This window comes from Sciurus vulgaris (assembly GCF_902686455.1).
Source record: "Sciurus vulgaris genome assembly, chromosome: 6".
NCBI lineage: Eukaryota > Metazoa > Chordata > Mammalia > Rodentia > Sciuridae > Sciurus > Sciurus vulgaris.
Window position 1 is genome coordinate 129,523,907 of NC_136466.1, and position 72,089 is coordinate 129,595,995.

The window sequence follows — 72,089 nt, forward strand, 5'->3', positions numbered from 1 at the left end:
ACTTTGCCAGTAATTTGTGTACAGTGCCCGTGTGATACAGATCTTACTGTTTAAGATGAAGTCATCTTGGGGTTTCCAAGGGAGCACAAGAGGAAGAAGCCCCCTTTCTTTGACTCTTTTCCACCTGATCCGGGGTCAGATGCTATCATGTGAAGGCATATCTAGATTCAGGCAGTCATCTCATGACAAAAAGGGAAGGGCCTAAGGTTAAGAGGTCAATCCACTGAGAAGAGTAGAAATGGGAGAACTGGAAGAAGACCTTGGCTGAGCCACTGAACTAAACTGGATATGCCATGTCCAGGATTCTTACATAAGAAAGTAAAATGTTTTTGCTATTTTGTTACTGATGGTTGAGCATTTTACATGCAGTCCCAAATATCCTGATAAAATGACTATGTAGTTTGGTTAGGGGCTAGTACCTGCATTTTTCAGATGAATTTTAAGAAATAAATAAAATAATGCTGACAGCATTAAATAAACTGATGAAGCCATACTAGAGATGCTTATCTCTAACTTCCAAGATACATTTCCAATCAGAAACATTTATTGAGCACCTACTAAACACAAGTTCCTAGAAAGTATCTTCCTCTATGCCTTGTGCTTATAAGGTCTGACCTCTTCCCTTTGTCCTTTTTCTAACAAGTTGCCTAAGTAAGCTTTCACAGCCCCTTAGATAAATGTTTGCAATACACAAATATTTTTAATCATATTTTTGTAACTAAAAATTGAGATATATGTTTTGAGAGGATGATCTTGGGAAAATTGCTTGGATTTTCTGTGCCTCAGTTTCTTCTGATTTCTATTAAATGGGAATAATAATACCATATACTTTGTTTCTTCTTGTAACAATCAAAAAAGGTACAGGCATTGAGAACAATAACTGATATATGGTAAATGCTCAATGCATAGTAACAAACCCTGTGAAAGAAATGGGTTCGGGTTCAGTTCAATTAAGGGAAACTTAGTTGTAATTTTGATATCTTTTTCAGTCAATGTTTTTATGTTGGAATTAATCTCTTAAAAAGCATCTCTTAAAAAGCAGTTGTGGGACTGATCTAGCATAAGTACTTGGGGACTCTACCAAAGCTCAGTGGTGGACTGCTTGTCTAGCATGTGTGGGGCACTGGGTTTGATCTTAAGTGCCACATAAAAATAAATAAATAAATAAATAAATAAATAAATAAAAATAAAGGTATCGTGTCCATCCACAACTAAAGAAAAAAAAAAAGCAGTCCTCTTTCTTCATTTTAGAAGAATTTTTAAAGATTTTCTTACTATTGTCTATCCTGAAAAGAGAAGCATATTGTATCAGATAGAAAAACTACTGTTTAGAAAATAATAATCTAAATGTAATTGAGCTGTATTGAGTCAATGAACATGGGAGAGGGCCATACAGAAACTGAATTGGCTGCTCATTTCTAGGGAGTATTTGAATGTGGGAGCCAAATTTCTGGTAGGTGACCTGGAGGAGTTGGTGGGAGACCCAAGACTCTTCACTTTAAAGAAGGATGGTATCTCCCAAGGACTAGTTATACATTTTACCTAATTATAGTTAGAGAAAAGTTGAATATCCACCCTCAGTTTGGCTGGACTCTGTGGACATGCGTCCTTAAATCTGAGTTATAGGTATGGGGACAACCCTTGGTGTTGTATACTTAGTAGATATTTTTCTGTCTTTTTCCTTTGGCTAAAAGATTGGGGGGGGGGGGGACCTGAGGACAAGGACTGAGCTGAATTCCTACCTGAATCAGTAAGAGACACTAGATGCAGATAAGCTGCCCAAGTTATCACCTGTGAAAAAGGTCAATATCCAAATGCCAGGGAAGAACTGTTGATCCATGTTTCTAATTATAGAAGGCCTGGATTGGGAATTCTGGGCAGAAAAGACACAGTGTGACTTTTGCAGTGATTTCTATAATTCCATCCTGAAATCAACTCACTTGGCAATCTCAACAGTAAGCCATAAATACTGAGCTTGTTCCTGAGGCACTGTGTCAACTGGGGATAAGTCTTATAGAAGTACTTGCAAACTCTATCTAAGACTGTGTCACCTGCTGAGATGGGCGGCGGAAGAACTTTTGGTGGGGACGTGGACAGGAGGAAGGAGGGGAAGCTGAGTGACCCCTCTGAAAGTCTTGAGGAACAATAATGGGATCAATTCAGGGGGAAAGGGGAGGGAATACTGTTGTGTGATCAAAGAGTCAGGCTCCAAAAGTACAGCATCCTTGGAAATCTGAAAATATTTTTATCAGGACCTAAAGTGTGTTTGAGGTAGCCAAATTGCTCCACAGCTGGCTTCTGGTCTGTCTTCACCACCCTGGCATGGTTCTCAGTGACCTGCAGACCTTGTGTTGTGTCTTCCACTGGGTGCCAGAAGCCCCTTGGATGAGTTACTCCTTCAGGTAGCCCTGCTAGGTAATGGCTGGTGCCTGGGCTCTCACATCTTTCTCTTTATGGTCCTGAATATTAGCATGCACAGAAAACAAAGTGACCAAGTGAAAAAGAATACGAACATTTAATCTAGTCTGTCCCTTTTTATCACTTCATCACCATGTGATCTGACTCCTTAGTCCTCTGAGTTAAGTCTCCACAGCTCTCTAGTGAAGTTCTGCTGACCTAGTTAATATTGTGACAAGGTTCAGATGAAAAAGTAAGTAAGATAATGTCTATGAATCCTGCTTTAAGAATGTATTGTTCCATTGGAATTGATTCCCTAAATCCTGATGAAGGAGGCCTGAATTCCTCCGAAAGGCAATTTGGAGTCTTTGGAACAAGAAGACAAGCCAAACAGAGCCTGTCTGGGAAAGGCTTTTTCCCAGTTCCTACTCAGGGTCAGAAGCTGGCTTCCATTGGCAGTAAGAATAGTAGGTGCGATTGGGGCCAGAGAATGGTGTTTGGGAACTAGTGGGGATGAGGATCCAGGAAGATGGGTGCAAACAACCTCGGGGTGTCTGTAGCCTGGTTCTATCTGCCACTGGGTCCTGGACGTATGGGGTGTGTGCCTGGTGTCAGAGGCCAGATGCATGGCAGATGTTGAGTTTGCCAAGTGTGCACCAGATACTTCAAATGAAGAAATGCAACGAGTCTTCTTTTGGAGCTCATCCAAATACTAGACAATCATTCTCCTTCTCTCCATTGTCGGGATGAGGAAGACACTACACATCTTATAGGAAAAAACTTTCCTGGTAAGTAGAAGTAGATTTGGGGAATCAAGGAAGTTGAAAGAGACTTCACCCTCAGAACAGAGTTGGTCTTCAGGAGGGAGTGAACCATGCCAACCTGCAAAGAACTTGACCCAGAGATTCTGAGTGGGGGCTTGGGTGGCAAAGATTAGTAGGAATCTGTGTAAGATTGGGCTCCCTGAAAACAGATTCTAAGGTAGAGATATACATGCAGGAGATTTATTGGGAGTCAGGAACATTTTGTGAAAAGAGTAGAGAAAGCAGAATTGGGTAGTGTGGGAGGAGAAACTGCAGTATGGTGGCAACAAAGGCTTGGTGCACCCTTGAGGAAAGGGGGCCCTGTTTTGAGCAAGCATTTGATGCAGGGTGTGCAAGAAGGGGTGATGATCTTGAGTAAAACAGGTTCTTTTGGCTAAAAGTGATTGTCAGAGAGGAACCCAGATCTGAATCATAGTCAGCCAAACTCCCTATAGCTAGACGAATGAACAAGTTGGTCTTGAGGAAGAGATCTTGGTGTTTCAATGTAGCATCTGTTATAAAGCCCAACTCTGGCCTTCTGTCAACTCTTGACCCAATAGTAGGCTTCATGATGCTAAGTCCACTCTGCCTTAAACCATACAAGTTCGTGTGCAATTGTTGATTTGAAAGTGCTCCTTGTATTTTTGTGTACAAGCTCCTGGGTGCTTGGCCTATCTATTATTAACTAGTATCTCTTGTTTCAGAAACACATTCTTCCCAAGCACTGGTCTCCAAGTACCCTACCTATTCTACAGCTAGCTCTCAATAAAAGAAATAGCAAGAACTTGACAATAACTAAGCTATACCAAATGTTGTTCCCTATCCATATGCTCTTGTTTCTAGGCATATACCCACAGATCTCAGTCAAACAGAGGTTTAACAATTCAATCCCACCCATAATTAGGGAAAATTTGTCACTACTTTTTGAGAGGTCCCATTCCTTATTACAGTGAAAAATCTTGGCCCTTTATGTGGTCTTGAGTCACATTTTCAGGAGGGTCAAAGTTTCATCACATCATTCTAAATAGATATGAATTAAAAGCCCTTAACTCAAATTCTTTCCCTATCTTCCAACTGCCACAATAATAATCGATAAATGCAACATATAACACACTTGGTCTCTCAGGGTGTTAATGGTTATTTTGATTTGAGGACCTGATATAAATGTTTAGTGAATATTGACTGTATACCCTCTATTAACCACTTTCCATGTATTTTTCCACTTTTAATTCAGGCTTCAACTGTATTGGTTAGATACAGTTCTACCCCAATTCTGCACGTGATAATATTAAGGCATAGAGATAAGGTGCTTTGTCTAAACCCATGCAGCTCCTGCGTAGCAGAGCTGTGACCGGAACCCAGGTGGTGGAATGTCACACAGCTTGAGAACTCACCTTCTACAAGTACACTCATGACCTCCCATCCAGTCATCATCCGAAACATGCTACAATGCAGTAGGCGAGACCTAGACAAATGAATGCTCTTACACTTTAGGAAATTAAAAACAAGGAAATAAACAAGTTTTTCAAATAGTACATGGGATTAATGTTTAAAGGTCATTTATGCAGCAACCACTTTTCATTTTCCAGTGTAGTTTGATATCATGAGTGGACTGTTTGTCTATATAGACTCTCCATCTGAGGAAGATTAGACAGAGTCCCAACAGTAAGAACCTTTAAATCAAGAAAATTTACTCTAAATGGTCCCAACATACCCCAAAGCCAGAAAAGTTCACTGCTTCACATTGAAAATGTTAGAAAAAGATCATATTGCAGCAGCTGCTTATGTGGATTACCTAGTCTAGCCATTCTGCTAAGGCTTAAAAAAACCTGTCTGAGTTGTAGAAAGAAAAAAAAAAAAAAAAAAAAAAAATGGAAAACAAGTCTTGAAACGATCAAGTTGGTGCTTGTGGATAGAGTTGTGATTTCCCATTTGTTGCCCCAGAAGACTCAGGTGTATCTGAAATAAAGTCAAGATGTTTTCCTGGACTCAAGCAGTGGCAGGATTCTGTTTCTGTACTTTTTCTTCCTGTGCCCTATGCTGTTTCCTGAATCATAGCTTCCCTTGAAATTGTTTTAAATCTTTGGAATGTTTCACAGTGGATCCAAACCACGTCAGGAAATCTCAGTCTCTTCCTGCAGCCATTCTATAATTCGTAAAGAAATCAGACCAAATATACCCTATTTTCTGTGTGAAGGTTGGCAATACTGTGTGCACCTGCGTGTGGGTGTGGGTATGTGCGTGAACCTGGGTGTACACGTGCCTGACCCCTTTTGAAATTTAGTGGCCTTAAACGCTGATTAAGTTTTTAATCTTCAAAATATCAAGGCATGGTCTATAAGACATAGCATGGTCCCATTTTACAAAAAAAGAAACAGAAGTACAGTCCTTGACAAGCTTTCACCATGAGATTAGGAACTGTGGTGGAACTTTTCAGTTATCAAATTGGATGTCTCTTTCTGGGTTCCTAATGTCCCCATTTTTCTCCTTTGTGCCAATTTCAATATCATTAGTTTCTTGCCTTTTCTCATTTTTCTGGCCATTGTTGAGGTTAAACATAGCAAGAAAAATGACAAAAGTAGTACATATAATAGAATATTACTTTGTAAGGTTATATTAAAGACCTGATTTCTGACACCATAAATTCAGTTCCGATGTAATCATCTGGACTCAGGTGGAAACAACATACTTCTTGAGGATCTGAGATTTGTTGGGGGAGGAGGGCATGCTAGAGAGTAAGGGTTCTGACCCATGCTACAACCTTTTTACCACAAGGAACAAAATTGTCAATCTTGTTTGAGGATGTTTATGAAAAGTTATAAATTACCTGTAAAGTATCTGTGAACCTGAAACAGAAGGATCATGTTTCTCATCTCATTGCTTGTGATTTCAGAGTACTCAGGCTTCTGTTGTGAAATGTTTTCTCAACTTGAAATCCCAGGGTTCCTCATGCATGGAGAGAAGTAGCATAAAAATAGATGTCACCTTAAGAAAGGCCAATGAATTCATGGTGCTGCTCTTGGTAGATAAACAAACTAAAAAGAATCATATGATAGATCTCTTGGCTTACCCTTTGCATAGTTTTTGGTGGAGATTTTGTTTGGCCACAGGTAAGTTATACCTAAGCTACAGTGGGTAAGCACATTAGGGTTGACTTAGCATGGAGTACAGAGGTAAGAATATAAGGTCACTTCTCAAGGACGTCATCAAAGAACCAGAATTCTTTTTCTCTTCTCTTTTCTTTCTCTTTCTTTCTTTTCTTTCTTTATTTCTTTCTCCCTTCCTTCCTTCCTTCCTTCCTTCCTTCCCTCCCTCCCTCCCTCCCTCCCTCCCTCCCTCCCTCCCTCCTTCCTTCCTTCCTTCCTTCCTTCCTTCCTTCCTTCCTTCCTTCCTTCCTTCCTTCCTTCCTTCCTTCCTTCCTTCCTCTGCCATCTTTAACATATGGTTTTCATTCCAGTAGACTTAAGTTTCACTTCCAGGCATCATTTCTAGATTTTATGGTAAGGACAACAAAACAAAACAAAACAAAACAAAACAAAACAAAACAAAACAAACAACCTCCCTCTAAGCAAAAGACACATGTTAGCTTATTCTGTCCCTTTTTAGTAACAATAATATTAAAAACGATAATTTTTTAAAAAGCTTTCCAGGGTCCCACATAATAGCTTGGCTTTCATAGCTCACTGTCAAGAACTCGTTCACATGACTATACCTAGATGTGAGTGAGTCGCAAGAGGTATTTCAAAGTAGTAATTAGCTACCTTGAATTTTGATTTTTTGTTACTATAGGAAAAGTAGGGAATAGTTGTAGGGTGGGAGCCACAATTAGAAATATGTTTAATGCCAATGGGAAGGAAAAGACATATCTTTATTTTCGTTATGAACATCACACCTGGTAGACAAGTTCAGATGTTCCATCTTCTGTGAAGTTCCTCATCCTCACCATTTCCGTGACTCGCCTTGCCCTTGGTCCTCTGGAGCGTCACTGATCCCACTGTTCTCAGCTTAGCTGTCCATAGCCTACTTACCCCATTTAGACGGCAAGCTCCTTGAGGACAGAGGCTCAGTGTTTCATTGCTTTTGTAATTTCATTGCTTAACACTATGCCTTGCACACCAGTGGGGACCAAAGAGATGGCTTGAATAAATATCAGGACAAAGCAAGATCTGTAGATCATGATTCCTAGGAAGTGGGTGCTGCGCTTCTGGGGGTCCATCCCATGCCTCTTCCCCAGACTTCTTGAATCCAGGTTTCCTTTCTCTTTCCTTCTGCGTCCTTGGCCATTCAGAACCTCTTTCCCCCAACGTGCCACTTACCTGCAGGATTCAGCCTCTTATTTTTATAGAAAGTTGATAACCAGCACAGCCTGGCATTCTGTCCTCTGGAAGGTTTGCCCTTCATCTTAAGCAGAGTTATAGCACAGCAGTAACCAAATTTTGGCCCACATCACACCCCAAGCTGACTCATCTGTATATATAACTCATTTTTTTTTTCCTCTTGTGAGATCTGATCAAAAGAGATCTTCACTTCCCCACTGGAAGAGGCAAAAGTGTGAATCAAAAGTGTGTCACATTTTGGTGCCAAAGCATGAGCTGAGGAAGAGACTTGGGTGCAATAGTCGTGGATGACCTGGGGTCTTGTTGTTGGCTCATACGGCCTTTGGTCCCTGCTTATGCCTGATCTCTAATGTTCCACTTCATCTTACATATGTATATATATATATATATTTTGTGATATATATATATATATATAAATATATATATATTTTTTGTGAGTTGTTTGGAAGAACTAGGACCTTCTGTAGGGCCTTCTGACCAAATGGCCTCCTTTTGTACATAAAGTTTTATTGTAACATAGCCACATCCATTTAATGAGTTATTGTCTATAACTGCTTTCCATTTATAACCACAGAGTTGAGTAGTCGTGACAGAAACCCTAAGGCTCACAAAGTCAAAAATATTTACTAGGTAGCTGACCTTTTATAAAGTAAGTTGCCTGACCTCTGGTTGAGGAAATTCTGGAATTTGAAGATTTTTTGCTGAATTAACTCATCTCAACTTTCAGGACTCCACTTTCTCCCAGTTAGGACCTTGACTTTGTCTGGAGCTGTGCTATGGAGTCAGTAAGTAATGAGTTTGATCCTCAGCCTTTTCTGCCCTTTGGCCAAAGCAGATGAGAATCTCTTTATATGCCAAAACATTGTCTTTCACATCTTACTTATATTGGTGATTCGTCATTGTCAATCTTTCATTTCTTTCTCTAACACATTGATGGCCCTGGGAACAAATATCCAATTTCATAGTCCTTATAATTATTCTTCTTTTGTGACTCTTTCAAAAGTCTGAGGTATTGTGTCTTCCAGGGCATTTTCTTCTTTCAGTGTTCTAACCCAGGTTACCGCTTGAGGCTGGCCTAAAAGGTTTATAACCTGTGGAGTTACACGGGATCCTGGGTGTAGAGGGGTCCCATGCTTGTTTTAGCGCTATGCTGCTACCATCTCGAAATCCTTAACATTTTTATCTTTGACCTGTTTTGCACGTGAAGTCCAATGAGACAGTGGAGAGGTTCTTGAGCAGGGCAAATGTCTATGGTTCCTTGCCCTCCCATTAGCATGAAGCATTTGTGATCCCCATGAACACAGACTTCTCCCAGCATATATGGGAGGCCCAGAGACTGCAAAGCCAGTAAAAGATAAGCATTTTAAGTTTGCAGTGGTGTGCTGAGAGACCATACTGTTTGTTTGAACTTGAACTGCTTCAGATACAGAAATAAGGCAATGAAAACAACAACAAAAAGCCAGAGAATGCTATCATATAATTTTCTTACACATGTTGCTGCCTTGAATTAGCTAACTACTTATTGACAATGATGATTAAGGAAAGAGAAAGATGGGGCACACTTTTTTTCCCAGGCCTTCTTTACTCATCAATAAGCCAAAGATGGTGAAAACCCATTTTCTGATTCATAGATACCACATTCTTCCTGTGTCTTCATATAGTGGAAGGAGTAAGGGGGCCTGTAATCCCATTGATGGTGCTCTACTTTCATGACCCAATTGTCTCCCAAAGCCACATCTCCTAATGCTGTCACCTTGGGGGTTAGGATTTCTACATGAATTTTGGAGCGACACATTCAGACTACAGCACTGTGACTCTGCATATGAATTGAACAATCTTATATTTGCATTTAAAGCTGATATTGTACAATATAAAGATGAGTGGCAAGACTCATGCTAACAATTAAAATTTTAAATTGATGACAGGAAATAGAAAAAGAAAAACTCTATAACGAGTCTAGAGATTACAGAAGAAGGGAAAAAAGCCTTCTAATTTACAAACTTTGGCAGAAATTTTCACTTTCTTGTTGTTTCTTTTCTTTGTTTGCATTTTAATTTGGGATCCCTTCAGATTGAGTCCTTTCACCCCTGTGAAGTTTTTCACACTGCATCATGTGAACAACCTGCCACTGGTCTTCATTGCTGGACAATCTGTGAGAGATCCAGCTCCATAATCTTATTCATTTAGACTCTGGCTCCCAGGACAGCATCTACAAACTGTCATAGGTTTGGTTCCCTAGGGAGAACTCTCCAAGAAGGAAATTTGTTCATATGTGGTATGTTCTTAGGTGAGTGATCTTATGAAAATGAGATCAGAGAGAAGTGGCACTTTAATGTGACTGAGACAGGACCTTTAAGTGATCTTATGGTGAATTCTACAGCAGAAATGGTCCTTCAGAGTTGTTTCAATTGAGGAAAGGGGTCTGGGCCTTTCTACCCTCACATTTATCAGTCATGGAGGCAGGCTACTCCCAGGGAGGGGCATAGCTGTTGATGAGTCATTCTCCAATTGACGACAACTCCTGGAGAAGGGCTTGGTTGTAAGCCGTGGAGACTAATGCTTGCAGCAGCTAGGGAACAATTGCCTCAAGAAGTCTGGATGGCACAACAACCACAGAATGGGGTCCGTGCAATATCCAGGAACTGGAAGGCATTAACATATTTCAACAGAAGCAAAGATTTCCTCTCCATCTTCCACCGTCTTTAGAGAACATAGAACAGAAAAGAAAAATACTGCAGTCAGAGACACCATAAAATTATTTCAGTGGCACCAAATGTTGGTGAAGATGTGGGGGAAAAGGTACACTCATACATTGCTGGTGGGACTGTAAATTGGTACAACAACTCTGTAAAGCAGTATGGAGATTCCTCAGAAAACTTGGAATGGAACCACTATTTGACCCAGTTATCCCACTCCTTGGCATATAGCCAAAGGACTTAAAATCAGCACACTCTAGCGATGTGGTCACAGCAATGTTTACAGCAGCTCAATTCACATAGCTAAGCTATGAAACCAACCTAGGTACCTTTCAATAGATGAATGGATAAAGAAAATGTGGTATATATACATGATGGAATATTACTCAGCCACAAAGAAGAATGAAATTATGGCATTTGCTGGTAAATGGATGCCAAGTAAAATAAGCCAATCCCAAAAACCGAAGACCGAATGTTCTCACTGATATGCCAATGCTAACACACAATGGGGGGAGGAGAGGCAAGAATATAAAATCATTGGATTAGACACAAGAAAAGGAAGGAAAGGGAGTGGAAATGGGACTAGGAAAGACAGTAGAATGAATTGGACATGACTTTCCTATGTTCATATATGAAAACACACCAGTGAAACTCCACATCATCATGTTCAACCACAAGAACGGGATGTTATACTCCATGAATGTATAATAAGTGAAAATACACTCTATTGCCATATATATCTAAAAAGAACAAATAAAAAAATTAAAAAAATATATTTCAGGGGTTTTCCATTACAATAGAGTCAGGCAAAATCAGTTTTAATGAAAGAAAATTAGTGCTTTAAAAAGAAAAGAACAATTCCTTCCCTCCTTTTTGGTTCCAGGTGTTCAGCATCAAAGCTTATTCAATCTAGTCTTTTGAAGAAATGTGGAAACTAGTGGCCTTTTCTAAAAAAGGGTTAACCTTGTGTCTCTGTTAAAATAGGAAATGTCTCACCTGCATGCTACTACTGTCAGGGGCCATAATCCAAAAGTTACAAAATAGCCTGAAGTACATCATACAGTTTTAGAATGAAAATAAAATGCTTCCTCCATGATTGATGAGATTATCTGTGGGATGGGCTGAGATGGCATGTGAATGTGTTTATGTGCATGAGTGTGGGTATGTTGGTTGGGGGTAGAGCTGGGGCGGAGGGGGGTGCACATCTTACAAGTTTGAACTGGGCAAGCCCAAAGGAATCATGCTTGGCCTAGGTCCCATGGTACAAGTTTGTACTGGGCCTTGAAAGATGATGCTTGGTCCTGTGTGACACCTGGTGTACAGGCTGAGAGGAAGGCATGCCTTGTCAGGGATTTTCCCAGATGCTTTCTGGATTTCTCCATCATTGTCAGCAGCTCCTTTTAGACATACAAAACATGTGTACCATGCATGGCCAGGGTGCTGTTCTGGGAGTGGCCTGCTAGTTGTTTTTTCTCATTGTTATAATCCTGGATGAAGGGGGAGATTGGCAAGAAACCAGTTCTCTCCCTCTACCCAATCAAAAACTCTATTTCCTGGATTGAAGGAAAGATTCTCATTGCTTGGTCAATGGACAGAGTATTGAAGATTTTGGCAAGGGCCAGATGCAGGTGCGCTTGCTTTCTCTCTTCCCTGCCTAGGATAGTAGGGTCATAAAAAAGGTCAAATTTTCAGGAGAGTGGGGGAAAGCTAAATGCTCCAGATAGCCTGAACTCAGGCCCCCTTCTGTCTGACTGCTCCTACTCCAAATTTGGGTGGTGGTGTATTGGAGAATATTTAACCACTAACTACACTCATGATAAAGAAGCAATGTATCACTCCTTTTGACCTTGAGGTTGCTGGTTTCACCTAGTTAGTTCAGCAGAGCATGAACTGACATTAAGTGAACTCAAAATAGAGCAGACAGTTTTCATGAGACAGGGAGAAACGTCGGCACATTATTGCTGTGTTGTAAAACACCAAATTTGGGCTTAATTCTTCTCATGGCAAGCAGAGCTGGTTGTTCATCAGGGTGTCCACAGGAAGATAGAACCACAGACACTCCTCTGTCTTTGCCACTTGCCAATGCCTACCCAAGTCTGCATTGCCAGGGAAGTGAAGTCCGGACTCAAGACATCAGCTCTTCTCCTTAACGCTTCACTGACAAGACCTTCAGTCACTGTAGTTTTTCCTCATTGAATACCATCAATATCCCCCTCTCACTTTCTAGTTTTTTTTTTCCAGCACTGAGGAAACATAAAATTGTCACAGCATTCAAGAGACTTTCTCTTCTCTTAAAACAATGATCACATTGTAAGCCCCCAAAGTACTGCAATAGGTGTCTTTCTGGTCCTTTATTAATGCCACTGGTATTTGTCTAGCCTTAAAAAAGCTTTTGGCTCAATATCCTACTCATATTTTTGGGCTCTAGCTTGCTAGAATTGTTGGGACAAGTAAACCATTTCCCTTTCAGCATTCATTACAAGAAGAAAAAAAAAAAAACCCTATTGTATTTCTTAAAAGTGACTTGTGATTCATCTCCTTTTTTGGGATAGAGTTATAGCTTAAGATTTGGCCAATGGTATACTTTTTGGTTGTGAAATGCAGATGTTCAGAGGCTAAGAGATGCTGAATTTGGTATGAGTTTTATTCAACATTTGCTGCACCTCCAGGATGCTGGCGGAACTGAATGGAAACATTTTAATGAATTAACCTTACGGTCTTAGTAAAACTCTTACATTTAAGATTGAACTGTGAGTTCCAGGTGAAATTTATATATAGAGAAGAACAAATAGCCACATTTGTGAAGAGTTATTTTGACCAATATTTTTGTTTTTTGAAAAATGAAAAGTTTTATTATTTCTTTGTAATTACTAAATAACTGCTTTTATGTTTAAAGTTTTAAACATTACTATATCCGTAAGTGGGGAAAAACCTAGTTATGCATGCTATCACAAATGTTTCAGAAAAGACAGTGACATATAAGGAAAAAAACATGAATTATTTATAATATTGCTATTCGGTGATAATTAACATAAAGGAATTTGGTTTATAACCTGATAGTCTGTTTTCCTGTGTATACACACAGGTTTATCTTGCCAGCATGGGACTGTACTATGCTGATTTTCCACTTTCTTCAATGTTCACTAATAAAAGGGCTACATCTTTATATTTTTAGTCGAAAAACAGACTTTTGAAATGTACCCCTCTTTAGACAGTTTCCTATGACAAAAGTGGAAACATTTTCATAGCAAATTAATTGTATATAATTAATTGTATATTTTTTTAATAATTTGATAAAAAGAATGAATAGGCGGGAAGGAACAACTTAAATATTTTGCTTTGAATTCTTGATCAATTAAATTGAAGGAAAGTTTCTGGGGACAAAGAATTTTTGACAATCATAGAGCCAAACAACCTTGCTACAGTTATTATAAGTCTTTTGGAATATTTTGTGTGGGTTTCTTGGGAACCTGCTAACCTATAGAAAATAAAGGAAATAAAGGGGACACTCCTTTACAAACATTATTCTGGGTCTTTGGTCAGAAGAACATATGAAATACCTGTGGACCATGTTTATTTTGGGTACTGTCAGGAGTCTAAGTCCATAGTATCATTCACTCCTAGATTTTTCTCTCTCATTGTGTACAGAACCAAAAATAAGACTGAGAAAGGTGTGGGGAGGTTATAAGTGCATCATATTTGAAAGTGCTTGGTGTATGTAGTTGAAGTCAAGGTTCATTGTAGCCAAAATGCAACCTGCTTTTTAAAATTTGCTTGAATCATATGTTGGTTGAGTGAATAAAAGGAGATTGACCAATGAAATTAGAATCCAGTAAAAACTTACCTTTTGGGGTTTTGTAAAGCAAAAGAAAGAAAGAAAGAGAAAGAAAGGAAGGAAAGAAGGAAGGAAGGAAGGAAGGAAGGAAGAAAGAAAGAAAGAAAGAAAGAAAGAGAAAGAAAGAAAGAAAGAAAGAAAGAAGAAAGAAAGAAAAATAAAGCAAACCCCAGGTGACTGTATTTATTAAGTACTACCGAAGGTGAGAAATCTGAATTAGTTGAAATTTGGCTGTTTCCTGAACCTGAACTTGGCTAACAAGTGAGTACCTGGAATGAGTTGTGCTGTGAATGCTAAACAGAACTTAGAGGATGTGACTTCTGCTGTCTGACTGCACATGTCCACAAGGCCTGCCAAGTTGATACAAAGAGATGACTCTTAAAATCATACTCACCTCCCATATTTCTGAAATAAAGCTTACAACTCAGAGAGGATAAAACTCCTGGGAAAATAGTTGAAGGACTTTGAAATTACCAGCAGTCTTGGCTTATGCAATCACATAATTCTAAAAACCTTTTGATATACTCACAGGGCTAGAAATGATGGAAAGATGCCAGTTCACTTACCTATTCAACACAGAACTATAAATGGAACACTCCTGGCCTTATTTCTTGTTGAAACAGTATGTCTTTAAACAAGAAAGCACCTCCCCCCGAGTAATTACTAACTTAAGTTTACTTTTGATTTAGTCATAGTAATTTTGTCTGTTGCAGAACAAAAAAGAGATACTGGATACGGAGTGATTAGGTTTCTCATAAAATTAATTTGTAACACTGATGAAATTAAGTAGTCCAAATGATCTAATAGGATAATAACAAGTTAAAGTATTTACAAGCACACACACATACACATTAGTCGTTATCAGCAATAGCACGTTGTCATGGATGTATTTTCAAAAATCAGTTTCCCAGTAATTAAGATTGTAATTCTTGAAAAATGTGTATGAAAATCTCCTGGAGTATCTTGCCCTACATTCAAATGTGGAAGCAGTCAATCTTTTATATTTTTCTTATTCACAAAAACAACCTTATTTAACTTATAATAACTTTTAGCCAGGCTGTTTCATTCTAGAGGAAACTAGTGAAATCCATAAATGTTTGTTGAGGTTCTCCTAAGCTGAATTCACCTGTTAAAAAACACCACCAATAGCAAGAAAAAACCTTTCATATTTTCCTTCTTCTATTTCTGCCTCCAAATGTTCTGGTCCCTTGGAATGAATTGGAGACTAACAGAGACTCAGTGCAGATTCTACCTATAATCATATAATTAGATTTGGGAATTAAGACATAAATACACAAAGTTAAATAACAAGTTAAAAATTAAGATGGTAACAGGGAGTGTACAATTAATGAACAGATGGGTAGTGAAGAGAATTACTTCAAGTCAAGGGTGGCAAAAGATCAATCAAATCAACTCTAATATACTAGAGAGTCAGAATAGGTAAATTTGAGGGACCCTTCAAGTTCTAATTGAATACTCATTCACACTCCGTGTGATTTAGCATGGCTGGAGCCATGGAAATTGTTTCTTTTCTTGGTACTTCACGGAAAAACATATAGAAAAGGATCCTTCTGTCCCCCCCCCCCTTTTTACAGTACCCCTATGGGAGATAGATGGTAAAGATATAAATAGTACAGAATTTGCTTTGATGCTGTGCCTCCACAGAGGGCTAACCATGAAGTCCACAGGCAGTGCAAGTTTTCAACCTTTTGGTGGTAGCCATCTTGGTACACTTCTTTCTCCTACTTTTAAGCTTCATTCCCTGGTTCATCACATCTCACTACATTCCCCTTGCTCTGATGTGTTTGTATGTTTCACCTATTTCTGGTTATGTCCTTGCCCTTGAAGTTGGAGGCATCTTTGGCTCTTCATGTTTTAACCCTGGGAGGTCTTAAGGGCATAACTGGTACTGACTTTGGCTTCTCAAGAGAAAGAACATGCTGTATTGCCATCCAATCTTCCCCAGTCTCAGCACGTAGGTAACTGTATTTGGGTTGTTTCCTGAAGGATGAACTGAACCCACCCAAGATAAAATAGAAGAGTATTTCAAACCAAAGCAATGGCATATTCAAAGGTATAAAACCATGAAAAAAATGAGTGCATGAGCTATTCTGTGATGATATATTTGAATATGAAAAGATCTTCAGAGGGATATCTATGGCTCCATATGCAACTGGGTGGACTGAATCTTGGTAGAACCCCCAGAGAGACATGCTACTATTGCTCTAATTTACAGGTCTTCATAGGCTGATATTTAGAGATATTATCTTAGGACTACAAGTCCATCTCCATCACTGTTGGCACTTGGAATAAGATTAATTTCTTCAATATGCTGTGGATCACCCATGACCCCTAGAGAGATTTTTTGGTCCATCAGCCACTTTTACCACATGATGAATTAATTTAATTTTCATTTTATTTCTAAAGGTTTTGAAAAACCTTCAGTTTTGCATGTGCTGCTTTATCTCTGTCCTTCCATGCAAACCAGTGCTAGATTTTTCTGGTCACTTCGAGTGACATGCAGGAAAAACCCACATTCAGATGCTGCCCTCAACAACCTTATAGTTGAAGTCTACTTCCAGAACCACTGGTCCACCCACCTTCTCAGCAAATTTATAACATAATCCATGCCTGGTCTTCAAACAATATTTTTTCTTTGGAGAAATAATTTACTCCACACCTGACTTCCAAGCCCAGTTGCTAAGTGAGCCCCAAATGTCTCACACTCTTTAGAAATTTTTTTTTTTTTTTTTTTTTTTTGCTGTACTTTCCTGGAGGGTGGTTTATTTACATACATTATTTGGAATGAAAAAGTTTATTTTTCATTTCAGAATTAATTTGAGATTTTTATTAAAGATGGATGGTTAAAGAAATACTCTAATCCTTCCAAAAATGCTACAAAAATGGAAGTAAATGGCTTTTTTTTGAAATATCCAGAAATGTTTATGTCAAGAAAAACACATTAAAATGTACACTATTGTAAATGCAAAAAAATGTTAATTTATGATCAAGAGAACATAAAATGGGAAGACAAAGGATTTGTTACAGAGGTGGTACTGTTTTAGAATTTTCTATTTATTTTGTTCATGTTGAAATGTTTCTTATTTATTTATTTATTTTAAAAAATCACAAATTTACATAGGGCAATGTTGTTTGATTCATTCTGTTATTTTTTCCCTTCCCTCATCCCTCCCACCCCTCTTTTCCCTCTATACAGTCCTTCCTTCCTCCATTCTTACCACCCTCCTTATCCCTAACCCTAAACCTAACGCTAACCCCTCTTACCCCCCATTATATGTCCTCATCCGCTTATCAGCGAGATCATTCGTCCTTTAGTTTTTTGAGATTGGCTTATCTCACTTAGCATGATATCCTCCAATTTCATCCATTCGCCTGCAAATGCCATAATTTTATCATTCTTCATCTCAGAGTAATATTCCATTGTATATATATGCCACAGTTTCTTTTTCCATTCATCAACTGAAGGGCATCTGGGTTGGTTCCACAATCTGGCTATGGTGAATTGAGCAGCTATGAACATTGATGTGGCTGTATCTCTGTAGTATGCTGATTTTAAGTCCTTTGGGTATAGGCCAAGGAGTGGGATAGCTGGTTCAAATGGTGGTTCCATTCCAAGCTTTCTGAGAAATCTCCATACTGCTTTCCAGAGTGGCTGCACTAATTTGCAACCCCACCAGCAATGTATGAATGTACCTTTTTCCCCACATCCTCGCCAACACCTATTGTTGCTTGTGTTCTTGATAATCACCATTCTAATTGGGGTGAGATGAAATCTTAGGGTAGTTTTGATTTGCATTTCTCTTATTACTAGAGGTGTTGAACATTTTTTCATATATCTGTTGATTGCTTGTACATCTTCTTCTGTGAAGTGTCTGTTCATTTCCTTGGCTCATCTGTTGATTGGATTATTTGTTTCTCGGTGTACAGTTTTTTGAGTTCTTTATAGATTCTGGAAATTAGCGCTCTATCTTAGAAAAATCTTAATAATCCTTTGAATCATTTGGTGTCCTTTAAAGGTGAGTTAAAGACCACAACCCAAATACAATTTATGGGAAGAGAAACTAAAATCTTAGAGCAAGAAATGATTGAAAACTCTAGAAATACTATGGTCAGAGAAGAGAAGAGAAGGAATAGGATAATTTTCTTCAAATGTTTGAAAGTTATCATCTGAATGAGAGACTAGACTCATCCTATAAGTTCTCAAGGAATAGAATTAGAACCAACATTTGAAAACATAGGAAATACTTTAGTTCAGTATAAGCAAGAAGTGTCTTTGTCACTGAAATGATAACGAAGTCTGAATTCAAATAGAAGGGAAGGGATGCTGTCCTTCTGGCCTCATGTGAGATTCTAGGGACACAAAAGTATGAATCATAGTTTCTGCCTTCATGAGACTTTCCATCAAGTTCTAGGAGCACATGATGGTTGAGACAGACACACAATTGCTGGGCATCATGATCAAATTGCAACATGCTTGATTTTTTGATTGGCCTTCTGTGAGCAAACCTTTTTCTCAAGGGCCTATGTATTATCTTTATTTCTTACGACTGAATTTCCAGCAAAGTCAGTGCCCATTGCATAGTAGGCACTCAATACATTTTTGGTGACTGAACTTACTGAATAATACAAAAGCCCATTCTGATTGTGATTAACCTAGTGGAATAGCAAAGAAGGAACATTTAATGTTACCTGATGGGATGGGAGGTGTTCCAAGAGGAGGTGGTTCTCCTCCACCTCTAACCTCAGGGCTTGAGTGTGATTGGACAAGAAGGAGTTCACAGTCAGGGAGGGAGGGCATTGGTATGTGTTTGAGGCAAAGAAATGAAACTGCACTGTCCATCCTGAGAGTGAGCAGTTTCATGAAACTGGAGCATATGATTTACGGCATTTATCATGGAGCATATGATTTATGGCAGCGAGTAGCAGGAGGCAATTCTGCAAAGGCCATTCATCGGAGATAGGATTGTGAGTTTTAGTGAATAGAGCAACATGATCAAGTTTTCCTTTCAGGAGGAAAATTCTAGTAGCTGTGTGGGAGGGGAGAAGGAATAACATCAAAGGAGTAATAGGGGGTGATTGGAAATCCTTCAGGGAACAGAAGAGGAACATCTAGAAAGTTCTAGTGGCAGTAAAGACAATATTTGAGAATATTTAAGATGTGAAGTTTATGGGACTTTGTGACTGATGAAATGTGGGAAGGATGGGACTGGTAAGCTGGTTATGGTAAGGAGTGAGCAGCATGACAGGGGTTGGTAATGAAGGAAATGGAGGGTGTGGGAGCCTGCAGCTCATCCAGCAGAAAGCTGAGTAGTGGGCATGTGACATTATGGGAAAATTGTCCTGTGTGGAGAGGGCAATTGTAAATAATCAACATTCCACTAGGGTAAAATGAGTGTGGATGGAGGTCTCTGACGGATGGTGTGCAAAGTAGAGAAGCAAGGATAGCATCTGGGAATGTAGACGTTGAGCAGTAGATGTAGATGTTGAGCAGTAGAAGCTTACCATCAGCGAGGATGTGGCACTAATCAGAGTTGCAGTTCCCAGCAGGCACATCTGTAGAGTTGGGCATTGAAACACTTGACGTTTGTGTGCACAAAGAGATGGTTGGTGTTTGTTGGTCATATTTACCATTAATAGTACCATCCGTAGGGTGAGACATGAATCTAGAGTGATGTCAAGTGGATAAACACTCTTCCATAGGAAATCTCAAAGAGCAAAATTTCTATATTTACAAAATACCAATACACTCCAAAACAGAGGTAATGAGATATTCGGGGAAAAGTTCAGACAAAGAATATGCTAAACCTTGTTATTCTATTGTTTTCCAATTCCCACATTCTGATTTTAGTAAAGATACTGACACATATTTTCTTTTAGGCTGTTCTTTCTCCAGAGGGCCGAGTCCCTAAAATTTATATTCTCCCTCCAGGTTGGAGCTAAAGGCAGTGGAAATGTTATTAGCTAAGGATGATTTATTTAATCAGTTTGCACAGGCAAGGAGTGGGGTTAACTTTGGGTGTGCCACTAAAATGGTCATCACTGATAATAAGACGCCTCGCTGTAAACCTCTGTATTTCCAAAACCCTCTTTAATCTACAGGGCATTTCTTACACAACAAACAAACACAGACACAAACAAATAATACAGAAGTACAATGATTTCTTCTTTTTTCCCCCAATATATGTAAGGCTTTTGGTTCTTCATTGGCTGCTAGTTGATCCCCTGAGACATGGCTCTGGGCGATATCCAAACACAAGTTCAGTGCCTGGGGAGGAACATTGTGAAATCAGTAAGAAAGCAACCTTGCTGATCCAAGTGAGCAAAATGCTTTTATGGTTGGAGGTTGCTCCAAGTAAAAATGTTTAAAGGGACCTGAGGGTTCTGTTTCTTACCAGACTCACATTTGGTTTAACTTTCTTTCCATTGAATTCTAGATGGTGAGCATGACCAAGGGCAGAATTGAGTTGGGTGGAACTGTGGCTCGCCATGGCGCCATGCACTCATTTCCTTGACACATGCTCTTGTTTTGCCATGAACATTGAGTGACCTCAAATAGATTTTTTTTTTTCCTAAAATTGTAGCACCAAGGGACTTGGAAAAAAAAAAAAAAAAGAAACTCATGAGACAGCGCGCTCTCTGTCTTGGCTCCTGTAAAGGCTGCTTCTTAATTGCCCCAAGGAAGATGAAATGATGTTACTGACCCCATTTCTCAGGAATGATAAATGGGTTGCTTCAGCAATAAATGCAACAATAGACACTGGATAAGAACTGTTTCAGAGCTTGATTTTTCCCTTATATGTTTATCATGAATTCAATGGATGAAGAGCTGCATCAAACCAGAGCTCAAGACATCACTTACTTTTTGAATGTTGCAAATATTTCAGATGTAAAATCACTTAAGACCTCTTATGCACTTTAAACTTCTTTCCTCTTCCCCCCCAGATCCATGTAAGCAAAGTATGTTTCTTGCATTGCACCATTAAATGTGCCAGATTGTCAATTTTTCTCCTGAACAATATTTGGATGATTTCCTTACAATGTCCTTGTAATATAATTATGATATTTTGAAGGAAATAAGAAGTCATCAGGAAACATTTAAAAAAATTATTGGCAAATATATCTGCTTAATTCTGGAATGAATCAAGACTTAGAGATTAAGAGACAAAGAAGGATAGAAAGAACTACATCTCTTTTTTGGTCATTTAGAGAAGGAAGTTTTGTTTACCACCTGCACAAGTCAAATATGAAATCTTCCACCTCTAAAGTACCATTAAGTAAAGCATCTTTATGGAGGTGGTGGTGGTAGAAAGTATTGGGAAGAGTTTTTCTTCTTTTATATACTGATTTATATCTCACATGTTTTTTCCAAAAACTTTTAAGGTCACCAAGAGAATATGCTTGATAGATTCAAAAGGTTTGTTACAGAAAAAAATCAAAATATGGTTCTTAGAAATTGTGGTTTTGAACTGGATATGAACTTTTTAAAAAATGTAATAATTTGAAGGGAAATTTATCTTTCTATCTCTCTATCATCTATCAATGTTGGTGTTTTTTAAAAACTGTTCATTGAGTCTGCTTTTTATATGTAGTATTAAGCAAAGGAACCAAAGGAGAATATGACAGATGAAGCTTTAGCCATTTTACGTGGAAGATTAATTGAATGGCCTTTACTTTGCTGAGAAACTGTATAGATTATTGTTTATAATCAAAGAGAAAACTGTTCTCAAGTTCACTACATGTTTAATTGTTTAACTATCTAGTGTTTTCCTGAACTTGTCTAGTCATCAAATCATCAGAGACACCTGTGAACCATAAAGATTCTTGTACCTTTTCCTTGGGCCTTTAATTCAGTGGGCCTAGGGGTTGGGTATGGGAAACTCCTGTTTTATCAGATATCTAGGTGATTCTAATACTTGGCAAAGTGTAAACAACAGATACAAGAGTATAACTCTTTTGGGGGCAGAGACCCATCTTGTTTACCATGGTGTTTAGTGTGTAGTATTGTGCTGGTTAAATACAAGATATTCAATAAATGTCTACTAAACATAACAGTAGACATCTTCACAGATAGTCTTTCTGGAAGGAATCACTCCTTATTATGGTTCTACCTTCATTGGTGTCTGAGCCCTCCATGTCTTGATGCTTTCCCCACCTTCCCAAACATTCTTCCTTCCTGCTCATTGTGCCTTAGCATCCTCATGTCATGTAGATCAGTAGCATCAATCTGAATGGAACATGAATTACCCAGCAGGTTATAACTCAGTGTCTTTTGGATTTTGGCTGAAAGATCATTATTTGTCAAATCAGCGTGTACAGGGCTGAGTGTAGATTAGTGTTAATAATATTATAACTTGCATTTATATAATATCTTTCTCTTGGGACTGAAATACTTCATCAGACATTATTTAGCAAGTACAATCTATTCATCCCTCTCTAGGTGTGTATGTTGTCTTAAGGATGCCTGACACATGAGTGTAGTTGATTGGACCACCAAGAATTTAGCGGCAGTGATTCTTCCACCTGGCTGCTGGGCCTGAGGGTACCTGAAAAAGGTGTGTCCCAACAAGCAAAGGCATCTTCCTTTCAGACAGGTAATAGTTTGACACTTAGTTTATAACTAGGTGTTACCTTAGCTGGAGGGGTGAAACAGGGCTGGGACAGGCCAAGGGAGGAGTGTCTTGGCAAAGAAGATGTGGTCGATGCTGGAGGCTTGTGACAGACTGACCTGGATCCCAAATGGGAGGAAGGAAGAACCTGACCCAGCAGGTCAGAAATGACAATTGATAGAGAGTGAAACTGAATATTGGCATGCTGAAGAGACATCCCTGAGGTCACTGGCTGGTTGATATAACCACGGAGAAAACTGAACTTTGACCTAAAATCCAATCACCAGACCACATCCTGTAAAGAAAATACTCTGTCCTCAGAGGTCTAATCAGTGAACTTGGCTGGATGTGACTTGACACATCATTGTGTTGTTTGGGCAAGACTAATTGAACATTTGTTCTTTAAGAAGTACTCCCTTCCTTCCTTCCTTCCTTCCTTCCTTCCTTCCTTCCTTCCTTCCTTCCTTCCTTCCTTCCTTCCTTCCTTCCTCCCTTCCTTTCTTCCTTCCTTCCTTCCTTCTTCTCTCCCTCCCCCCTCTCTTTCTCTCTCTCTCTCTCTCCTTCTACTCCCTCTTTCTTTATTTTTCCTCTTCTATTGAGCCCTAGATTCTAGGAGGAAAATTCCTGAGATTATTCATCCCATTGCTTCTTGGAACATATATCTGGAATAAAACTTCTTAGTTGAGATAAATTTCCATAGACAATTATCAAGCACTGGCGGTTTTCCTGACAAGGCATGTATTTCTATGCTGTATCGGTTAGTAACCGATACCAGCTAGAATCAGATAATATTACATAAAATTTTTCTTCATTTGTGGTTTGACTTTGCATATTCTGAGAAGACAAGTATGAATCACAGGTATTCAGCTAGCTAACAGGTTTCTAGTATTTGCCAATCTCTGTAGTAACTTGAAATTTTCCCAGTTGGCATCTAGTCAATGGGCCCTGTAGGCAGTGCAGGACACTGATGGAAACTCAGTGTGTGTGAATTACTTCCAGGATCTTTAGTCTCAGGGATGGTAAGTGTTTTACATAGTAGAGAGTTCTAAGGAATGGTCTATTGCTTTCCCCCACAACTTCATCCTTGCCCCAGATGTAAAATATTATTTAGTATTTTATTATTAACTTCATATTAAGATTATGGTTCTATGGCTAATGGAAAGTTATTGTTTTTTTTCTGGAGAGTTTGTGATTCCCCCCCCCCCATAATCAGAAATTTAATGATGTAATCATTGAAGAGAAATTTTTCTAGAATGGAAAGGAAATCCTCATTTTCTGTACAGGTGAAAGTCAAAGGCTATACGCAGCAAAAGTAATACCCAAGTAACAATCCCACCTGTGATTTTTGACTCATGTGACATTAGCAAGTTATTTTATTCTTTCTTCAGGTCCCAGATAAACCTAGGAAAAGCCTATTATGGAACCCAAGGGATCCCCATTTACTAAACATCTTCTAAGAGCATGAAATATATTTCTTACCTTCACTATGTAGAACATATATTTTCACTGCCATATTATTATACAGATTAAGCCTCAGAAAGGTTAAATGATCTTCTAAGACCATATAGTTAACAGTAGTGCTAAGACTTGAATACTCATCTGCCTAGTTTCAGAATCCAAGTAGCACACCTCCTAAAGGGCATTGGGGAAATAGGCAGAACTGAAAAGATTAGTTTTTGGCTTGACTAAATAACCAAGTATGTGAAATTAGGAATTTGTTTTTTTAATCTACCACCATCTTCAAGTGGCTGAATCTCATTTTATCCATAGATAGGTTTGTGAGGGTTCTATTCATATTCCTGGTACCAAGTTTCAACCACAATGAGACACCAAAGAATATGAAGGGAAATTCAAAGCAAAACTCAATCACAGACGACAGGGGCTAAGAGGTTTGCTGTAGCATCCATTCTTTGATAGTGAATGTTTAGGGAAAGGCCCAGTGGTTCCTTGTGTATACAGCAAAGCAGTGTGTACTGAGCTGGAGGTATATCAGTACCAACGATGGTATAATGTGCATTTATTTAATATTTTCTATTAGGACTGAAATCCTTCTTTAGGTGTTATTTAGCAAGTACAGTCTACTCATTCTTCAGTAGGCATGTGTGGAGTCTGAAGGATGCCTTGCACATCTCTTCTTAAGTGTGTTTGGTGGCTGGGTGTGGATCAGAGTTTGTTCTTTCTAGAACCTTTAAAGAAGAATTTTCAGGTCCAACTCAGTGGAGGAAAACAATGATTTAACACACTGGTTAATTTACAGTGGTTAATTTAAGGATTTCCAAGGATGCTTTTTAAGGTTTTTCTAAACTATTAAGGGTTTTAGGCCTAGTGTAAATTGCTCTCACTAGACATTTAAGATTTCACCTTTGAAGAAATATGTAACCTGAAAATATAAACTTTGTATAGAAATCAATCAGGGAAGTCACCGTTTGAGTTATTTTCTCCAAATAAAAAAGTAATTTGTGTTTTTTCATTTCGGAATGTTTTCCAGTGCATCCAAACTAGAATTTAATTTGCAAAAACTTGTTTTCCACAGTTTTAAAAGGCCCTACATGTCTTCTGAGCATCCCACAGTGTTAGGTGTCTTGAGCGGTCTGTTGGAATATCTAGCTTTTGTCTTGGCCCTCTCATTCACGAGCTGTGAGTGTCCTCTCTGAATTTAATGGCCATTATTTGTAAATGAGGAGATTGGGCTATTTGAGTTCTTATGGTCACTGCCATTTCTGAAATTCTGTGATCTTACAATATATCAGTTTGTTTCTGGAAAAATAAAACAAAACAAAAAATGATCAAAAAACCAGCAAAACCTACCCTGAACTAATGATATCTTTACAGAATTTTAATATATCATATATCCTATTACTACCAGTAATTCCTCGGTAACTGTTTTCCTAGAGTCCTATGGTATGAATTCATTAGTTCTTTATAAGGAAAATAATGACCTTCTATGTAAATCTTGTATAAGGGAACGAGTATGTGGTTCCAAGTATTTTATGAGGAGTCGAGTACTGTACTGTCTGCAAAGCTGTTTAACACACACAAAGGGCTGAGGAATACATGGGCTGTGAGAAGCTGGGGGTAACTTTAATTTTCTTCAAGGACGAACATTTTATTTCCCAATATTTCAGTGTTGTCTTAATCACTCCTTTGTTCTCTTCTTCTTTCCTTTCGGGCCAGATAAGCAGGCATGTTGTTTTACATAGCAAGGGTGTTGGTGGTGCCTGAAAGGAAAACAATCTGATTTTTGAACAGATTGTTTTTTATGGGTCAGCACTTTTGTGACTATAACAGACCGTGACTGATTAAGACAAATGGTTGCTGGATGACTGGAAGGAGAGTTTCGTTCAGTGAGCGACTGTAGAGGGCAATAATTCTGGGCTTTGAGAGCTGCCAGGAGTCTGAGCCATGGAGCACAAACTCTAGCCATAGAGACCCAGGCTTGGCAAAATCAGGTCTCTTTGGACAATTTTTTCTTACGCTGGAACATGTCATCTTTTCAGCTGAGAAGGAGGAGGACTGGTGACATCCAGATAAGAGGAAAGCAGCATGGGGGCTCATGCCCTGAATTTTGGACTGAAAACAAATGTCTAAAGATGTCACTGGTACAAACGGCCCAGCTGGATCAGGGACTGTCAATTAGAAAATAAAATGATATAAACAGAGAATAGAGTGATACCAATGTTAAAAGTCCTAACTTGAATAATTATGTCATGGTCATGTAGAAGAACACCATGTATTCAGGAAATACACACAGGAGTATTTAGGAGGAGGGGTTTTGATAAGGGCCACTGATTCTTAATTTATAAAAAAAAAATTATACACATAGAGATAGTAATAGATAAAGCAACTTTGCTTGCAACTGCTTTATATTTCATTAAAATAAAAAGTTGGAGTGGAGAGAGAGAGAGAGAGAGGAGATGGCTGCCTGATTTTGCAGAATTGGGGGTGGGGGTGGGGGATGTTAACCAGTAACAAGTTCATCACCTTCCCTTTGGCCAGAACCAGCAAGCTGGTGAACTTCTAAACTAGAAATTCAAGGATTTAGCTGAAAATAAAAGCCCTTATTGGTACCACGAAACCATAAACCTCTCCCTCCCTCTTTACTAAACATCACACAACCTATTCTTTTGTATCATTATCCTTTGTCTGGATCAGTCTGGGTAGGAGCTTGAGTTAATCAGTTCCACTCCTTCAGAAAGTCTTTCTAATACCTTGACCTAAGTCAGAAGAAATATGTGTAAAATTTCCCCAGGAATTGGGGAAGACTTCAGTGTTTTTCAAGCCAGTGGGACCTTTTTTGTTGTGCGCTGAAGTCTATAGATTATATTTCACTCCTCTCCCACCCTGGCTTAGTCTGATCTCTCTTTTTTTCCACTGTCAAGGGGGAATGGGGTGGGCAGACCCAAATCCTAGCTTTTGTGAAGCTGTTTTTTCTTGGGGAGAGGGAGCAGGCAATTTCAACTCCCCGAACCATTAGGAACAATCCTGCACCATCGATAGTGCATTAATTTTTGCCCTCTTGAGTGTCTATTTTGACACTCAATCCTGTTTTCCCTAAGACACAAAATTTGGAAATGGGGCAAGAGGAGCATGCATCCATCGGGGGGCTAATGGGGAGAGGGTGACACACCAGGGTCTTTTCTTCTTGTAGGAGTGTTTGTTTTCACATGTGGATTTTCATTGCTCCTGGAGTATTAATGACATAATGCTGAAGATGCCAGTCTTGCATTTGCAATTCCCACCCAAAGAGCTACCTTTGATCTCATCTGGAGTTCATATTCTGGGAGTCTTGGGGAATAAAGGTCTTTTCTTGCTACTCCATGGCGTAAAAGCATGTTTGATTTGGGAGCTTCATATAAACCGCCTGTGAAGCCAGGGGCCACTTTGAAGGGATCTGGTCAGCTGCAGCGCTCCTGAGGAGCAGAAGGAGGGTTCTGAGAATGCAGCTCTTCTTGGAAACGAAGATCCACATCAGAGTTGCAAGGCTGAAGGAGGTTAGAAGGATACTTTTGCCTTCGGGGTGTCCTATCTCAGCCGCTGGGTACTAGTCTGGGCAGGCAATGCTTTAGTTGACACCTTCAGGATGAACAGACAGGGAGAAACTTGTAGTCATTTTTCTTGGCAGAAGCCACAACCCAGCCCTAGTTAATTATGTCTGAGAAGAAGAATAGTGTCTGGGCACCTGCAATTTTCAATTTGGTACCTCATTTTCCAGTGCCAAGTATTCTATCAAACCATTCACATGTATCTTCACAAAGTCCCTTCCTGGTTTCATGCTAGACAATGGGAACACTGAGTTTATAAACGTCTATGTAATTGTCTCTGTTTACTGAGAACTTCATATGTGCCAGACCTGATTAAGTGCTGTGCATGTATCCTGTCATTTAATCTTCCTAACGACCCTGTGAAGAAAGAATTCTATTGCTCCCACTTAGCAGTTGAGTAAAATGGGGCTTAGAGAATATCTTGCCCCAAATCACATGGCTAAATGATATGGAACTGGTGTTTGAAATTAAGCCCATCAGGCTGAAGGACTCAAAGATTTGTATAGACATGTGGATGTATACACACACACACACACACACACACACACACACAGCATACTATGAATTGTAGTATGAGCATTATTGGTTCTGATTTCATAATCAAACCTAATTTAAGGATATTTGCTCAGAACTTCAGATTTGTTAGAGCTAAACACAGAACTATTATTCTTCATTTAAATTTCTTCCTTTCCCAAATAGTAAATTTTGCTAATGCTGAGGCTCGGGACATGATAATCCAAAGTACGATGCTTCAGTATACTTGACTACTTTGAACTGAGGAGATTAAAAGGGCCTCATAAGCATTAAGTTCTTTCTGACCTCCTATCAGCCACCTATCTCCTTTTCATTTCTTCCTGAAGCAGGTTCTATAGTTTGTATCTGAAATGTCCTCCAAAGGCCCGTGTGTATATGTTTGGTCCTTAGCTTGACATTAGTGGAAGGTGATGGAAACTTTTAAGAAGTAGAGCCTAGTGGGAAGTTTATCATTGCTGGCATGCCCTCAAAGGGAACTGTGGAATTCTGGTCTCTTCCTTTCTCTCCTCTGCTTCCCAGTCACAATAAGGTGGGCAGCTTCCTCTGGTGTGCACTCCCACTATGAAACACTTCTATGCCACAGACATAAAGCAATGGGGTCAACAAATGATGGACTGAAACCTCCAAAACTGAGCCAAAATTAGGCTTATTTGTTTCAGTAACATGAAGCTAAATCACAGCAGGTAAAATAGACTTCCTTTTTCCCAAAGCAGGTCAGAGGATCTCGAACTTGGACTAGGGCTTGAGCTGGGCCTCAGTGATACAGCACTTACCTAGCATACACAAAGCCTTAGATTTAATACCCAGTACCACTACCACCCAAAACAACAACAAAAAATCTTTAAAAAGGATCTAGAACTCTTTCCCCTAAGGCAAATCATAAAACCCTAGAAATGTTAATCTCTGACTTCTCATCTTCCCTGAAGACCTTCACATGACATGTATTCTGCTACATACCAGTAAGAAAGAGTGCTGCATAGAGAGGCTAAGAAGAATCCGAACAAACAGGCCTTGTTGGATTCCTCCCCCAGTTTATTGCCCATTTTGTCCAATCTCATTTCTACAAGGCCGACCATTCTTCATCAAATGTAAACATAAAAATACAGTTTTCTTGGGATTTTTGGGCCTCCATTTCTGAAGGCTCCTATGTAAGGGAGTCTCGTCCAAAGAGGAGGAAAATTTAATTTGGGGCTCAAGTTTCAGAGGTTCAGTCCATGGTTGGCTGACTCCATTGCTCTGGGCTCCTAGTGAAGCAGAACATCATGGCAGGCGGATTACCAGTTCATGCAGCTAGGAACAGGAGAGAGACAGAAAGGAGCCAGTAGCAAAATATAAACCCTAAAGTCATGCCCCCAGTGACCTACTTTCTCCTGCCATGCCCCACCTGCCTACAGTTACCACACAGTACAGTCCTCCTTTCAAATTATTAATCCATCAAATGGATTAATTTGCTGATTAGTTTATACCTATCATAATCATTTTACCTCCTGCATCATCATAGAAACTTTTGGGAGATACTTTGTATCCAAACCATAATAATACCCATATAACTAGCATCTAACTTCTATAATTAATATTTTTCTATATTTTCTTCACCTATTTCATTTACCAAACTGTTTCTCCCTTTCAATTCCAAGTAAGTTGCAAACATCAGTAAACTTTTTTCCCAAGCAAATTAGCATGCATGTTATTGATTATAGTTCAATGCATCCTGGTTTTAATTTGAAATAGTAGCTTGTCACATCTCTATGTTAAAATTCCCAAAGCCAGCCTTAGTTTTTCCTGACCCTAGAATACAAATACCTAATGAACAGTTTGAAAGCAGTCTTCTAATTCCCTTTTTCTTGTTACAGTTTCTTTTTTTGCCTTTGTGGCCTTTCTTTTTCAACATATTTTATATGCTCTTTGTTCCCACTCACTCCTTAAATATTGGTGTATTTGATCACTGGCTTTGACTATATTCTTTTGTGTCTCTCATTTTCCTCTATCTTAGTTTCAGTTCCCTAACAGATAGTAAGATGGAGATTTGCTTGATGAAGTTTATTGGGAAATGATCTTAGGAACAATAGAGGATATAGCTGCTCCCAAACAGAGCCCTGGAGTTTGGATAGTGCTTCAGAACTGCTCTAAGTCAAGGCAAGGTGGCAAGGCCTATAACCCTTTCACTGAATGTCCAATGTCCACCTTGTTGAAGTTATGCTGAACTAAAATCCAGACTTTGGGAAATGCACTGCTGATTTGTTGTACATCATGACTCACTGTGCTTCGGGCCTGCGCTGTTTCTAGAATTATTTGTCTGAGGAAAATCATGTGTGTGTGCACATATGCACATGTGCACACTTACCTAGGGTTACCAGTAGGAAACTAGAAGAATTCAAAAGAATTGGGGGATGTGGACATATCTTTATTACTTAAAAACAAAGAGGCACTGGAGTGTTCCTGGACTGGGAAATGGGATTGTGGCACGATGATGTAGCCTCTGTATATGCAAAACTCTAGGGGCTGCCTTTCATCCCATAACCAAACCCTTTACTGTTACATTTGAATCACTGGTTTTTCCCAATTATTTTATTTGATGAGTCCATGCTCTTAAACTTCATATTTCATTCCTTCTTATTTTAATTCATATTGTTTTTTTGTCTACTTTTTAAAAATCAATGATTGAGAGTGGGTGTGCTGCAATCTCTGAGTATAATTGCAGATTTATCTATTTCTCCTTTTAAGTTGTATTAGTTTTCAGTTCATGTATTTTCAGACTGATTTTAGTTGCATGAGCATTTATGTCCTTTTTACTCCTTTATCATGATCGAATATCTCTTTTTATCCCTGATAATATATATTTTTTTGTTCTGCAGTCTACTTTCTCTGATAATATTATCACTTCAGCTTTCTTATGCTTAGTGCTTGCCCAATAGGTAATTTTGCTTCCTTTTACTTTGACTTATCTGAGTCTTTATATGTGAAGTGAGTTTCTTGGAAATAGCATATAGTTGGATTTTACCTTGTTCAATTTGACAAAATCTACCAATATTTTGAATATTTACACTATGTTTAATTTGATTGTCATTATAGTTCTGTTTAAATCTACCACCTTACTATTTGTTTTCTATTTATATTATATTACCTTTGTTCCCCTTTTCCCTTTTTCTTGCTTTCTTTGATTTGAGTATTTTGTATGATTGTATTTCCTCTATTGTAGATTTATTGGTAATAAATCTTTGTTTCACATTTTTGTCAGTTGCAGTTAAGATTTACATTATACATCTTTATCACAGTTTGCCTCCAAATGATATTATACCATTCCATATTTGGTGCAAGAAACTTACAAAAATATTGTTCATTTTCCCCTTCCATCTGTTTGAAATTTAAACAAGACCCATCATGTACTATTAATATTTTTGTTTTAAACATTTATCTTTTAGAGAGTTTAAAAATTCTTTATATTTGATCACATTTTTACTATTCCTGCTGCTCTTTATTCCTTGTATAAATCTAATTTCCATCTGGTATCATTTTCCTTCTGCTGAAGAACTTCCTATAGTGCAGGTTTGTTAGTGATGAATTATTTCAGACTTCGTTTATTCCAACAATCTTTATTTTGCCTTTATTTTGAGAAATATTTCCATTGGATATGGAATTCTAGGTTGACAGTTTTTTTTCCCCATCACTTTAAAAATGTCATATCGTGAAAAGTAAACCCTGGAGTTTTATGTCACACAGCCTAATTACAATTTGTGATAATCCCATGTCTCAGTCCACGCACAGCATAGGGGCATCTCTGCTAGAGTTGTGATAAAGTTATGTCTTCCTCTTCCATTTTTCTTGATCTTGGCAACTTTAGGTAGAACCCAGAAACATACAGACACACACACACCACACACACACACACACATGCACACACTTCTCTAAGTTTAGCCTAGTCTTTCTGAAAACAGAGAAAAAGTTTCCTCAAGTAAATATTCTTCTCACATAACACCTTACATAATTTTACAAAGCACATTCAATCTTTCTTTTCTTATGTTGGATTTGATAATATGTCCTGCCTGAGCATAAGAAATCAAATTAATAATATGAATAGATAATAGAATATTTTGTAAACATATTTTGCTTTCACAAAGAACTGGCATGAAATTAAAATTATATATTTTTCTATATTTGGCTACAGAAAAAAATTCTTCTACTCAGAGGAGATATGGTTAGGTGCTAGCTTGCTTTTCACTTTCAGTTTTATTTTTGTTTTTTCTCCTCAAAGTTAGGGTTGATTTTTTCTCTACTTTGCTATCTCATTGTTCTCTGAGACTCAATGATAACATCTAAAAGAGTTCACATTATTCACTATGTATCAATTATATATCAATGTTTCTAGAAGGCCAAATACTACACTTTGTAATTATGCTTCCTGAACACTCACAGGACATGTAATGTATTAATATTCTTCTAAGGAATATTTGTGGAATAAATTCATTAATTAATGAAATATTAGGCAATTATTTTGGTGCCATTTCCAGAGTGGTACCAAAATTAATTAATCAATATACAATGGTCAGTCTTGTTCAAAGAGTTTTAATTTTATCAATATCAGCATGATTTATATAATATGCAAAGTCAGTTTACCTTTTGAAGTCAACATGAAGATTACATCAGGGAACTCATTTGGAGAAATAAACTTGTGATCTCTGGGAAAAAAAGATTCATGTAATAAAAAGAGACTTGGAAAATTATTTAGTTTCTGTTTTTTGAGGATAATGTCTATATAAAGAAATGTCTGAACAATGTAGTAGGAACTATAAGGGGAAGGGTATTCCATTGGAAGTGATTGAATTCTCCTATGTATGAGGTCAAACCATTACATAAAAATGTATGAAAGGGGATTGGAAACATGGCAATGGTGAAGATCCTTTGAGAGTTTAGGCCTATTTTTATATTGACCTCTCCAGACTGGAGCCAGAAAGGTCAGGAAATTAAGGCAGAAGAGTCTCTGCTATCTCCTCTTTTCCATTGCAGGAGTCCAAATGGAATGCTTTGGCAGAATTCAAGACATGAGTAGTTTGTCCAATCTAAATATAAAGTGACCCTTAGGAATGAACAGTAGCCTATTGACTCTTGATACAGCCCACAGAAAATGTAATTTTTTTTTTTTTTTAAATTTTTGTGCACTGGGTAAAATAACCATTAGTAATTTCTGGAGTTAACACCAGAGAAGCAACACAGTAGCACTCATGTATATGAAACTATTTGGAAAAGCAAACAATAAGATTGTTCTATGCATGTTACCAATAGACTTCTGGGAGAATATTTATTGGAGGCAAATAGGGCTGTTCAAATTTTTGTATAATTTAATGTGAGAGCGGATTGTACTGAGACAACCTTGGCAAGGGTTGCAAACAATGGACTCAGTCTTAAATATTTTTTTTAGAAAAGAACGTCTTGCATGTTAATAGGACAGCAGAATTCACACTATTCTGCCCAATTTTTGAACACATCTGTGCTGCAGATTTGGCCCTCATTTGAGTCCTAGTCCTAGACCTGGGAAAACATGGTCATGAGTTCTTTTTTTTTTTTTTTTTTTTTTATTGTAAACAAATGAGATACATGTGGTTTCTATGTTTGTACATGGCGTAAAGGCATACCATTTGTGTAATCATAAATTTACATAGGGTAATGTTGTTTGATTCATTCTGTTATTTTTCCCTTCCCCCCACCCCTCCAACCCCTCTTTTCCCTCTATACAGTCTTTCCTTCCTCCATCCTTGTCCTCCACCCTTACCCTAACTCTAACCCTAACACTAACCCCTCCCACCCCCCATTATGTGTCATCATCCACTTATTAGCGATATCATTCGTCCTTTGGTTTTTTGAGATTGGCTTATCTCGCTTAGCATGATATTCTCCAATTTCATCCATTTGCCTGCAAATGCCATAATTTTATCATTCTTCATGGTGGAGTAATATTCCATTGTGTGTGTGTGTGTGTGTGTGTGTGTATATATATATATATATCACAGTTTCTTTATCCATTCATCAATTGAAGGGCATCTAGGTTGGTTCCACAATCTGGCTATTGTGAATTGAGCAGCTATGAACATTGATGTGGCTGTATCTCTGTAGTATGCTGATTTTAAGTCCTTTGGGTATAGGCCAAGGAGTGGGATAGCTGGTCAAATGGTGGTTCCATTCCAAGTTTTCTAAGGAATCTCCACTCTGCTTTCCAGAGTGGCTGCACTAATTTGCAGCCCCACCAGCAATATATGAGTGTACCTTTTGCCTCACATCCTCGCCAACACCTGTTGTTGCTTATATTCTTGATAATCACCATTCTAATTGGGGTGAGATGGAATCTTAGGGTGGTTTTGATTTGCATTTCTCTTATTACTAGAGATGTTGAACATTTTTCCATATGTTTGTTGATTGCTTGTAGATCTTCTTCTGTGAAGTGCTGTTCATTTCCTTAGGCCACTTGTTGATTGGGTTATTTGTATTCTTGGTGTAGAGTTTTTTGAGTTCTTTATAGATTCTGGAGATTAGTGCTCTATCTGAAGTATGATGGGCAAAGATTTTCTCCCACTCTGTAGGCTCTTTCTTTGCATTGCTGATAGTTTCCTTTGCTGAGAGAAAATTTTTAGTTTGAATCTATCCCAGTTATTGATTCTTGCTTTTATTTCTTGTGCTATGGGAGTCCTGTTAAGGAAGTCTGGTCCTAAGCCGACATGTTGAAGATCTGGACCTACTTTTTCTTCTATAATCTGCAGGGTCTCTGGTCTGAATCCGAGGTCCTTAATCCATTTTGAGTTTAGTTTCGTGCATGGTGAGAGATATGGGTTTAGTTTCATTCTGTTGCATATGGTTTTCCAATTCTCCCAGCACCATTTGTTGGAGAGGCTATCTTTTCTCTATTGCATATTTTTGGCCCCTTTGTCTAGTATGAGAAAATTGTATTTATTTGGGTTTGTGTCCATGTCCTCTATTCTGTACCATTGATCTACCTTTCTATTTTGGTACCAATACCACGCTGTTTTTGTTTTGTAATAGAGTTGAAGATCTGGTATTGCGATATCCCCTGCTTTGCTCTTTCTGTTAAGGATTGTTTTAGCTATTCTGGGTTTCTTATTCTTCCAGATGAATTTCATAATTGTTTGCTCTATTTCTGTAAGGTACATCATTGGGATTTTAATTGGAATTGCATTGAATCTATATAGCACTTTTGGTAGTATGGCCATTTTGACAATATTAATTCTTCCTATCCAAGATCATGGGAGATCTTTCCATCTTCTAAGGTTTTCTTTAATTTCTTTCTTTAGTGTTCTGTAGTTCTCATTGTAGAGGTCTTTCACCCCTTTTGTGAGATTGATTCTCAAGTATTTTATTTTTTTGAGGCTATTGTGAATGGGGTAGTTTTCTTAATTATTCTTTCCAAAGATTCATCACTTATGTATAAAAATGCATTAGATTTATCTGCATTGATCTCATATCACGCTACTTTACTGAATTCACTTATGAGTTCTAAAAGTTTTCTGGCGGAATTTCCTGGTTCCTCTAAGTATATAATCATATCATCAGCAAATAGGGATAGTTTGAGTTCTTCTTTTCCAATTTGTATCCCTTTAACTTCTTTGGTTTGTCTAATTGCTCTGGCTAGAGTTTCAAGGACGATATTGAATAGAAGTGGTGAAAGAGGGCATCCCTGCCTTGTTCCAGTTTTTAGGGGGAATGCTTTCAGTTTTTCACCATTTAGAATGATATTAGCCATGGGCTTAGCATAGATGGCATTTACAATGTTAAGGAATGTTCCCACTGTCCCTATTTTTTCTAGTGTTTGAGCATGAAGGGGTGCTGTATTTTATCAAATGCTTTTTCTGCATCTATTGAAATAATCATGTGATTCTTGACTTTAAGTCTATTGATATGGTGAATTACATTTATTAATTTCCTGATGTTGAACCAACCTTGCATCCCTGGGATGAAACCCACTTGATCATGGTGTACTATCTTTTTAATATGTTTTTGTATGTGATTTGCTAAAATTTTGTTGAGAATTTTTGCGTCGATGTTCATTAAGGATATTGGTCTGAAATTTTCTTTCCTCGATGTGTCTCTGTCTGGTTTAGGTATCAGGGTGATATTGGCTTCATAGAACGAGTTTGGGAGGGTTCCCTCCTCTTCTATTTTATGGAATACTTTGAGAAGTATTGGAATGAGCTCTTCTTTAAAGGTTTTGTAGAACTCGGCTGAGAACCCATCAGGTCCTGGACTTTTCTTTGTTGGTAGGCTTTTGATGACTTCTTCTATTTCATTACTTGAAATTGGCCTATTTAAATTGTGTATGTCCTCCTCGTTCAGTTTAGGCAATTCATATGTCTCTAGAAACCTGTTGATATCTTTGAAATTTTCTATTTTGTTGGAGTATAGATTTTCAAAATAGCTTCTAATTATGTTTTGTATTTCAATCGTGTCTGTTATGATATTTCCTTGTTCATTCTGAATTTCAGTGATTTGGGTTTTCTCTCATCTTTTCTTTGTTAGTGTGGCTAAAGGTTTATCAATTTTGTTAATTTTTTCGAAGAACCAACTATTTGTCAATTTTTTGTATTGTTTCTTTTGTTTCAATTTTATTGATTTCAGCTCTGAGTTTAACTATTTCCTTTCTTCTACTACTTTGGTGTTGGTCTGCTCTTCTTTTTCTAGGGCTTTGAGCTGTAGTGTTAGGTCGTTTATTTGTTGAGTTTTACTTCTTTTATTGAATGCGCTCCATGAAATAAATTTCCCTCTAAGCACTGCTTTCATAGTGTCCCAGAGATTTTGATATGATGTTTCTTTGTTCTCATTTATCTCTAAGAATTTTTTAATTTCCTGATCCTAATATCTTCTGTTATCCATTCATCATATAATAGCATATTGTTTAATCTCCAGGTGTTGGAGTAGTTTCTGTTTTTTACTCTTTCATTTATCTCTAATTTCAATCCATTATGATATGATAGAATACAAGGTAGTGTCTCTATCTTCTTGTATTTGCTAATATTAGCCTTGTGGCATAATATATGGTCTATTTGAGAGAAGGATCCATGTGCTGCTGAGAAGAAAGTGTATTTGCTCTTGATTGGATGGTATACTCTATAAATGTCTGTTAAGTCTAAATTATTGATTGTGTTATTGAGATCTATGGTTTCTTTGTTCATTTTTTGTTTGGAAGATCTGTCCAGTGGTGAGAGAGGTATGTTAAAATCAACTAGTATTATTGTGTTATGGTCCATTTGGTTTCTGAAATTGAGAAGGATTTGTTTGACATACATGGATGAGCCTCTGTTTGGGGCATAGATGTTTATGATTGTAATGTTTTGCTGATTTATGGTTCCCTTAAGCAGTATGAAATGTCCTTCTTTATCCCTTCTGACTAACTTTGGCTTGAAGTCCACATTATCTGAAATGAGGATGGATACTCCAGCTTTTTTGCTGAGTCCATGTGTGTGGTATGTTTTTCCCCATCCTTTCACCTTTAGTCTATGGGTATCTTTTTCTATGAGGTGAGTCTCTTGTAGGCAGCAAATTGTTGGATTTTTCTTTTTAATCCAATCTGCTAGTCTGTCTTTTGATTGTTGAATTCAGGCCATTAACATTCAGGGTTATTATTGAGATTCCTGGTCATTTGGTTCATTTTTAAAAATTTTATTTATTTATTTGACATGACTTGGTTCCTCCTTTATTTAGGATAAATTCCTTTAGGATAATTCCTCCCTTTGCTGATTTGCTTCTTTGTTTTTCATCTCTTCCTCATGGAATATTTTGCTGAGAATATTCTTTAATGTTGGCTTTCTTTTTGTAAATTCTTTTAGCTTTTGTTTATCATGGAAGGATTTTATTTCATCGTCAAATTTGAAGGTAAGTTTTGCTGGGTATAAGACTCTTGGTTGTCATCCATTTTATTTCAGGTCTTGAAAAATGTTGTTCCAGGACCTTCTAGCTTTTAGGGTCTGGATTGAAAAATCTGCTGATATCTGTATTGGTTTCCCCCTGAATGTAATTTGGTTCTTTCCTCTCACAGCCTTTAAAATTCTGTCTTTATTTTGTATGTTAGGTATTTTCATAATAATGTGCCTTGGTGTGGGTCTGTTGTAATTTTGTGTATTTGGAATCCTATAAGCCTCTTGAACTTGGTTTTCCATTTCATTCTTCAGATTTGGGAAATTTTCTGATATTATTTCATTGAATAGATTGTTCATTCCTTTGGTTTGTTTCTCTAAGCCTTCCTCAATCCCAATAATTCTTAAATTTGGCCTTTTCATGATATCCCGTAGTTCTTGTAGATTCTGTTCATAATTTCTTTCCATGTTCTCTGTTTGGTCAACTTTGTTTTCAAGGTTAAATATTTTGTCTTCAATGTCTGAGGTTTCTGTCTTCCAGGTGTTCTGTCCTATTGGATATGCTTTCTATGGAGTTCTTAATTTGGTTTATTGTTTCCTTCATTTGAAGGATTTCTGTTTGGTTTTTTTTTTCAGTATCTCTAACTCTTTATTGAAATGATCTTTTGCTTCCTGTATTTACTCTTTTAACTGTCGATTGGTGCGATCATTCAATGCCTGCATTTGCTCTTTTATCTCATCGTTTGCTTCCCTGATCATTTTAATTATGTACATTCTGAACTCCTTTTCTGTCATTTCTTCTCTCATGCTGTCATTGGGTTTTATTGTTGTAACATCTCGATTTGTTTGGGGCATTTTCTTCCCTTGTTTTCTCATATTGTTCAGGTGTCAGTGGACCACTGAGATATTGCAGATTTCCTCTATTGACCTATAATGTTCCTGAAGATTTCTAGTATATCCCCTCTTAGCCTTCAGTAGGCTGAAGTCTTGGAGGAAGTTGATAGTGCGGTGCTCCACAAGGAAGCTTCCTCTCTAGGGGTGGTGGCCTTCAGGTGGGGTATATTCCCTGCTAGTGGGCAGAGGTGCCTCCACTTGTTGACCAATGGTCATCCAAAGGGGAACTAGGCTGCGGGCTGAGGCAAGGCCTGTTTGGGTCTGTGTCTCTGGTTTTACTGTCTTTGTGGGAAAACCTCACCCGGCAGGGAAGACTCCTGGTGGGGAGGTCTTGCTGGTCAGTTCCCCTCCTAGAGGTTCCTCTCAATCCACAACTACCACCTGGGCTGGGTTGCCTTCCTCTGCAATGTTCCCAGGGGCTCAGACCTACCTCCTGTGCCTGGGAGCCTCACCCTTCCCAGACGAGTCTCCTTAGGCTGCCTCTCCTCAGAGAATCTGCCCGCAGTCCTGGAACCTTAGCCCCGCCCCTAAGCGTGTCTCTGTGCACCTCTTCCACCAAGAAGCCTCCTAGGTCCTGGGACCCTGCTCTGCACCTAATCGCCTGGCTATGTGGCCCCTCCTCTGAGCAGCCACCTGGAGCCCCGTACAATCGCTCTGAGTCCCAGCAACCCGCCACACGCCTCTTCCTTCGGACAGCCGCCCGGTGTTCCGGTGCCGTCACTAGGAGTCCAAGCAACTCACTGTGTGCCTCCTCCTCCCACCAATCGCCCGTAGCCCTGGGCAGTCACTCCGAGTCCAAGTGACCCGCCCCGTTCCTCCTCCTCCTCCAGGTAGCCCCCCGGGTGTTCAGGAGCAGTCGCTCTGAGTCCAAGTGACCCGCTGCACGCCTCCTTCAGGCAACCGCTTGGAGCTCTGGTGCAGTCACTCTGAGATCAAGTGACCCACTGTGCTCCTCCTCCGGGCAGCCCCCCGGGTGGTCAGGAGTGGTCGCTCTGAGTCCAAACAGTTCACCGCATACCTCCTCCTCTGGGCAGCCATCCGGAGCCCCAGTGGTTGCTCCGAGTCCAAGCGCTGTGCTGAGTGGTCTTCTCTACTATGCTCCTAGTTGTCCGAGTTCACTGCTCCAGCAGGGGGAGGGGTGTCTCGCTGCGCAGCTCTACTTCACAAAGTTCCCTGCATTCCGGGACTACCGCCCCATCCGGGAAGCCTCCCCAACGGGAGAGACTCACCCGGCTGCTTTGAGTTGGTCCCAAGTCTCTCAATATCTCTTCTTTTGAATTCTGAGCAACATGAAACGCAGCCACCCTCTAGTCCGCCCGGTCATGAGTTCTTATGAGTATAAACATCAGCTAGGTAAGCACACACATATGGGTTAAAACACAAGTGGAGGTCCGCTCACGTGGGATAGGGCTACATATTTTACATAAGCTGAACCTTGCAGGTTGTTATTTGTCTGTTCATTTTTTCTTTCAACAGGTGACTGAAATTCAGATATTATTTGTAAACTAGCTATAGCTACAACCACAAACTCAGAGATTGTTGGGACAATGCATATTTTAATTTGGTGACCCTAACTTTTGGTGTGTGCTTTAGTTTGTTATATTTTACCGCCATATGCAAATAAGTTGGATTGTATGTAATGTAGTTCTCAGTTTCATGTAGCTGATAGACTTGGTCAGGTATCATTTATAGAACCATAGAGGTCTTTTTAGTGTTTTATATGAGATCTGAGCTTTTAATGAGAGGTCTCAGTGCTGGTTCTGTGTGTTCTGTTTGGAGCCATGCAGCTGTGCTTACATTAGGCTGTGTTTCAAACCATGAATCTTTAAGATGGATCATACCTCATGACCAAATAGGATTTATTTCTTTGATTAGATTTTAAAATATTTTAAGTCTAGAAATCCAACTTCCTTTTTAACTATGTATTTTAGAGACTTTAAAATATCTGTGCCTTTAGAGACTAAATAGCTATTGACCTTCTTGAAAATTTTCGTAGTGATTAAAGAGTGCCTTTTTTTTTTTTTGAAGTTAGAGAACGTGACGCTGTGAGCTAATACTCCTACTTACAAGGTGTCTATTTTCCCATTTGTAACATGTGGCTATTAATGACATGACATCTACAACATTAGGTTATTCTGTGGAGCTTGTAAAGCTCCTCTGACAGTGCTTGGTATCTGGTAAGTACTCAATAAACATCAGCTAGCGTATTACAATTAAAACAATTATTTTTGTACTGTAAGAAGGGCTTAAATAATCTGCACCATACATTTAACCTAAGAAAGTGGTGAGTTATGCTGAGGTACTGATAAATGTTCAGCTCTCTGGAAGTCCAAGTAAATGTAAATTGCAGTTATGTGAATCTCATGCACAGAGGGGGGAAAAAAACCCAGATGTGACCATAAATTTCACCAGGGCTTTATTTTTTTCAAAAGCATAATGATATGTGAAAGCTAAGTAAAATAAAGAACATTATGAAATCAGCACTATTTTAATATCACATTAGTAATTACATGGGATTATCCTCGAGTGATTTTCAGGAGATTTATCCTATCATCCAAACTAGTGCATTTTGTACACACATATGCAAGCATCCACTTGCACATGAACATGTAACATCTAGTTATTGATTTAGGAACAAAGGCTCCCCAAATGAGTTTTTAAAAAACCTCTTCTCTGTCCTAGCATGCCATTCACATTTTACATCCATTTTGGAGTCAGCAGAAACGTGTGTAGAATCCTATAAAGTCTGATAACTCCCCTGTGAGTTCATGAAGTCAGAACCCACACATGGGGGTGGTGTAAATTACTTATCCTATCCTAGGTCTGGAACATATCATTACCACAAAATTCATTGCCTATGCAATCATCAGGGCTGATGGTAATATAAGAATAGTTGGGGCATGAAACCACAGTAAATTGTCAGGATTGTCTAGCATATGGTGGATCAGACACAGAGGTGTTGCCTTATGATCTCTGGGGAAACAATATCATACTATAGGCTGGGCAGCCGGCCACTAACTTGGGGGCTGAAAATCTAATCATTCCTTTGTGACTAACCTGTGGTGTAATCTGCAGCTGGTCACTTGTTTTCTTTCTGTGTAGGTGAACATACATTCAGAGGCATATCTATATGGTTGAAAAAATTCCAGAACAAGCAATTAAAGGCAGTCTAGAGAGCCTCATTCTGAAGTCCTCAGATAGTGAGGGCTATTCCAGTTTGAATATGGTTTGAGTGTGTTCCCCCAAGGGTACACATGTTGAAAGCTTGGCCCTCCTTTTGCTAATGTTGGAAAATGGCAGAAACTTTATAAAGGAGGTGGAGCTTAGTGCAGGACAATTAGGTCATTGGAAGCACTGCACTCAGGAGGGATTGACATAGTTGTCCTGGGAACTCAGGCCCTTCAGAGTGGGTTGTTATAAAAGAATAAGACTGGCTCTTCCCCATTCTCTGGCTTCCTGTCCTGCCATGTGGTCTCTTCTTCTCAAATGATCTGCTGTAATGATACCATCTGCCATGAGACTCACACTAGAGGCCAAACAATGGGGCTGCCTGATCCGGTACTTTCAGTCTCCCAAATGGTGAGCTAAATAAACTTCTTTTTCTTTACAAATGATCAGGCTTAAGGTGTTGTGTTATAATAATAGAAAATAAAGTAATTCAAGGGGGATAAATGACCATTTCAGTCGATGGAAAAGATAATCCAGTCCCATTTTGCCTATCAAAATGCTAGGGGAAAGATAATGATAAACTAGCCAATCAACTACTTTCTGCAATGGGGTGGCAACCCTGCAGGTTCATGTAGTTGGTGCAGATCCTCTAGCCTCTTTCATTGACTCTCAGTCTGCTCAGAGCAATAAGGAATAATGGGAATTTAAACAATATAATTGTAAATAACTTGGTCTTTGGAGACAGTTGGTCCAAGGGTTTAGATCCCAGCTCTGCCATTTACCTTTTTCTGCTCATCTATAAAATGGGAAAAAAATAATGGGATCTTCCTCATGATATGATTACATGAACAATATAAAATGTTTGGCACATTGTTTAATTCATAGTTACCTGTCAATAAATGTAAGATTATGTTATAGTTTTACATTTAAAATGGATGGGATAGTTACCATTTTAGACTATAAAACTATAGCCAAGACCTCAGAGGATTAATTCTCAGAGAATTCTAAGAATTACCTGCCAGGAAGATCCAGGAGCCCGGGAAAATACAGTGAGATTTCTGAGTACAGTGGTTAATCAGTTAGTGTCAGCATTTATCTTTATTTTTATATTTTTGCAGTACTGGGGATTAAACCTAGGGCCTCATACATGCCAGGCAAGAGCTCTACCACTGAGTTATGTCCCAGCCTTTAATGTCAGCATTATAAGATATTGTGGAGGAATGTTTAATCTTGAAACAGCTTAACAGTATTTATTGCCACAGGTTGCTGCAAAATTTAAGTGAGATAGGGTATATCATATGCCAAACACGTTGACTGCTACACAAACGCTCAACACAAACATTTTTCTTCTTTTATTTCTTGGGTGCACCGGCCTTGGACCTCTGCAGTTTTGGGCTTGTCTCAGGCCAACTGATGCTTCTGTAACACTGTGTGTCTGCATCTCAGGGCTTTATAGCAGATGACTGGGCCCAAGGTAGACTTGACCTGGAGGACTCTTGGGATATTAGATTGCATGCAGGATTATTTTGGAGAGTGAGATCCTATGAGAGAAAGATAGTGTGATGTGCTTCAAACAGCCTAAAGAAAACTACTCAGAAGTGTTGTGTTTCAGTTTTAATTCTACCACTTATGGTCTGTGACCTGAGTGTCTTACTGATAATCTCAGTTTTGTTTCATGATCATTACAATGAAGTAAATACTTCATGCTGTAGAGACTATGGTGATAATATAAAAAAAAGTGTGGCTTTATGAGAGTACATATGCTTAAATGGAAGGTGGAAAGGAAGTATGCTGGAATCAACCTGGAGTGGGACGGAGCTCCATCTCCATCAGGTCCCTTAAAGTCACCTATAAAGTCAGACTCAGTTTCATCTCTCCTGGAACTTCCGCTTGCCCTTCTCAATTGTCTAAGCTTTGGAAAAGAAGAGCTCAGCTCACGTGCCATTTTCTCCATTGAGCCTCTTTTTGTCCTCTGTTCCCACCCCTTCAATGCTGAAAGTAATTGCTAAGATCTCTAAACATCTACAGTCCCTTACCCATATTAGCACTGTTCAGTAGACATACAGTGTGAGCCACATAGGTAATTTTACGTATTTTACTAGCTGCCTTAAAATGTTAGAAAGAAACAGGTAACTTAAATATTTTATTCAGTTAAGATAATTAAACATTTTAGTATTTTAAACATTTTCTTTATCCCAAATATTATAATTTTAACATGTAATTAGTATAAAAATTATTAAGGAGTTATTTTATATATATAATTTTTTTGGTATTAAACCTTCAAAAGCCAGTGTGTACTGTATTCTTAACTGTTCCTCTGAATTTGGATAAGCAACATTGCATGTCCTCGATGCTTACGTATGACAAGTGGCTACCATATTGACTAGCACAGGTTTATACCATTGAGGTGTGTTTTGCATTTGAAGTATTCTCATAAATGCTACAGATGTGTACTTTATAAAATTTGGGGGACAGGATCTCTGTATGATTTGTCTTTTTTCTTTTCACAATACATAGCACAGAAGTTTGCATGGAATAGGCATTCTATTTAGTGGGTTAAATGAGTTAATATATTGACAAAGGAATGAATGAATGAATGAATGAAGAAATGAAAACCTTTGAAAAGCCCCACCCTGCCGCCTTTCTTTCAATCTGGGAAACTGGAAACCTGACGCTGGGCAAAATGTCATTTGTTATAATCATATGAACTCAGTGTTGGTGTTCTATGACTTGATTTAGCTAGTATTTGTTGAGTACCTATTCTAAATTAAATATGGTGCTAGTATATCTTAGTATAGCATTGTAATGAATAGGATCTTCATATTTAATGAAGAAATACTTCTTGGTCAACATTATCTTAGGTTCAGTGGTCCCCTAACTTAGGGAGAAACTATAGTTTTCTGTTTGTCAGCTTTGGAAAGGGAGATGTAATTCATCATATGGTCAATAATCTAGGATCTTGCACTCCTAAAGGATTAAATGTATTTGCCTTGAAAATCTGCCATTTTAAACTATGCCATAAAACTTTCATAAAAGATGTGGGTTTCCCCTATATGCCATCATTTTTTAAGATTTCTGAAATCTTTTTATTTGCTTCAACTTATAAAACAAGAAAAGCTAGGGTTTTTTTTTTATTATGTATGATAGTAGAATCCATTTCAACATATTTATACAAGCATATATTACATTAATTTAAAGAAGAGTAAATAGAGTATTTTAAATTCATATTACTAGTTTCTAACAAGTTATCCCTAGGAGACTTAAAAATTTAATATTATTATGTTTCAGGGAAAAAATTTGACACTATGTGCTATAAATAAATCAAGAACCAATCCAATTCAATGGTGTAGTCACATAAATTCCCTGAGAGAGTTTCAAAATCCATGTTCTGGCCCTGAATATTTGATCATGTCTTTGAAACTTTACTCAGTAGAAAATGTACTTGTCTGACGCTTTTCCTGAATTGGAAGTTCTTTGAAGATAGGAGTATCTGTCTATCTCTATCTATCTGTATGTATGTATGTATGTATGTATCTATCTATCTATCTATCTATCTATCTATCTATCTATCTATCTATCTATCTACCTACCTATCTACCTATCTATTGTCTATCCAACTGTGCACCTAGCACATTTTTTGGCACATACTGGAAGTTCAACAAATATCTACCAAGATAATAACGTCAAGTAAAATCCATGGTAATTTTCACTTGTGATTCATTGTTCCAGTCCTCTGAGATTAGCAATTTGTATTTTCCAAAAGAGAAGAAAATATGAGTGGTCAGGGTTGTGCACTCTACTATACTCTCTTACTCACTGACTAGCCATGTCCACAGATTTGTGGTATACTTTCCTATGATGTTTTTGTTTCCTCACACATTTTCCCCTTCATCTGACTCACATTGTTACAGCCCTCATGTATTCATATTTCGAAACCACAGTACTCTGAATCATGGATGGGTCCTGGGTTACAAGGAAATGCATACAGGAGGAAATGAGAGCGCTTCTAGGAAATATCATAGTGCCACGTGCCTATTTAGAGAAGGCTTCAGCCTGCCAGTGTGAGTCCTTGTACAGCAAAGAACTAGAAAGAACCTTCAGAATTCCTGTAGGCAACTAAGAAGAGCAAGAGTGTTAATGAACACTGGTATACTTTCTCAAGGCTACTGTATGAGTGTGAATATACTTTTTTTTTTAACTTATTGAAACCACTTCTTATTTTTATAATCTGAGGGTATAGTGTATGATTGAGAAATGTGTTTTTATATAGAAACTCTAGAATGAATATCAAACTGTTTTTCTTTGTTTTTTTTGCTCTTGATTAATTTGCACATCAGTAAATGCTAAACTTTCATGGTTTGTTTATAGACATAAAACTTGGTTGTCAAAGCCTCTTAGGCTAGAAGCCTTTAATCTTCCTATCTAGCCATCTTAACATGGGTTATGTTTGTTTTTATAAACAGACTAGGAAAAGATTTGAAGCTGTTCAGGCTATGTGAGAGACAAAAATGCTGACTGAATAACAGAATGGATTATTGGAAGGCTCTGGATGGGATGTCTCACTGGTTGTGAAATCAAAGGCTGCATAATCTCAGTTGATGCTTCAGTGTCACAATATGCTGCTTACAGACTAGGGAGATTACACATTTAGTCAATCAAGAATTTTAAGGCATTCAATGCCTTTACGTATTATTACTCACCACTAGCATCTCAGTGTTCATTTCTTCCAGTTAATTTGATTTTATTACCTTTTGTGAGGATGTGAGAACTGTGTCAATTCTTTGGCTTTGTTGATAATTTCTTCTGGAATTACAAAGCTCAATATGATTTTAACATCTTCTTGAGCCAATTCAGTAAAATAGCATTTGATGCCAGAGTACTGAAAAGTGAGATTCATAGTTGACACTCAAAACAATGTTATCATTTTGACATGCTCCATCTAAGCACACTCTCTAGGTCTAGTTCTTCCATCTCTGGCCCCATAGTTTTCCCACTGACTCTTAGAAATATTGTCCTTTGTCATACTTGCAAGATACAGCAGAATTCTGGCAGTAATTTTCTCTGGTTGAAGCAACTGTGTGAATCAAACTCTTTGCCCTGCGTGGGCTTTATGAACCTGCCAGAGATTGCTATGAGGATCCAAGGGTACCTCTCTGGACTAGGGTAGAGTCTCATCTTCAGCTGGTCACATAACCTACCCATGCATGCATGTCTCAAATCTTGTTTCCATTAAAGTTTCTTGCCCTGATAGTCACACTCTTGGGTGATATTATAGGCTGAGTCTTGTTCCTCCAAAAAGATATGAGGAAGTCCTAAGTCCTGGAACTTGTAAATGTGATCCTTTTTGGAAATGGGACCTTTGTAAATATAATTCACTTAAGATGAGATCACTAGTGTTGACCCTACTCCAATAAGTCTGGTGTCCTTATAAGATGAAAAAACAGGGAGAATAGCATGTAACAACAGGAGCGGACTGGAGTGACACAACTGCCAGCCAAGAAATGCCAGTGTTCCCAGAAGCTAGGAGGAATCAGGGGCGGGCCTTCTCCCAAAGCCTTCAGTAGGAGCACGTTCCTGCTGATACCTGGATTTGACACTTCTACCTGTCACAGCTATAATAGAAGAAATATCTGTTGTTTTACACTGCCAAAGTTCGTGTCAAGTATTTTATTACAGCAGCTCTAAGAAATAACCTGTTATCTATATTTCCATAGATGGCATCGTGTATTCCCAGCCATTACCAGAAGCTAGGAAGAGCCAAGGAAGATTCTCTCCAGAGACTTAGAAAGAACACAGCCAGACTGACACCTTCACTGCCTCCAGAGAGAATAGATTTCTGTTGGCTTAAGCATCCAGCATGTCATACTTTATAATAACAACTCTAGAGAAACCTATATAGGTAGAACCCTTTTTGGGATGATGAAATCATGACTTTCCTCTTCAGGTTTCCCAGCTTGTCTCCAGGAATTATGCAATCACCGAACCTGCTATTAGCAAGAAAGCACTTCACAGTTTTGCCACTGGAGTCTGGAGTAAGTCAGGTAGCAAACCCCTGTGTGTCCTAGACTGCAAGGGACTCAGGGAGGGACCAACAGGGAGCCGACACTCTGATTCCCCAAGTCTCAACCTTCACCTACCTTCTCTTCAGCATTAGGCTGAGAACGAGCATCTTCTGCTGAAGGATCTGCACAGGTCATTGAGCACCTCACTTTGGGAGACCGGGAGTACTGCACCTGTTCTTTTAGTTCCTGTCCAAACAAAAGCAGAAAAGCATCCCATTTCAGCACTCCCCATTTAGACCTAAATGAATTTCAAGTTGATTGATATTAGGTTGGGAAGCATTTAGTGTTTTTAAGTAATTTTCAATCTATTTGTCTTGTGTTCCATTTCTGGGTCTTGTATGTGTGCTTTCTGTCTTTTTCTTGGTTAAATGTCCTGATCTTTATTTTTTTTTAAATCAACTATTTTATGGATAATTCTACTATATTTTCTATTGTTAATTTCATTTTTAAAAATTAATTCCAATCTTATTTCTTTTGGTTTATTTTATGGTTATTTAACTTCTAGAGTTTGAAGTTTGTTCAGTTGTTATGAAAAAGTTATTTCTAATAAGTGCATTATTTTCTGCCTATCAGTTGTCTGTGCAGCAGATATACCTATCCAGTGTTCATATGACCTGCCTTTTCTTCTTTTCTCCTTCTTAAAAGAACCTTGCATTTGCCTAGGAATTTATCCTATACCTAGATACATAAGGCTGTTGTGATACTTCTTTTGTAGCTTTTTTTGTTTTGTTTTGTTTTACTTCTACTTCATCTCTTTTTTAATCCAAAAGTTATTTCAAAGATTTTTTTTTTTCTGTTGAGGCTTTGTAACTGCTACTGGCCTTCTGTTGTTAGCTTTTGGGTTGCTGACCTTTTGATGTTAACTTTGAATTTTAATTGGATTTTGTTTTATAGGATTTCAATATAATTTTATTGGATTTCAACCAGTTAAAATGGTCTGTATCACTTCTGCCTTGCAAATTTGTTACCGTTTCTTTTATTTCCTCATACATGGTAAATTTCTGAATGTTCCATGTGTTTGAAAAGAACATGCATTCTACTTATTGAGCACAAAGTTCTATAAAAATTTATAGATTAAGCAATTTAATTATGCATTACAAGTTCTCTTTATCTTTGTTAATTATTTTTAAAGATAGCTGTGTTAAAATTTCTCACTGTGGTGTGGAATTGTCAATTTTTCTTGTGTTTCTGTAATATTTGATTTCAAAGGTAAAATGTAAGGAGCATAAATATTCATGACCATAATAAAGCTTTGGTGGAATTTACATTTAGTTAATATAAAAACATCCATCTGTATCCCCTTTTAGTATTTTTCCTTAAATCTATTTTATGTCATATTAATTTCACTGTGTCTGCTATCCTTTTATTAGTATTTGCTTTGAATAATTTCCTTTATTCTTCACCTTCTTGTGTTGATTCATTGTACTTGGATTTCTAATGTTTCCCGAGTGTAAGAATCTTGGTCTTTTAATACAGATTGAGTATCTCTAATCCAATACTTCAAAACTCAAAATGTGCCCAAATTTGAAACATTTTGAGTGCTGACATGATGATACAAGTGGAGAATTTCTCACCACAAAATTTTGTTTCATGCATAGGACTCAAAAATCTTGTATAAAATTATCTTCAGGCTATGTTTGTAAGGCAAGTGTGAAACATAAGTGAATATGGGGTCCTATCTTCAAGTTATCTCATTAACATTAATATGAAAATATTTCAAATCTGAAAAAATCTGAAATCTGAAACACTTCTGGTCCTGAGCATGTTGGATAAGGTATACTCAACCTCTGTGCACATTTAAACGGAAGAATATTACTGTGATTACTGATATTCTTAGATATGCTTTCTCAATCATACTTCATGGTTTCTCTCTTCTGTAGGCTTTCTTGCTAATTCTTTTCCTTTACTTCTTTATCTGTGATTAAATTCTCTTTTCCCCTACTGGTTTGGTGGTATGTCTTGAGTTTGAGTGGTTAGCTTTAACTTTTTAACAAGCATGCTTGTTAAAGCAAATGCTAGAGTTGATCAGCATCTACATTTCTCCTCCTAGAATGGCAAGAACTTTCTGGTGTCTGAAATACCTCTCTGTTCTTTCTTGACACATATCCTTTGCTTCTTTCACTATCCATTCATCCCCTGCAGCCCTCAACTTCCCTATTAGCTTCACCAGATTTTTTTCCTCATGGAGTAGGGAGGTTGGGAGCAGAAGTAAGTTCAGGAGCTTTAGTTGCTCTGCATTGCTGATGGGGATCTTAAGTGGCCAGACTAAAAACAGACTTCAGACTAAAAACAGATGAGATAAAACTCTTTGGTACTACTGACAGTCTCTTGTAACACACTTTTGGTGACTTATGTACTCTAATACAGTTGTCATCTCTCTCTCCATCTAAGCAAAGATTCAATCCCATGAACCCAAGAGGCAGGGATGTAGAGGGAAAAGAAACAGAAATGGAATGACATTTAATTGAACAGCTTTTCAAAACATATGTATCACAAAGTAAAACATAAACAAAATAAAAGAAAAGCATAGAGGCAGAATAATATTTGTAGTATCAAACTACGTAAAATCTTAATGTCAATATTATTTCTTTAAACATTAAGAAATAATATGACATGAAAAATAATTTACTGAAAACTATAAATAAACCATAATCATACAAAAAGATGATGAATATTGGTAATCAATAATGGAAAACAAATTTAAGCCAGAAGATATAATTTCTTTTTATCAGATACACAAAAAAGAAAAACGTGAATGAAGTAATAAATTTCGATGTGAATATGGGAAAACTATAATTTAGTTCATTGCTGAAAGGACTATAGACTGTTATGGTCTTGTAGATACATTGGTACAAATTTTAAAGAAATAATTTTGTTGTTTCTATTAACCTATTATTTCTCAAATCTAGATAATCTATAAATCTAAAGAACTGGGATATCACTGCTGACAATTGATCCCATAGAAACAATATGTTGAATATCTAAATATACACCTTCTTTTCTTGAAAAAATATATTTGACTGCTATTAAATGTCAGGCATATTCTATGTACATGAGATGCATCAGTGAATATGTATTCTGTAAATTCATTGCTCTGTGGTTTTATAGCAAACGAAACTCATGTTAATATGCTTATTTTGACCAAAATTTAGGTTTTACTCTGTGAGGAAATATACCTGACTTAACTGAATGACTTGACAACCATTATTAATTTTGCCAATTAAATTATATGATGGGAACGTTCTGAATATTATGTGCTAAGCATGATACATCCATAGCTTCAAAGATGTATTTAAAGCACATATCTATTTTAAAAATTACTCTGGAAAAATACAATTAATTATAATTTGACTTTGCGATCTCTGATTATTTCATTTTATTCAAGAGGTCTCTAACTGAAAGGGTAACTTTTAAAATTAATAATGACTTCAAAAATCTTGGTCATGAGAAAGTGAATGACTCAAATGAATATGTAATAGGCTTTGCAAATCAGGTTTCTGCTTTCAGGGATCCTAATCATGTTGTCAGCTGGTAGATCAAAATAGTTTTTGGTAATGATCCCTATGAGATATTTGACATTGCTAATAATTTAAAATTTTAATTTTTCTTAGCTGGAATGACATTAAGTAGAGAATAAAAACAGCATGATAAATCAAAAGAAAAGCTTATATATATACATATATATAAACGATTAACTTTTAATAATTAACATGTAATATTTACACTTACATGGTACAGTATTATAATTTGATACAAGCCCACAATGTATAATGATCAACTCAGGGTAAATAGCATTTCTGTCTCCCCAAATATTATTTCTATGTAATGGGAATCTTCAAACTCTTCTCTAATTATTTTGAAATATGTAATTAATTGTTGACTATAGGGCTGTACTGTGATAAGGAACATTAGGTTTATCCCACCCTCCATAATTGCATTTTGGAACCCATTATCCACCCTTTCTTTATTCTTCCTCCCTCTCCACTTCCAATCTCTAGTGACTTCTATTCCCCTCTATATTTCTGTTTTAGCTTCCACGTATAAGTGGGAACATGCAGGGTTTGCCTTTCTGTCCCTGGCTTATTTTACTTAACATAATGTTTTCCAGTTCCATCCATGTTGCTACAAAAGACAGGATTTATCCTTTTTTATAACTGAATAATATTCCATTGTGTACATATATCCCATGTAAAAAAATCCATTCATCTGCCAATGGACATCTCAGTTGATTTCATATCTTGACTATTGTGAACAGTGTTGCAGCAAACATGAAAATGAAGATCTATTTGATATAATGATTTTATTTTCTTTAGATATATATCCAGTAGTGGGACTGCTGGATCATATGGCAGTTCTATTTTTAATTTTTAAAGGAATCTTCATGCCATTGTCCCTAATGACTGTCTAATTTCCACCAAGAGTGTAAAAGATTTCCCCTTTCTCCACATTCTTGCCAACTTTTTTTTTGTTGTTGTTGTTGTGGTTCTGAGAAGAGGCATTCTAACTTGGGGGAGATGATATCTCCTTGTGGTTTTGATTTGCATTTTCCTGGTGATTATCACACTGAGCATTTTTCACATACTTGTCAGCCATTTGTATGTCCTATTTTAAGACATGTCAATTTAGATCATTTGCCCAATTTATTTAATTTGTTTTATTTTTCCTATTGAGTTGAGATCTTCTCAGTCATGGATGTTAAGCCCTTTGTCAGATGAATAGATTGAAAAGATTTTCTCCCATTATGGAGGTTTACTTTTCACTCTGTGGAATATTCTCTTTGCCATGCAGAAGCTTCTTGGTTGAACATACTTTCATTTGTCTAGTTTTGCTTTTGTTGTCTATGCTTTGGGGAGTTTATCCAAGAAATCTTTGCCTGAATCAATGTCTCAAAGTGTCCCGTTCATGTTTTCTTTTAGTAGTTTCATAGTTCATATCTTACATTTAGGTCTTTATAATCAATTTTGCATTGATTTTGGGGTGTGGTTTGAGAGCCAGGGATCCAGTTTCATTTTCTTGCATATGTATGTTCAGTTTTTCATGGCACCATTTATTGAAGAAACTGCTTTCTCCAATGTGTGTTCTTTGCATCTTTGTTGAAAATTTAGTCGGCTATAAATATGTGAATTCCTTTCTGGATTTTCTATTCTGTTTCGTTGGTCTATGTGCTGTTTTGATGCCAGCAATTCTGTGAGAATGTCAGTGATATTTTGATGGAGATTGCACTGACTCCGGAGGCTGCCTTGAATAATATGAACATTTTTAACTGTTAATTATTCTAGTTTATGAGCATGGATGTCTGCTTGCTTTTTCTGACTTTTAATTTGTTTTATCAGTGTTACTCAGTGTCAATTCTAGAGATCTTTTACTTGATTGGTGAAATTTATGCCTAAATTTTTAGATATGGGGAATAGAATAGCTTTTAAGTTTCTTTTTTGACTAGTTTATTATTGATAAATAGAAAAAAAATTTTTTTTTGTATATTGATTTTGTGTCATACAACCTTAATGGATTTTGTTTTTCATTCCAATAGTTTTCTATAAAGTATGTAGGGTTTTCTACATATAAAGTCATCTTCAAACAGGGATAATTTGATTTCCCCCTTTCTAATTTGGATGCTTTTTGTTGCTTTCACTTGTCAAATTGATTTGGCTAAGATTTCCAGTCCTATGTTAAATACTAGTGGTGTAAGTGAGCATCCTTGTTCTAGATCTTAGAGGAAACACTTAAAGTATTCCCCCATTTAGCATGATGGTGGTTGTGGGTTTGTCATATATGGCCTTTATTGTGGTATGTTTCTTTTATACCTAATTTATTGAAAGTTCATAAGATGAAGCTATGTTAAGTTTTTAATCAAGTATGTTTTCTGCATTTATTGATATGATCATATGGTTTTTGTCCTTCAGTCTGCTGATGTGCTGTGTTATGTTATTGACTTGCATATGTTGACCTACTCTTGCAACCCTGGGCAAATCCTACTTGATTGTCCTGTGTAATCTTTATAATGGGCTGTTGGATTTGGTTTGTTAAGTGTGTTTTTTTTTTTTTTTTTTTTTGAGAATTTTTGCATCGCATTCATCAGGGATATTGGTCTGTAATTTTCTTTAGTGTGTTTTGGCTGGTTTTGGTATCATGGTAATGCTGGTCTTATAGGCTGAGTTTTCCAGAGTTCCCTCTGTTTCAATTTATTGGAAGAGTTTAAGAATTAGCATTCTTCTTCTTTAAATATGGTATAAAATTCAGGTTTTCCTTTGCTGGGTGTCTTTTTATTGCTTATTCAATCTTATGGTTTCTTATTTGTGTGTTCAAATTTTCTATGTCTTCATAGTCCAATTTTAGTAGATGGTGTGTGCCCAGAATTTTATCTTCTACTTCTAGGTTTTCAAATTTGTGGTACATAGTTATTCTTAATAGTCCTCAGTGATCTTTTTGTTTCTCTGTGGTATGGGTTGTAACATCTCTTTTTTCATTTCTAATTTTGTTTATTTTGGACTTTCTTTTGTTCTTGGTTAGCTGGGTAAGTGTTTATTAATTTTGTTTATTGATTTTTGTTTTCAAAAAATCAACTCTTATTTCTTTATTCTTTTGTAATCTTTTTGTCTCTAATTCATTTACTTCTTCTCTGATCTTTGTTATTTCTTTGAGTTTGGTTTGTGGTATGAATTTCCTGTTTTTGGTTGTTATGGGAACATTTTATTCCCCCTTTACTTCTGAAATGTAGCTTTGCTGGGTATAAATATTCTTGACTGGCACTTTTTTTTTTAACTACTTTGAAAATATTCCCATCTGCTAGTGTCCTGTAAAGTTTCAGTGAGGAAATTTGCTGTTAGTCTAATGGGGATGCCCTGAAATGTGAATTGGCACTTTAACTTGTTTTTAGAATTCTCTTTCTCCTTTGAATTTTCTTCAATAATAACATTCTGTGGAGAGTACTTTTTTTTTGTTGTTGTTGTTCAATCTATTTGGGATACTTTGAAACTTCTGGAACCAGGTGTTTATTTCTTTCCCATGATTTGGAAAGTTTTTAGCTATTACTTTATTTAACATATTTTTCTATGACTTTTACCTTCTTTCTCCTTCTGGAATGCTCAAATATTTGTTCACTTGATTATTCCATGATTCTCTTAGACTTTTTTCTTATTTTTCTCTTCTCTTTCTTTTCTTTTCTTATTTCTCCATTCTTCCCTCCCTTCTCCCTTCCTTTTTTGTTGACTGTGTTATTCAAAAGACCTGTATTCACATTCAGAAATTCTTTCTTTTGCTTGGTATAATCTGTTGTTGAAGCTTTTTTTAAAAAAATATTTTTAGTTGTAGATGGATACAGTACCTTTTTTCTATTTATTTATTTTTATGTAGTGCTGGGGATTGAACCCAGTGCCTCACAAGTGCTAGGCAAGTGCTCTACCACTGAGCCCCAGTCCCAGCCCTAAAGCTTTTAATAGTATTTTTTATTTCATTGATTGAATTCTTCAACTCCAAGATTTGTTTGGTTCCTTATTATGTGATTTAGTTTTAAATTTCTCATTCAAGTAATAATTGTTTTTCTCACTTCAGTGAATTGTCTATCTGTATTCTTTTATGTCTTGTTGAGTTTCCTTACAATCATTATTTTGAATTCCTTTTTGGGCATTTCAGAGATTTCCTTGTTTTTGTTCTTTTTCTGAGGAATTCCTGTATTCTTTTGAAAGTGTCATGCTACCTTGTTTTTCCATGCTTCTTGTATTCTTATGTTTCTGTCTGCACATTTATAACTGTCACCTCTTCTAATTTTTGAGTAGACTTCATAGAGAAAGGCTTTTTCCTGTAGATGAGTTGTAGCACATCAGTTGTTAGGGCATTTTGGCATTGGTTCTGAGTGACTACAGGTGTAATCTCTGTGTGAATTCTTCAGGTATAATAAATGTTGGTGATGTTTATAAAGACATTTTATAGACATTGCAAACAATGTTTGCAATGTGTTTGCAGAGGTAGTGATGTGACTTTGTGGTGGATATATGAACTCAAGACCTAGGGGACAAGCACCTGTCATAGTCAGGTCTCTGGTAGTGGCAGGGGTAGTGCTGTGGGCCATAGGCTGCAGGGTATGTGTCCTCAGGTCCCACAGGGCAGATGCTGCTGGCAGCAGGGACTTCCGGAAGTGGGAGTGGTGGTTCAAGGGGCATAGATCATGATGGAGGTCTCAGGCCCACTGAGGTAAGCTCTGTTGGAAGTAGGATCCTCTGGTAATGGTAGCAGTGTTGCAATATTAGGTTCTTTGTGGAGGAGGTGAGCACTGAGCACCTTTATTTGGTCATCATGGAATTCCTTCTTGCTATATTATCTTTAACAGCTCCTTTTCCTAGGTTGACTACAGATTTCACATTTTCATTTTATACCAGGCCTTGAAAAATATACAGAGGCATGGAGCACAGTGGACCTGTTCTCAGTTCCCTCAGGATTAAGCTCCACTGTCAGCAGAGGCCTCCAACATCAGTGGTGACAGCATCAGAGTCCTGGAGCATAGGGGATGCATCCGTAGGGCCTGCAAGGGTGAGTACGCCTGGTGACAGGACAGTCGATCAATGACAGTGGCAGTGCTAGGTAGGGGCAGCATTGGACATGATCTCTGTCCCTGCAGTGGTGAGCACCATTGGTAGTAGGGCCCTGGTAGAAGGCATGTCCTCAGGTCCCAGTGTTGCAAACTAGTGGTTGCCATGACCTGCATGGCCAAACCTTAGAAACCTGCAAGGGGTGATGGGGATTAAGACAAACAAACATTTATAAAGAGAAAGTTGGGACCAGGTGGGACATCATCTTCTGATGGAGGAACTATGACCCAGAGCCAGCTCAGCATGTTAATTATATAGGTTTTATCATCAAAAGGGTTTCTGTGAAAAAGTTCCTTCAAAGCAGACAGCCTTGAAGGTTGAAGCACTGGCAAGCAATTATAATTATCTTATTATGCTCATAATTCTCTATCTCCAGCAGCCGGTGTCTGAACTCAGCGTCAAGACTCATAGTCCCAGGCCTTGCACAGAACCTCCTCAGGCAAGGCATCACCATAGCAACTGGGCAATCTTATCTTGCACCTTTGCACAGAAAGTTCCCAGTGCAAGTGCAGCCACAACCAAGAGGTAATCAAAGACCATGATCCAAGTCACTGCTCTCCACAAATGGTGATGGCAATGGTGGTGCTCTCAGGCATGGACTGTGGGAAGTGTGTCTTCAAGCTGTGCAAGGGTGAGTACCAGTAGCCACAGGGGTTGGCAGACAGAGTATGAGGGGGCAAAGACCCTATGTTTCAGGTGTTAAGTGCTTTAGTTCCTGAAGTCTTGAAAGCAGCACCCCTTGTTGTGAGGGACCACCTTTTCCTTGTAGTATAGGATGCTATAATCACAATGGTACAGTTGGGTCTACTTATGTCCATGAGGTTGCAGCCTTTTTGTATGAATGTGGTGGAGTACATGTGAAGCCCCCAAGGTCAGGGATATGATAGAGGCTTCTGTCCTCTGGGGTAGTATGGATTCTAACAATGGCTGTTCCCAAGGTGGCATTGTACTGTAGCAGCCTCAGCTCTGGGGGTTGGAAGGCCATGCTAATGTGAGAACTCTAGGCAGCTCCTCTAACTTTATTCAAACCTGTGACAACCGTGAAACTCTTCTACAGCTAGGATTGCTGGGATCTGCAGCCATGGTGTCTTCCAGGGCTCTCCCATTTACCTTCTCCTCCACAATGGGAAGTCCCCCTCCCCCTGCAGGTTGGGGAGCCAGTGTTGCAGTTGCCCGCTGATTTGTTCCTTTCTCTATTCTGCTGTCCTAGATCTCCATGCCTTACAGGGTTCCAGGTCCCCACTTGATGAGTTTCAGTTCTCTATCTGTTTACCTCTATCTTCCTATCTCTCAACCACATACCTAAAAAAAATGCAGCTTTCCTTTTTTTTTTTTTTTTTTTTTTTTTTTTTTTTAAAGTTCTTTGTAGAGGATTAGAGGATGTAAGCCCTGGGCACTTTCACTTGGCCACCATGGAATACCTTCTTGCTATATTATTTTTAACAGCTCCTTTTCCTGGATTGACCACAGATTTCATATTTCCATTTTATATTAGGCCTTGCAAAGTATGTAGTTCCTCCCTTTATTTGGGAAAAATGACAATAAGCAAGAATAATATTGCCCTTCCTTAAAAGTGGCGTGAGATGGGAAGGTGGGGTGGACTAGGATAGTGATCAGAGTTGCTGGTTGCTCAACTCAGTACATTCAGTATCAGGATGAGAGAGAAGACTCCTGACTTCAGGCCACATTTTTCAATCTAGCATCCAGTAACAAAGTGATACCTTGATGACCATCTGACTCTGGTATTACCTTCTGAAATAGAAATAATATAAAATTTCAGCAGAAAATTTTTTTCCTCCATCAAATGGGCCTCAAAGTCTGAGGATATATTATATAATTTTTATTTAAAATTTTTTAAGATGTTGATAGACCTTCATTTTATTCATTTATTTATATGTAGTGCTGAAAATTGAACCCAGTGCCTCATGCATGCTAGGCAAGCTCTCTACCACTGAGCCACAACCCCAGTCCATATTTATTTTTTTTTTTAAATTCAGTTCTTAGGAAACAATAGAATAACAGTCCTAGTTTTTTCAAAGAATTTTTATACTTGTCATTACTAGACTCAGGAGTGAAGATTTTAGCAGGAAGGCAAGGGGAGGTGTGTTGCTGATATGGTCCAAGGACGTTGGACCCAAATAGTATAGTTGATAGAGTAACATATGAAATTATCATCAGCCAGACTGAACTCCATCCATCAATAAATGACTGCATACTATATTTTTTTCATGCACATCTAGTTCGTTGGCATGTTGCGAGGGTGAAACAGGCTGTGCATGGGAAATGTTTAGCATTGATATGTTACAGAAGAACTCAATAAGTAAATTTTAATTTATTCTTGCTGTTAAGGTTGGAAAGTAATTTTTACACAGAAGTGGATCATGGGCTACTCTCCACTCCTTTCCACCCTCCCAGCTCCTCATCCCCTCTGCCTTTGCTCTTCCCTTTTCTCTGATGAGGTTACTCACGAAGAACACAGACTCCTGGACCATGATTGCATGGGAGAATGTGAAAATGTATTCATAACAACACGTGTAGGTAATATGAGTGAGAAGCATGACTCCCAGGCATCCTTCTCGTTGTATTTAATGGCTGACAGTGTCCCTGTGTAGTATGTAAGAATCAGTTTCTTTTCCCATCAGTCGTTTCTTTCACAAGCATTTGTCGAGTGCTTGTTATGAGGGAGCCCTCTTGCTTTAAGAGATTATCATCCAATGAGTGAGCAACATACATGTTTAAGGAGGTGTCACTATGGTAGAAGGGAGAGTGAGTACCAGGGGAACGTGGGATGCCCCCTAATGCAGAATGTTTTATGGAAATCTTCTTGGAACTGATAATGAGTCAGTTGAATTTTGAAGGAAATAGAAGTTAAACAAATGGGTAGAGATACAACTGGCAGAAAGAACTTCAAGTGCTAAATATGGAGTTCTATGAGAATTTTGTGGTTTTGGAGAATTAAAGATTGAATGTTTCTACTTAGTTTAATAAGCATATTTTTCCATTCTTTGCTTTATGCACCGTGATATCCAGGAAATAAGAACTAGAGACTAGTTTGTGATCACATGAATGGTTAAAATAAACTTAAAGGAGAAAAAAAAATCTCTTCGACCTAAAATGATTTCATTTTCATATACTCGGAAACGATGAAAAATTGTACCCTAATATTATCATTGGTTCATATCTCTTTAGTAAGTGACTTATTTTTCTTGAGAAAAACTACTTCAATCAAATATGTTTATGAAGCAATGGATATTATCGAATACTGCCATTATCTCATTGCCGTGACTCATCATTTGAACCCGGAGACTTCACAACCCTTTGACAGACTTCTGTTATTTATTTGTGGAAATTCCATTGGGGTGGAATGCAATTTTTATTTTTACTTTCAATTCATAATTTTGCTGTTGAGTCATACTTCCTCAATAGGTACATGTTGACCACTTACTGTGGCACTTTAGGAGTATAAGGGAAATGGTAAATATAATAACTGCTATAGGCACCATGCCAAACTCTGGGAATAGAATCATAAATGAGAAAACTGCTCTCAAGCCACTGACCCCTACTGTGTGTGTTTAGTGGGGCCGGGGCTGAAAGGGTAGTCAGATAGGGAGGTAAGGATGAGGTTTCAGAGGCAGAGCTCCATGTAGGGTGCTGGAGAACACTGCCTCTGGGGTTTCAAGAGCACATGGAAGAGAAAATATTCCAACTGAAAGAGTTCACCTAAATGAAATTAGAAAAGAAAGGAAGAAGGAAAACAAGCACTTACAAGAAGTTTAATAGTTATAATCTATAGCAATTTGCTGATCCAAGAAGCCCCAGAGAGAAAGTTCTAGTCTCAGTAAATCCCCCAGACAACTACAGATGCACGAGAGCCCAAAAGACCATACATGGAAGCAACAAAACACACAGGTGTGTTCAGCTTCAGGTTGCAGGATCACAAACATCGAGGTGACTATTGTTTTAGATCATTGTGTTTTAGGGTGAGTTGTTACACAGTAATGGATAAAACAAATACCCAGGTTAATCATCTATCCAAGTGCAAGTTCCTTTACAAACCCAGTTCCCCGCACCGTTCGCCTGGAAAATCTTTTTTACAGGATGTGATATTACACTATCCCTCAAGTTGCTCATGGTTTGAGGATAAGAAGATTTTGCACAACCCCCTGCCCAATGTCCCCCACCACATTTTTGTCCTTACCATTCCAAGTTCCAGCAAACGTTCATGGCCCAAAACACTCTGGGAATGGGGGAGATATTCAGGGGATATGAAAGAATTCAACCCAAGATGTAGTTTTCCTCTTTGGGTTTTATTTGAATGCAGTTTGTTTTATTTCAAGCAGAAATGCCACAGCCTAAAAAGAATGTCTCTAAATGATTAAAAGTATTGTTTCTTTTGCCAACAAAGAGGCATGCTTTCTCAGGATAATAAAAGACAAGACTATTTCCCCTCTATACTGAAGCTAATTAGACCAGTAGTATGAACAACTCTTAGAAAAACCTCTAATTCCATCTGAGGTATAAGTGGTGAAGGATTACAGAGGGACTAGTTTAGCTGGGATGGAGCGGAAGGCAGCTCTTTGAATGATCACTTTTTGTATTAGAGAAGGAACAAATGGGCTGTGTGCTAAAGAGCTAATTTTCTGCATATAAAAGTAACTGAAATTTCCTAAAGCAACTGAGATGTAGGTAAGAGTAAATATATGGGTCTATAAACTTTTCCTGAAAGATCATTTTTAAAAAATTCCTTAATTATGTACCCTAAAATGATGAGTTGTCTTCAATCATATTTTGCAACAGCACATGGCAAATTTTGCTCAGGGAGGCAGTCTCAGTTCTGACAAGGTAGTTCTCTAGAGTCTTATTACACAACAAGAGATTACAGAATCAGCACTTATTCTGGAAATTTGCAACAGTTTGTGCTGAAGTGACCCTCCCTGAGCCTTGAGTATTTGGCAAAGAGAATGAGATATAAAAGGCAAAACAGAGTTCAGCTATTTATTTCTTTATTAACTAAATGTAACCTAAACAGAATCCAAATGATGACTAAAAGCCATGAACTAGTTTTGCCTAGCAAAGATTCGATGAAATATTTGATCATATGATAATACTTACCATTACATCATTGAAACTTGAGACAAATATGAACGAACAATGTAGTCTTATCACTTCCAAGCATTAGTATAAAATGGTTTTGTTATCAAGTTCTATTTATATGCTTATGTACTTAAATTTCTCTGGGAAAATTTTTTATTATGTACTGGACCTTATTCAGGGCGATTTTTTACTTAAACTCTTTACTGAAAACATCCTTGATAACCTTGGCCTTCTAACACCCATCTACTCAGCAAACCTTTAATCAACTCGAATGTTTGCCTTTGCTCCTTCCACAGCTCCACTGCCAGAAGAAGTGAGGTTCATTTGTGCAAATGATTGCACAAATGGTGCTACTGAAAATTTGTGGGTGGAGTTCAGTGCAACAAACTATTTTCTCTCCCTTTGTCCATTCGTACACTAACTCACCAAAGGAGTTCTTCCAAATTGTGGTCGTTCTGTAGCACAAGGCCCTCTGTTACCTTCTTTTCCTTTAGCAAATGCCTGCTTCAAGAGAATCTGTAAAGAAAACAGAAAGGACAGTAGGTGTTTTGATGGAGGACATGGAATATGGGAAGAATTGAAAAGCTGAAAAAAAAGAGAGAAGGGAAACTCAGAAAATTGCACGAAACATCTACCATCTCTCAAGGCTGGGGAAACTAAAAAGAAAAATTTGGGACATTGAACTAAGAAGTTTAAGGGTGAGCTCTGTGGAGCTCAGACCTCTGGGGAGGGATTGTGTTCAGGGTGCTTCCAATACTTCAGAAGAGACACAATGAGGCTAAGTGCCAAATGAATCTGGCGAAGAAATGTGGAAAAATATATTTACAGTCTGAGTACCAGCATCATCGAATACTGTGTAGAAGATACCATTTGGAGAGAAAATCGTTAACTGGCATAACACACCCTTTTGCTCCATATCTTAGCCTGGTTTCTTAAAAAAAAAAAAAAAAATAGACCTTGAAAAAAGACTCATACACTGTTACATAATTGAGTGGCAGATAGGCAAGAGAGAAAAAGAGGAGCATTCTGTGATTCTCCATTTATATCCCCTGTTTGGGGTTATTCTTCAGCTGCTCAGATTTTCATCTTTTGAAGGCTTGCAGTTGTATTCTACAAAGAAATTGCCTCAGCCAAGCTTCCTCTCAGTCCCACGAGGTGGCCCAGATCCAACGTCTGGGCAATTTAACAGCCCAAAACTCTTGTCTCAAGACAACTCTGAAGAGCCATGTTGGCACTAGAAATTCTCATAAGATAGTCTGAGGTCTCAGTTAAAACTGTATTGCCAGTTAGCTCATCCTTTTGTCTTCCCAGAACTTAGTCTTCATTTTCTTATGGATATATCTCATAGGACCACTGTTCTACCAACCTGTATGCAACCTTCCATCACGGTTGCAGGAAATGAATACAAACCAGTGGAACAGTACCTATTCTGGGAAGCAGTCCTGAAAATGGAATTTCATGGATGCATCACTCACTGGTACTTTGGCAGTGATGACTCCATTACTGGTTGCAAGTGGAATACTGATAATCCTTGGCATGCAAATGAAGTGCAATTGTTAAATCTTTCAATAGGAAAGAACTAAGGTGACATATAGGTAGAAGGGGACACACCAGGTAATATATTATTTCTGGCACTTTAGGAGTATGAGGGAAATGGTAAATATAATAGTTTTGGAATTGGTCGGCTTTCCTTAGCTTCATCATTGAATTATTAAAGAGATGGTGACAGGCATAGAGATATTTTCCACCCATTCAAGGGAAAAGCCTAAAGGCCAGATTGTTTCCTTGTGAGCATTCCAGAAAATGCTTAATCTCCTGCAGCCAGAATACAGAATGAAGGAGTAAATCATTACAGTAGAAAGGCCTGAGAGAAGGTTGAATTCTTACTTCCAGCAGATGTTCTATATCAAGTTAAGGGAACTAATGGAGAAGGAGTGGGACCCTCAACTTGGAGTCAGGAAATTTGAGTAGAGTCACTTTAGAACTATGAGTCCTCCAAACCCTTAGATCTTTAAGAAGTGATCCATTAGAAAATAGGGGTTTCTCCTTGTTTTAAGATCATACAAAGGCCTTAAATGAGCCAGTTACTTACAAGAGCTGGTTTTTATCTGAATTTAGACCAAATCCCCCCTTAGGCAACCAGAGTCAGTTCTTAGAGTCTGGCAGCTGAAGTCAAGTCGCAGCGTAGCCAGCCAGCTGGAAGCTGCTGGTCTCCTGAAGAAGAGAGCTATGCTGAAGAAGCTGAAGAATACATGTCCACATGTTTGGAAAAGTACATGTTGGAATGAACCCTGAGGATGCTGGATCAGGGAAGGAAAAGCATACAGCTGGATAAGGAGCATTGTCTCTGGATACAGGATTTAACACTGGCAAGAATTCTGGTAGACAGTGCTTTGTGCTCACTCCCGCAGGACTCTTCACTTTTTCTCCAAACTATCTTGCCCCCAAAACTTCTAGTCTTATTCTCTATAGGTTCATGAGCTATGAAAATGGACAAGCATAAAAAATTAGTTCTCAAAAGGAGAAAATCATGTGGCCTATAAACATTAAAGAAAATCAGTTCATATAGTAACTCAAGATATGTAACTTGTTATGGTTTGGATGTGAGATGTCCCCCAAGAGCTCATGTGTGAGACAATGCAGGAAGGTTCAGAGGAGAAATGATTGGGTTCTGAGAGCCTCAACCCAACCAGTGCATGAACCCCCTGGCCAGCATAACTGAGGGTAACTGAAGGTGGGTAGGGTGTGGCTGGAGGAGGCAGGTCATTGGGGGGGGGGGGGGGAATCTCCATGCTGCTTTCCAGAGTGGTTACACCAATTTTGCAACTCCACCAACAATGTGAAAATGTGCCTTTTTCCCCACATCCACACCAACATCTATTATTGTTTGTGTTCTTGATAAGACAGCACTAATCTCCAAAATTTATGAAGAACTTATAAAACTTTACACCAAAAAAACCCAATCAATAAATGGGCCAAGGAACTGGACGGACACTTTACAGAAGAAGATATACAGGCAGTTAAGAAATATATGAAAAAGTGTTCAATATCTGTAGTAATTAGAGAAATGCAAATTAAAATAACTCTAAGAGTTCATCTTAGTTTGCATGCAATTCTTACAAATCAAATTCGATGCATATCCATTAATAGGAGGTTAGGTTGGCTGAATATATCAACAGAATGGAATATAAACTAAAGATGTATGTATAAAGGCTATATTATTACATATATTATATATAATATATATGGTTATATATTATGTATATTATTATATATTGTCTATAATATATAAAAAGGAATAATATAGAATACAGAATGTATTTGTTCATAAATTATAAGTGTGCATTTATCTGTGCCTGTGTACACATACAGGTACCTGTATTAGGGTTCTTTGAAAGAACAGAACCAAATGAATATATATTGCTTTATTCATTTTATTCATTTATTTTAAAGAATTGACTTAACTGATTATGGATGTTTTGCATCCAAAGTTTGATAGGGGAATCTGCAGGTTGGAGACTCAAGAAAGACGTGCAGTTCTAGCTCAAGGGAAGTCTGCTGTAGAAACAGAAGGATCAGGTGTTGCAGATGAAGTCTGAAGTCAGTCTGCTGGAGTATTCCCTCATACAAGGGGAGGGCAGCCTTTTGTTTGACTTAGGTCTTTGATTGAACAAGGCCCAGTCATATAGTGGAGGGCAATAGGACATATCCAAAGTCCACCAATTTACATGCAACTCCCATAAATAATGACCTCATAAACACATCCAGAATAATGTTGGAACAAATACCTGGGTACCCTATGGCCCCCAGTCCAGATGATACATAAAATTATTATAGCATGCAAGTGGCTTTAGGAATATCACTTTTCTTCTAATGCTTTTCAGTGATTGTCATTTAAACTATAGTATTGGTTAAATGCGTAAACAGCAAAATCAAGGTGATTCTACTTGTTTTTAACTATTTTCATTGCATTTATTTTAAAAATTATTTTATTGCAGTGAACTATACAGAGCATAAAACTGATCATTCTAACAATTTTCAAGTGTACAATTCGGTGGATTATCCACTCTCACATTATCATGCAACCATCGCCACTCTCTGTATATAGAACGTTTTCTTCTTTCTAAACCAATTGTATTTGTTTTTAGGTGTGACGTTTACAAGGCCAAAAACATCTATGTAAAATGTCAAGGTGAAAGTTTTGTGTGAATGACTTAAATTAACTGGATTTCAGCAATCCTATTGACTTGTATTGTGTTTGCTTATATGGTGTTTCGCTTATCCCTGGTGTTTCACATATCCCTCAACCTCTTTTTAAAGTTAGCTAGTCAATTGATGTTATGCATAATATTCCAAAATTTAAAAAAAGGAAACAGAGTTTGCATTAGTTTTCATCCAAGGTAAACAATTATTTCGTATTCCTGTTATTTCCTCTCATCTCGATTACAATAATCTTGGTCTCTTTCCTTCTTCTTCCCCAGTGAAGGGGAAGTTACTCTCTGATCTATGGGTGAAATTGAATCAAGGACTTCTCTATCCTTGAGATCTGTCTTTCTATGTAGAGTACACATTCTCCTGCCCTTTGCCCATTTGGCCCTTCATCTACTGGTCAGACTTGTGGTTTTCCGGTTTGCCTAATTCTGGAGTTCAGATTTAGAAATCGATTCTGCAGCCTGTGTAGGCCATGTTCTCCAAAATCAGCTTAAACGGTTATAAGCAGTTTTCACATTTGATTTTCCTCTGTCTAACCACTGATTTATATCTCAGTTGGTTTGAAAGCCTATTTGGAACTATATTTACTGCCTCAAATCTTTGAAGATTACATAGGTCAATTTCCACTATAAGATGAATAGATCTACACACTCCTCAGCCCTCTGGATTCTCTTGGCTGAATATCTTCTGCAGATGGATATGCCACCAGAATGCACCTTTTGAGGAGTCATCAAATGGAGATGATGGGAACAGCAAATCATCATCCTTCCTTTGTGGTTCTGGTGTGAATGTTTATGTATAACAGGCAAGAGCAAGGCTATAAGCATTTATTTTGGAGTTTTTAACTCTTCTCCATATCCCTGAGAGCAGATTTTTATAGCATTAGCATAGTTAGCCATGTCCTTATTTTGTTGTAGGTAGAAGTGAAGTATAGAGAAAATGAAGCTATAGGCTTGCTCACTTAAAAAAGGTTTTCATTCCACTTTGCTTATAAAATTGTAACTTTTGAATAAGAAATATGTATATTTTAGTGTACTTTTATTCAAGAACTGTATTCTTGAACAAAATTGTTAGAACATGAATTCAACAATTTATAAATAAGGACATAGCCTAATCAAGACATTTAAAATAAGGTCAAAATATGAAAGTTTTAAATTTATGTGTTAACTTATTTTTTTCAAATGGATTAGATAAAGTATTAAAATTTCCATTTGTATTATTTTGTAGATTCAGGAAAAGTTTGCCAAACCTTATAAATAGTCATCTAGTTTTATTTGCCCACTAATTGTTTTTTGAGCAACCTACATTGCAATGACAATGTCCCTAGGTACTAAAAATGAAACTGTGTCCTCCAACACAGATCATTAACATTCGAAAATCAGTGGGTGGCTATTGGTAAGGCAGTACATAGATTTAAAATGGGGAAAACAGCAATACCAATTTTAGTATTGTTAGCAATTGAGATGGCTATTACATGCTCCGGGAACTATGTTTGTATTACATGTCAAATCCCATTACAAAATATGCCATTAGAATGAAAACGTTCCTAGCAAAAAGGATGTCCACAGCCCTGGCTCGTGGCCCATTTATCTCAAGCAATATTCAATAGAAAACACAGACATTTCCATTCTCTTTGGAATTCACTAATAAGTTTGGCTTGTGTTGCCATATACCTCTGGCCAAAAGATTCACATCTAGTGCACATTTCCCTGTGCATAGATCCTTAAACTACATTCTTCATAAGCTCTTTTCATATTCCCTTGAATTCCCTCTCCACATTCCTGCTAGTCTTGACCTGGACCATAGATTTTACTTCTATTAAAGTTGTCAAAAAGGGTGAGAAGTATTTAAGAGAAGCCAGGAGCTCTCTAAGAGCTTTTCTGAGATCTAATTATTCCAAATGATAAAGTGTTCTCTTCCAGTGCATGTCAGGATTGGGAGCATAATCTGCAGATATCTAAGGAATTCATCTCAGCAATCACTTTGGTCGTAGGGCTTTCAGAGGATTGTGTTAGATGGGTAATGTTTCCAGTGCTAAATCAGAAACTTATCTTAATGACAATTCCAGCATTTCTGGGAGTAAAATGATATGAACACCCAATTGAACAAGTTCCCAATATAAGAAGTAACAACTAAATAACTCCTGGAAACTAAAACTTCCCTCTGAATTAAGTCATTTGATATACAAAGGTTGTCACCTAATTTGGTGACCTAATTTGGGAAGTTTCACAAGTGGAATACAGATGTATATGAGTAAGAAAATGGTAGTAATATCTTAAAGACTTGATTAAAATGACCAGCCAAAGCAAGGACAGGAGTTGCACTTGTCAATACTAACTATGGGAAGCTTTTTTGAATAGAAAAAATTTAAAATTTAGAAAGTGGCATCATCTTGGACAAAAGAAAGGATTAGATTAAATCTTGATAATTTAGAATTATCAATCCATTGTATTATTCTCAGCGAAACATCTAGTATTTGCTTGACACGTGTGTCTTAATGCTTTCTTGGTAAAAGGTATAGAAAATTTAAAGATATTTTGGAGTTGTAAGTGGTCCTTGTTGAGGAAAGTAAAGAAAAAAAAAAAAAAACAGAAACCTCTTCTGATGTTTCTTTTATGTATGAAGTTTCTGTTATATAATGTTGAAGCTATGACATCAGATTTTTCTGAATGTGATAATTCTATAACTCAATTCATTAGTGTTTCAGGAGAAAAATGGATAGGAGAGCTAGGACAGGGATATTTCCAGGCACCCGTTTGTCCTGGTGTATTCTGTTCACTCTCTGTGGGCTTCAGTTGATTATAGCAAGATTTACTGTTCTTGATGCCCACTAAGGCATTGTCCTCGTTTTCTGGTTCAACAAATAACACTGGTTTATTGTGTTACTTCTGACATAATAGGGACTCTGGAGAGTTGTGATTCTACTTACTTATCAAAGCTAGCTAATATGCTTACCATGAGCCTGAAAGTTAAGGATACTAATCCTCCATCTACAGTCCTTTATTTTAGTCCTAGAGGTTTTCTAGACTAACCTTTGATGACCTTGTCAACAAATATAAAAATTCTTTTGAATACATGGCATTCCTTACTTAATAACCTGTTCAGCTGAAATTATTTTTCTTCTAATAGCACTTAATACAACTTTTTTGGACAGTTGTCCTGCTTTTATTTTTCTGGTTTGTGCTTTCAGAACTTCTAGTTTAGATATTCAGGTCATTAGGTCAGTCTCTCTATCTTTCCAAAATTTACCAAAAATGACTTATTTACAATATTTCACATGCCAAAGAAGGTAAAGCACCACAATTCAGTTACTCATTAGTCTTAGAGTTGTTTGGGGGTTGACTGTTATCATAAAAAATATTTACGTATAGATTCTGATTTTTAAAAAAAAGCACTTTCTTTTCATACATTTTCACTAATCAGATAGATCTACTACGGCCATTTAAAAATATAAGTATCAGGCACCTAAGTAGAGAACCTACATTTATGGTCTTGCGGAGCCTAACAGTTCAGTGCAATAGCTACTAGTTTTACTAATTATTTGTGGCTTATTAAATCTAAATCGATTATAATTAAATAAAACAAAAAATTTAGTTCATTTGGCGCACTGGTCACTTTGCATGTGCTCTAACAGTCCTGTGTGGCTAGTGGCTGCCATGTTGTACAGCACCACAGAACATTTACATCATCATAGCAAGGTCTCTAGGATAGCACTGTACTAGAGCACTGTATATAGAATTATTATACTTTCTGTTTATTTATGAGGAGAAATGAAGCCCACATTATAATGTATTTTTATGATTTCCAAAAGCAAGTTATCTGAGTTCAACTGCCAAAATTCTAGGCAATCAATAAGAAATCCTTGTACAATCACATGAGTTTTGTTCTGCATTATTTATCTTATTTTACACCTCAGGAAACACCAAGAGGCACAGGATTTGTCCCTTCATCCTGACTAGGCTGGCGAGTGGCTCAGGTAGAATGAAAGCTGACAGCCCAGACCAGTTAATCTGTGGAGAATCCACTGTGGCCAGACACAGTGTGGATAAGCATCACAAGTAAAGACAACCTCAAACAGGCCTCTGAAAAATCCATCAATATACCCTGTAAGTTCTCTTTTTATAGACAGAAATAGAAGTGTGCTTGTTTGGGTTTCTTTACAAATTGTCTTTGGAACTGAAGGCTTATTTACTTCATTACCTTATTTGTCAAGTTACTTAATAAGGAAAGTAACTTGAAAATGTTGATGATTTTATATTATTAAACTTGAATGAGAACATTCAGACAATGGCATTGTTGAATATGTGCCTAAAATCAAAATAGACCATAAATGTGTGAGCAGAAAGCTGTGGGGAACTTCCCTGAGAGAGAATCATACTTCCTTGCACCATTTAGACATTGAGGCAATGCTCAGACAGAACCCATCCACTGAAGAAATAACCAGAAATCCAGGAAAGGACTCAATGACATCAGAATACTTGAAGTAGCAATACACTGAGTCCTTCCCTCAGAGACCTATTGTTACTTCCTTGCATAACTCGATCCTTTGGAAAGGTATATATCCTAATATTTAAAGGACTGATGGATCTGAGTCTGGGTTGATATAACACTAAGGGACCCAAAGTCCATTATCAATCCCTATTATAGTATAGGCATTTGAGCTCAAGTAGAAAATGAAGTCTTGACCTATATCTATTCTATGTGTTCATTGGGATTAAAGACTCACCTAGTGGTCATTCCTCTATTTTTGAAGGCATAATTAAAGTGAACATGCTTAGTTGTAGCAGAAAATCTTCATTACTTCCTTGATCTTTAAGGAAAAACTATTGTAGACAGAGAAGTCAGATAAAAGCCCCTGAAACTGTCTACACCTTGACAAAAAAAAAAAAAATAAAATAAAATAAAAAGTCACTTTTGAAGAGGTTGAAAGGTTAAAAATTTAAGGGATCCAGGAATGGTAATCTTCACTATACCCCCAATTAATGCATGAGTCAGATTCCTGAAGAAGTTGATGGCTCATGACAAGATGACAGTTGACAATTGCAGCTGCTGTGTCAAATGTGATATCTTTATGAGTGCAGGACATCACAACTTCTTGAGGTGGTGTGGTGCTATGGAGCTGATAAATATACTCTTCCATATCCATCATAAATGAGAATCAGAAGCAGTTTGCACTCACATGGGATGGATAACAGTATATATTTATGGTCTTATTCCTGGACCAGGATCATTCTCCTCTTTTGTCACATATCATCTGAAAAGAGATGGATCATGCACACATTTTGTACAGCATTGCACTTGCCCATTTTATTGATAATTTGTTAGACTGGATGAACAAGAAGTGGCAAATGTATGCCTTGCTAAGACACTCATGCTCTAGTTGGAGATAAATTCTAAAAAGATTTAGGGGCCTGTCACATTAGTGACTTATTTGTGTGGGTTTCAGTATTGTAAGGCATGAGGGAACATTTGTATTAGATTGCACTTTGTACTTGCTAACACTAATAAAGAAGAAAGTTCTTCGGTAAGTTTCTTTGGGTTTTGGAGGCAGCATATTTGGTAATTGGGAATACTGCTGGGCCCATTTGTAGAGAAGGTGGAATATTGTAATTTTGTCTTTTGCTTGTATTTTTGTGGTACTGAGGTTCAAACTCAGGGCTTTGTGTATGCTAGGCAAGTGCCCTGCCACTGAGTTACATTCCCAGCACATACTGCTCGTTTTGAGTGGATCTCAGAACAAGAAAGGATTCCTTAGCAAGTCCAAGCTGTGTAACAAGCAGCACAGCCTTTTGGGCCATACAACATTGCAGATCCTATGGTACTAAAGGTAATCCTAATAAAGAAAAGCCCCAATAAGAGAATTCCAGCACAGGGTTCTGGAGCAAAGTCATGTCATCCGTTACAGAGAATTATATACCATTTAAAAATCAGATCCTGGTATGCTATTAG